This window comes from Numida meleagris, chromosome Z, assembly GCF_002078875.1.
Source record: "Numida meleagris isolate 19003 breed g44 Domestic line chromosome Z, NumMel1.0, whole genome shotgun sequence".
In the NCBI taxonomy this organism is placed as follows: domain Eukaryota; kingdom Metazoa; phylum Chordata; class Aves; order Galliformes; family Numididae; genus Numida; species Numida meleagris.
This window is the reverse complement of record NC_034438.1, coordinates 55,471,075-55,541,970: the sequence shown is the minus strand read 5'-3', so window position 1 is coordinate 55,541,970 and position 70,896 is coordinate 55,471,075. Positions and strand designations below refer to the sequence as shown.

At 39.2% G+C, this 70,896-nt stretch overlaps 2 long non-coding RNA genes across 4 annotated transcripts; one reads left to right on the top strand and one right to left on the bottom strand.

Annotated features, from left to right (window-relative positions):
- On the bottom strand, window positions 12,461–26,408 carry LOC110390363. 2 transcript variants are annotated; one of them, XR_002433720.1, is made up of 6 exons: window positions 26,292–26,408; window positions 25,363–25,399; window positions 17,263–17,387; window positions 16,908–17,046; window positions 14,634–14,795; window positions 12,461–13,075 (listed from the first exon to the last, which is right to left on the bottom strand). It is a non-coding gene; the product is annotated as an uncharacterized LOC110390363 (long non-coding RNA). The 2 variants fall into 2 exon arrangements; XR_002433719.1 differs by lacking the exon at window positions 26,292–26,408 and adding an exon at window positions 25,566–26,259.
- Window positions 26,566–46,327, top strand: LOC110390085. Of its 2 annotated transcripts, none has more exons than XR_002433530.1 (5): window positions 26,566–26,951; window positions 31,024–31,074; window positions 35,089–35,159; window positions 44,374–44,546; window positions 45,569–46,327. It is a non-coding gene; the product is annotated as an uncharacterized LOC110390085 (long non-coding RNA). The 2 variants fall into 2 exon arrangements; XR_002433529.1 differs by having other exon boundaries at window positions 26,567–26,951; window positions 35,631–44,546.

Sequence of the window (70,896 nt, the reverse complement as noted above, 5' to 3'; positions counted from 1 at the left end):
AAAGAAAGAAAGAAAGAAAGAAAGAAAGAAAAAGAAAGAAAGAAAGGAGGAAAGCAAGAAAGAAAGGAGGAAAGCAAGAAAGCAAGAAAGCAAGAAAGCAAGAAAGCAAGAAAGAAAGGAGGAAAGAAAGGAGGAAAGAAAGGAGGAAAGAAAGAAAGAAAGAAGGAAAGAAAGGAGGAAAGAAAGGAGGAAAGAAAGAAGGAGAGAAGGAAAGAAAGGAGGAAAGAAAGAAAGAATTAGGAAAGAACGAAAGAAAGAATCTGCACTACCTTCTAATTCTGAGCTCTGATCAAGACAAAATGGCAACATACCAATTTGAAAAAATACCCAAATCTGAGCATAAAATACATTTTCCTTTGCTGAGAGAGGGAATAGGAAAGGACAGGATAGATGTCAGAAACTTAAGGAATAGCAGACATGCTCAGGGTTCCCCCCACACATCTGCAGCCTGGTGTCTAGGCATACCTCTCTGCCTCCCCGTTTGGTACCACAGTTAGAGCACAGTAACACCAAGCAGCACAGTGAGAAGCATGAAGAAATTCTGCAAGATGACCATTGTGGCAGAGAGGGTATATGCACTTCCTATTGCACACATCCATACACCAACAGTGGTGTTAGGTAGTTTTATGACTTCCCAGTGTCTAACCAATAAAACAAGATCTAATTTGCCTGCGTCTATGTATTTTGCAATCCCATGTCTGACAACAGTTGAAATGCTGCTTAAATCTGATGATGCTGGGACGTACTGCCTAGCATCCCATGAGATATGTGAAAAAAATGTTATCAAAGTCTCTGTACCCTTCTATGTAAGTCAGGACTTCTGAGAGTGAGCAGGTGGTTCACAGGAAGAGTATGCAGAGGTCAGTCTGAAGATGAATCTCTGTTTTCCAAAGCAGAAGCAAGCTGACTTCAGCAAGCTCTGGATCAAGATTGTGCCCTGACAGACATGTGGGATGGAGGAAAGATGGAGACATGTCAGTTGAAATGTATCTCCAGCATTAAGGACTACTAGCTGAAAGCAAAGCCTGTGTATTCTTCTGGGGCTCCAACACTTTTCCACACTTTTTTTTTTTTAGCCTCCTACCAAGGTGTACCTTCTCCAAAGAGCTGCTTGTAGATGATCATCTAACAACTGAGAGCTTGATGGATTAGTCTAGCACTGTATTGTACGTCCCCAGCAGCTGCCAACTGAAAAGCCACCTTTGCGGAAAGATAGTGACCAGTATAAGTGTACCAGGAACACAGGAGGAGGAGAGCATGGACAAATAAGGCAGCCTCCAAATCTATTATTTTAGTGGTGGTACCACTAGATGGTATCCATTCTCCAACTTTTCCCATTTTTTTTTCCCCACCATTTTCTTTGTCAAGAATGGTACACAGATGTTCACACTTATTCTGAGTAAACTTAATCCAGTACTTTGGGTATCTAAATAAGTATAATTTTCTGGTTGGTTTTTTTTTTTTTTTTTGGTGTGTGGGTTTTTTTTTTAATTAACTTTTTTTTCTGCTACACTTCATCTGTATGACAAAAAGTGCAGAAGGAGTTAGATGAGCACATCCATCATATATAGAAGAGCTCCCTAGGCAGGAACAGAATGTTGACTTGACAGTTAATTCTGCTATCAGCATGTGTAAGCCACCAGCAGTCTGACACAGGCTGAATGTAAGTGTGTTACCAGAAAAGAACCAAGGACTGTGCTGTGCAGAGCAAGAGGTAAGTCAACAGCCTGAAATTCAACAAGCAAGGACTCCAAACCCTCCTTCCAAACCTACCATTCCCAGTTAAATGCAATGTGCATTAGCTAATACAGTGATGGAGGAGCTATCACTCAGCTAAGATAGATTATAGTGAGCAGCTTGTATTTTCTGGGCAATAGAGGTGGCAAAAGGTGGACTAATTTATTTTTCATTCAAAAGGACAGCCTCTTTGGAATTAACTGTAAATTGCACTAATGCTTTCAGCTCTTTGACTTTAATGATTTTACTTGGAAAGCAGCTCTTTAAAGTCTTTCACCTTTAAAGCAGATAAAGGAAAGGTGCTGTCATTCCGCCTAAGTTATTGTAACATTCTCTTTTCACTCCCAGCGTATTTCTTCAGAATTGTAACATGCATTAATATTTGCTGCAAAATAACAAGGTGTATGTTTTCTGCAAGACTAACTTGAGTTTATGCAGCTCTTTTATCTTCTTGTAGCTGTATTTTTTATTCTTCTTTTTTCATGTAGCTAGATGTGATTTTAGCCTGTGCCTTTTCTTTGTCAATGGGGAGATGCAGTCAGACAATAATTTGCTTTTCAAATACGTGTTTTTCTTACCAGAAAAATGGCAAGAGTTAATCTGTTGGTTATTCTGTCTATAAAGTAAGGGAGTGTTTCATCCTCCTTGCCTTCTCAGGTCTACCTCTCTTAATAAAGCTTTAGCAATAAACAAGGAAGAGGAATTTTGGTAGAAAGAGCTGGTACAGTACAGTACAGCAACAAGAAAATCATAGTATAACACATCACACAGTGCTCAAAAGCTAGTTCTCACCTCAGGCAGAAATGAAAGTAAACAAATCCTTCGATCAATAGCATAGCTCATGGCAGCTTGACAGTGATGACTTTGGATAAACAAGCCACTGCAACTGACTTCAGATGTCCATGAGTTATCTCTGATTCTGGCAGGTGGGTGAAAAGGAAAGCTTCTCAGAGAAGCAGTTGTACGTTGGAAGCTTGCAGGAAGTGTTGTGAGTTAGGGAGGACAAAGTGAAATCCCCAAAGATTACATCTGTTGCCTTCCCTTGGTTAACTAGATGGATAACCTTTTCATAAAAGGAAATTAAGGTAGATTAGCAGATCCTTCCCCTCATGAACCTGTGTTGGCTGTAACCAATGACTGTGTTGCATTTCAAGTGTTTTTCAATAATTCCCAGAGTAATCTTCTCTATAATTTTGCCAGGCACTGAAGTGAGACCGACAGGCTTGTATTTACTAGGATCTTCTTTCTTGCTCTTCTTGATAACTGGGACATTTGCTAGCTTCCAGTTGACTGGAATCTTTTCAGATTCGCAAGACTGTTGAAAAATAATTGAAAGAGTTCTTGTGATGACACCAGCCAGCTCTTTCAGAACTCTTGGATGAATCTCATCAGGCCCTATAAGCTTGTATGCACCCAGATGGAGCAGCAAATCCCACACACTTTACCACAGTCACAGTCTTTCAACTCATGTCTCTGAGGGTTACAGAGCCCATCATTGCTATTAAAGACAGCCATATTAGAGTTTGTCTACATCCCTATTTGTGAGGTGACCAACCACATCAAGTAAAGAACCAGTGTTACCTCCAGTCCTCCTTTACCATTAATCTTAAAAAAGCCCTTTTTGTTGTCACCCACAGTATTAGCCAGCATCAACACTAATTGAGCTTTGGTACAAAAATTTATTCTCTGCAACTGTGAACAGCATCACTGTAGTTCTCCTGCATTGCCTGACCTCACTTCCACTGTTCGTATACTTTCGTTTTCTGTCTAAGCTCTAGAAAAAGACTACTCCTCAGCCAAGTCATCTTTCTGCCATACTTGCTTGACTTCCAACACTTTGGAATCACCTGCTCCTGTGTTCTTAAGGGATAGCTCTTAAAAAATGGCTGTCACAGATGGACCATAACTGGAGGACCCAATGCCTTCAAAAGATGTGACCCGGAGTACCTTACTAACTGGTTCCCTGAGAGGCCTGTAGTCTACTCTCTCCACTTGCAGGGATGTAGTTTTACTGCCAGTTTTCCTCCTATCACCAAAGAATATAAATTTGACTACCTTATGGCCACCGTGGCCAAGATCATCACCAGTCTCCACTTTACTCATGAAACCCTCTCTGTTAGCAGCAACAAACCTAGGAGGGCAACTTTTCTCATTGGTTCCCTTAGCACCTGTACGAAGAAGCTATCATTAACATGTTTTCCTGGACCTCTTTTATTGTCTATGTGGTATTCCCAACTAACTTTTGGGAAGCTTAAGTCACCCATAAGAACAAGGGCAGCTGATCTAGATATCCCTTAGTTCCTTCTAGAATAATTTGTTGGTGTTCTCTAATTCTCTAGGACCGATGTCACAACATCGGCATAATATAGAGAAAAGTAAACTGCCATAAAGAAGAGCAGGCTCATGTGATGTTCAGAAAGCTTATTGTTCTAAAGACTCATCTGGCTTGTTGCCATCTGCTTCAAGCCTTCTCTATTACTTTTACAGAACAAAAATTAGCCAGCTGCTTGCCAGCAAACTTATGTTCTTGTACCACCAAACTGGAATGAAAATAGGGATGAGTGCAACTGATGCTATGCAGGTGCTTCCATCAAGCACCTACAGATCTTTGTAGGATTGATTTATGCCAGTTCTGGAACAAGCTTTAATAGTATACGACAATGACAAACAGTGACATCCTTCAAGGTGGCAAACATTTTCTTCTCCTACTTAAAAAAAAAAAATTAAAGACCACATGCTCTCCTGGTTTTATCAATAGTCTGTATGATTACATCATGTGACAGTCTGCTTTGGTGTAGAGGCACAATGCACTGTGGAGCTGTGTTTCCTAGTTTCTCTAGCAGCCTCACGTGAGCTCCAACTCTCCAAGAGGAAGGTACATTGGGATGTACTGCATTTCCCAAGAGTCTGCACATGATTTCTGATTCCAGGTGAGGGGTGAAGAGCTCTGCTGTCTTTTCCAGGAGGCGAGTCGTGGAGGGCCTGCCATTAAAAACTTAGGCTCTCTTTCTCCTCTGGTTTTACTTCTGGTTTGTTTTGATTTATTACTCTTAATTATTCTGTAATGTACCACATTCAGTTTAATAAATTATTTTCTCCTATCTCAGTCAAGTTTCTTCCTCTTCCTTCCCCACCCCTTCTCCCAGGGGGAGGGAGAGGTGTCATGTGATTAACTCTTCAAACTGCGACACTTGCTCATCAAAGAAACATTTGATGAGCAAATGTTTTGTTTACTTGTTTGTTTGATTTCCCATAGGTTTAGAAAAGTAAAAGGGGATCTTTGTCCTTACTAAAACTGTGGACTATCTTGATTCCTCTGTAGACAAGATATGTACCTCATCTCAGTCTGGGGTCTATGGAAAGAAACAAAAAAAAAATACAAAAGCAAAACCAAACAAATACAAATTATCATATTCCAAGCAAGGCTCATGAAATCTTGCTTCTCTTTGACTTGCAAGTCCCAGCTGATTTTCTGATAGCTAGTAATATACAAGCTCTAGCTAAGATTTTTCCTGCTGTTAAGTATAGAAGCTGTCTTCTGTGATATTTTTTTGTGACACCTAAGTTCATCTTCATAGCGAAGCTTTGAATCAAGCATTTATCATACTTAATTGCTCTCTCAGTTGCCCAACTTCATAACATTTTTAAGTACTCTTCATCTACCAGACTTCCCGCTCTCTTTGTTGAGTTGAAATGGTTCAATGGGTCCTGAAGGTTGTGAGAAAAGAGTGCAGACTGATGTACAAGACAGAAAGACACAGACAGCACATGGTAATTTTTCCTTTGGCTTGAGGGTGAAATGCTGATGTGAGGCAGCAATTACAGAGGAGGCTACGAAAAAGCCACCCATTTTGGTTACTTAGAGCTTAACTTAGACCCCACAGAACAGAGTGCACTGCTTCAGTGGCAATGGCTAGGAATTATATACTGGGCAGCTGTATAACTGTCCTTGGCTTCTGGGCAGCTGTATAACTGTCCTTGGCTTACGGAGTCAGACACTGGTGAAAATGCAGCCCAGACACTGTGAAGTAAGACATAATAAACTGGTTTGTACAATGCAGTTATGCCAAATGGTTCTTATCTTTGAGAAAAACAAGAAAGGCAGGGCACCCCAGAGTGTTCCTTTCCTCCTGAAGGGAAAGCTATGCTTACATCTTTGTGTGAAGTCACAGCTTCTCTCTCTTTTTTCTCTTCAGATTTTGTCTCCTGACGTATCTCAGCATCTACAGCAATTCATCAGCATCTACAGCTATGTTTCTATTTGGCTGGACAGAGGAGGCTTTTAGTCTCTGAAATCAATGCAGATCACTCCAGATTTGCCCAGCCAACCTTCTCCATTAGCTACTGAAATTCAAGGATCTAGGAGGAGAAAGTATACCCACTATGTAAAGTGGATTTTGTGGTTAGCTTTACTTCAAAGAAACTAAGTTATTTCCTACATCTGAACAAACTACTATCATTCCTTTGGCATTAGTCTGACCTCTGGATTACACACTTACATACATTAAAATAGCACAAAAACAGCAGGTAATGCAAGAACTATGAAATGTGCTGCTGTTTGGAATCCTTTTTACCAGCAAGCTAGAGTAAAAGAAAAAAAAAATTGAATTGTATACCAGGAAGTGGAATGATATAACAGCCACTTAGAATACTTTAATCCATATTTGCTTCATGCAATGATTTGCCGACCTACTCTGGAATCCCAAGCTCCTATGTCATATACAAATTTTTCATAAGCCTTCATTCAAACCAGAGGATCAAAGTGCCCAGAAGATGTACTTACCACTTGAATTTCTTAAAGGTGAATAATATTGCCAGGCAGTCCAGGGCTTCCAACACGGAAACAATTTGTATGCTATGTTTTAAAAGGAAGTGAGTGCATGCCAAAAAAAAAAAAAAAAAAGCAAAAAAACCAACAACAACCAAAAAAGTCTGTGCTTATCTGATATATTATTCCTTAAAAGGATAGCTTGACATCACTCAAAGAGATGAATAACATGGACCACACAGGATTAAAAAAGTCAGTCTCTACTCTCTCTTCTCTGAACAAAGGTAAGATATCTCACCCCAATATATCTCAACCCTGTGCCAAATATTTTCCTCAGCAATATCTACCTTGTGCACTCTAGCATTGTCAGCCTGGGGTCTGTGTAATTATTCCATTGTCTCTACATTCACTTAAGGTGTTTATTGCTGTAGGAGAGAGCATCTAAAGGTCACAGGCAAGATCAGAGTCCAAACAGCTTGGACAGTGTACAGTTTGAAAAGGTCTTACTGCCAGACCAATACCGTCTCTGAACTCCAGCTGTGGCACATGCATTATCACAGAATCATATGATCTATATGATTCATATGATGAGCTTACATGAAAATCTTGCTAAGCAAGGCTAACACATGGCTCAGTAAGAAACAAAGATTGAAAGATGGTTTGAGCTCCAGCTGTGTGAAAGAGGAGATGACTTCTTACACAAGATGATTCTTTAATCTAGCTGATAAAGTCCTAACAAGATACAGCAGGTGAAGATGGACAAATTCAGACAAGAAGTATTAATTACATTATTAAGGAAGAGTGGTTAACCATTGCAACAACATAGCTGTGTCAGTGCTAGAAAAGACCTTATTTGAAGATTCTGGGTAAAATTCTGTCTCCAGATAGAGTCGTCAAGAAGTTTGGGAGGAATGTTGAATGTATGCCTAGAGGATATGCTCCAACACCAGAATAAGGTATGGAATTGCTAAAGGAATCCATATAGGCATCTATGTGGAATGTATTGCAGAAGGTGAGATCAGATCACCTCAGTGGTTCTGTGTTACCTAAAGCTCCTGAAATAACCATCTACCTTTGCTGTTTCTTATAGCTAGCTGTCCAAACAGAATATTTGAGGGATGCACTCAGAGGCGACAGAAAGATAAAATAGCTTACACAGGAGCAAAAATATGGTATTACCCTGACTAGAACTCTTATTTCTATTTGCTCTTAGAATTGATGTTCTCAAGTAGACAATATTTTCTCTGCCTCTGGCTGGTTATACGTGCCTGCTCATGGAACATCTGACTTGTACTAAAACTTCTAGCCATTTCAGTAATCAGACACTTGTAAGATTTTATTCAGAAAATGGGCAAGATCTGTTGTTAACTGACTTCTAGAGTGCTGTTAATTGTATACAGCTACATTCTGATTTTTTTTTTTTGCTGAGAGACAGTACCATCATACACATTTCTACATGTATTCATTTAAATTTTCCTGAATCTTTGACACTGATGTTCTTTAGGCTCTTTCAGGAAGAGTACCATTTGACTTAATTTGCTTCAGAAACAATATTTAAAGCTCATTCCAGTGCTTCATGAAGTCTGATGATTAAAGTGGCAAGGTAACATACTGTTACTGAAAAGAACAAGATGATATATTTGATATGCCTCTGGGCCATGGTGGATTGCTTTGATTATATGATATGAATTATTTCTCCTACTACCCTTTGCATTTTTGTGCATGGTAAGATATGGTTATGAATTGTATAGTTGTTCTACTCTTTGTAGCTGTGACAGTCTGAAATAGGGGGAAAATAAGTTCACGGGGAAGGTGTTACCATTGATCAATCAGCTTCCCTCGCCATAAGAAAACATAAATTCCAGGCTAATAAGTCTTTTATTTTCAATATATAAGATACAGAAGATACCATTTGTCCACACTGACAGGGTTCTAGTTGTGATCTACCACGAAAAAATCAAGTTTTGTTTCTGAAGACCACAAAATTGTTAGGAAAATAATTCTGTGTGCAAGTAGAGAATTTGAATGAAGGGACCAGACTCTCAATGGAATCCCTAGCCACTACTCTAACACCAATGAAAGACTGCAATATATTTACTTGGAGCTATTTTAGCAAGCTTTCCTGCACTGCTGGATGCATGCAAATGTGTTTATAGAACATTATTCTAGTTTTTTTGAGGCAATATTTCAAAAAGATAGTGCAGACATGACCTAACGTAGTCCTTTCCTTATGACTCTAGGGAAGGCTTCCTAACAAGACACTGTACAGCATGTTGGTAGACCATAACATGCTCAGACCTTCATAGTGATATAAGTATGTGCCACTGCTTTGCAAGTAATTTTATTTTCATACTTCTGCTGTTAGAATTAATTTATCTCTATAACTGATATATCTGTAGGCCCTGCTTTGCCAGAGATGGTAGAATTGCTCTAGAAGAGGAGCCAAAAAAAAAGTAAACACCCTTACTGTTGTAATGCAGGAAGCAACAGAAGTATTATGAGGGATATTTTGATTCTTTCGCTTGAAAGGGAAGACACATCAAAAGGAAATGCAGCTCTACTTCCTCACAGCATTGCATATCAGCACTTGATTAATTCAGGTGGATCCAACTCATCCTCTAAAGAAGAGAGCTGTTGCTTCTATCTGTAGTGTACAGTAGTTTCTTTCTATGGAGAGCTCCCCATGAAATTTTCTGAATAGAATCTGCCTTGAAACAGCAGGGAAGTCCTTCAGAGCAGCCAAAGGGGAACCTGAATGGAAGTTTTCCCTCCTGGATTTCATGTAGTCCCTTGCAGAATTTTATAAACACAACAGTTCTGTGTGAGTGGGATTCTGCACTTGTATCCTATTAAGACTAATCATCACCACAATGATAAATGAAACTCTCTGGGATCACTATAAGTTTCTACCCACTTTACTGCAGAATATAATAGGGTTTCACTGAAGGACTGAGTTGATGCTGTGGGTACTGTGTTTAGACTCTGAAGAACAGAGTAAGCAAGCTGTCTGAGCGCTCAACCTAGTTACATCTGTGCCCATAGAAGAATGACTCAAGAATGACTCACAACTGACTCTGACCATTCACTTTTGCCATATTACCAGATATTCACCTTCACCTGGCATCATTTTTGATCATCATTCCAACCACTGTGGCAGTCTAACTGCTGTCAATTGGCCTGTAAATCTGGACACTGCATTTCTCAAACTCCCTGAAGCTTCCCTGTCCATGGAACATCCAATGAAGCTCCCCAGTGTTGCAGATCTTCTTTAGTTCCTTTCAAATTCTACTTTCTGCTGACTAAAGTGGCTAATTGCTTTCCCTTAAAATCCAACAATCAGATAGAAGACTCCACTGAAACAAACAAATAATTTTCATTTAAACATTAAGTACTTTATTTTCTTTTTCCCTCTGGAGTCTTTTCACTCTTATTTTCCTTCAAATTCTAACACCTTGATAATGCAGCCAACAGCAGGAGTGAATGGTCTTTTTCTTATCTGAACACTTCCTTTCTCAATTCCAGTTGTTTCAGCCAACTCAATTACATCCCACCTTACAAGCACTGACAGCAGAACAAACAAAGCCTTATGACTACCACAAAGGTCCTTCTTTGCCACTTTATGCTCTGCTACCCAACTCTGTGAACACTTTTGATAGCATGAATGGTGTAATTCTTTTTAAAGGAAGGATAAAAATAAGAGTGGCTGTGGCTTTAGTTCTCAGTCTGAATCCAGTCCTCTATTAAAGGTCTGAAAGATGATTTAGGGCGTTTCTTCTGTCTTCTCATCCTATTACAACATGTGTTTTCTAGGAATGTAGGCAGACTTGGTGGCACCCAGAAAGGCTGTATTTTCATGTATGTTTCTGCAGTCAACTTTATGTAGTTCAAAACACCCTGCATGAATGTGTGCTTCACCCTAAATGTCCTCAGAACCTGCTAAGCACTTACTGTTGTTTCAGAAAATGAAGTTGTTTCATTCAAAGCAATGAAGAATCAATATGTTCCATATGCCTTTTTCTTTCATACTAGAGAGTTCTCTGTCATCTTCCAAGTATGCAGCAAATCCTTTGTGTATGCACTGCAAAAGAAAGCCAGAATATACTCATCAGTGACTCTCCAGCTTTTATTATTTATTTATTTATTTATAACTCAGTCTGTTTTTAATATGTCCCTTATGGATCTAAACAAGTTACTCAGTAAGCAATGGCAAAAATTTCCAAGGTATGTTTCATTCTTTTCATTCAGCATAGGCGTGAGCCCATTCCCAAACAGAGTATTCTTTCACTGTCCGACATTCATGCATGTATCAATTTAGGCCAAATCCAGAGCCTAGCAGAGAGGAGAAGTTAAGCATTTAAATAGATTAGTGGAAGCCTCAACTTTTGTTTTTGCAGATGGGTTGAATGGATAGAGCCTAGCCCACCCATGAATAGTTTTTCAGCTTTTCTGAAACGTAATGTGAATTATTTGTGCCAGACCAATAGGCAGAAATGTGGACTGAAATACACTGATTGAAGGGTTCCTCTGGGATTTGCCACACATAAGCTTTTATGTGCAATTTGGTAACACAAAAATTTGCTTCAAAATGCTTTTGAGGGGGTCTCAACAAAAAATGAATTGTCATGTAAAGTGTTGAAAACCAAAGACTATTAAACTTCAGGAAAAAAAATAAACAATCTAGCAAAAAGATAATAAGGAGGGCATGGCAACCTCAACTTCAAAATACTGAATCACTGCCCCTTGGGCAAGTACTGGAGTTAAGGTTCTTTCCTGCTGTTCAAAGGGCCATCCACCTTCTTTATTTCTATGCATAAAATGCAAGGAAGCAGACTGACTACCTGATGCAGCTTGTACTATCCCTTATAGCATCGGTGCTGGCCACAGCTTAATTTGTTGTTTTTTTCCATTCATGCAGGGTTTCTTTCACCTGTAAAAATATAGCAAAAGAGACTGTACAGATGTCAGGAGGAAGCATGGCCAGAATGTATGTATGAATCTTGGGTCATCCTATTGCAGATGAGATGTACGGAGTTTGTCAGCTTTAAACCACAGGTCTCCTCTAGCCCTCAAAAAAAAAAAAAAAAAAAAAAAAAAAAAAAAAAAAAAAAAAANAAAAAAAAAAAAAGAAAAAGGAGCTGCAACCCTCATTTCTCTACTGTTGACATTCCTTCTCAAATCACAAGGATGAACTTACTGGGAAGGAGTAGCTCCCCTGCTTACAGCTTACAGAAGATCTCACTGAGAAGAGTCATGTACTTAAGGCAACTCCAGCACAACAAACTTTATCACATTCATGAAGTTCACAAGATTCAGCATCTAACAATGAATATTTGCAGAGTTACATCAATAACCAGAGACAATAATGTGCCACAGGAATGTAGGAGACAAGGAGACAGTAAAATGTGAGCTTTGCTCAAAAGGAAAGACAGCTTAGTAAATGGAAGAGAGAGGTTGCAGATTTTTTGTTTGTTTGTTTTGTTTTTATTAAATTTACTTTGTTTTGCTTTGGTTTTGTACCAGTGTACAAAATAAAGAGGTAGGTGATAAGTAGTATTAAACTTGAATAGCAAGCTGTCAGATCTCCATACTTAGCCATATTCATGTCTGAAGAAAGACAACGAAGCTGTGAGGGGTCTGGAACACAAGTCTTATGGGGACCGGCTGAGGGAACTGGGATTGTTCAGTCTGGAGAAGAGGAGGCTCCAGGGAGACTCTGTACAACTGCATGAAAGGAGGTTATAGTGAGTTGGGGTCAGCCTTTTCTCCCATGTAACTGCAATAGAATGAGAGGTAGAAGCCTCAAGTTGCACCAGGGGAGGTTCAGGGTGGATATTAAGAAATATTTTTTCTCCAAAGGAGTGGTGATGCACTGGAACAGGCTGCCCGGGGAGGTGGTGGAGTCACCATCCCTGAAGGTGTTCAAGAACCGTGTGGATGTAGCACTGAGGGACGTGGTCAGTGGGCATGGTGGGGATGGGCTGATGATTGCACTTGGTGATCTTGGAGGCCTTTTCTAACCCTAATGATTCTTTGATTCTAAATTCTTCTTAAAAAAATAGGGCTTAACCAATTTTTGCAAAGATACGTAGGAGCCTAGACTAATTTCAGCTTCCTTCACTTCCAAACAAATCAATGATTGATTGAGACTTTAAATCCTAAGTCTTTTCCAGCATAGACAAGGAGAAAGGCAAGCATGGTTTGTTCTGTGATCTGTTATTCAAAGCAGGCTTCCTATATTTTACCAACCATGGCTCAGCCTAGAGATCTCTGACAGAACAGTCTTACACATAACACAAAACACAGCTTCTAGTGTTACTTCATACAGTGTTAACATTCAAAATTGAGTCCTTTTCATTCATTATTATTATTTTTTTAATTTTTATTTCACCTCACCATTTCAGGAAACACTCATAAACTATTATACACCTAAACCATGCCTGAAGCTGATTCCAACCACAGAACACCAGAAGAATCTCTTCTCTGAATGTTCGTACTAATGCAGCAAAGATTCAGATGGGATTCCTCAGAAATGCTGTGTTTTTAATGTGCTCTTGTACTGGTCAAAAGTGGCTAGGGAAAAAAAAAAAAAAGACAAATCATATTGCAGAAGGACTCCAGTCTGGAAAAGCTAAATCTCCCCTTCTTCAAAGCAACAGTCTTCCAGAACATCCCTAAATATTTTGAAACAAATTATACTTGGTAATGACAAAACATCTGTAAAGAAGTAGTGATATAATAAACAGAAATAAATTAAATTTTAGCATTTATCCCCTTGGGATACAGTGTTAATTATTCTTGGTCATGTGCATATCATAAAAATATGTTTTATGTTAACAATACACTTTGGATGAAGGACATGCATACTACAGAAAGTCAGATCTAGCAGGAAGGAAACAACTACGGAATATATATAGTGGTATGGCCACATGAGTGTATTGGCTAGTGCAAGATCATCATCTATCATAGGAGTAACAGCTTGCATGTTTAGCCAAGATATGTGTGCCAGCTTTTCTGTTATGTTATAATTAATAAAGGGAGGACTGAATTGAGGATTTGGCTGAAGGCTGTTATCTTATCTTTCACATGTTAACAATTTCGGAGGTTCTTTTTTATTTCTTTACTTTGAGGGATTGAGAGGGAAGGGGTGCTATAGCATATACCGTAAGGCATAGTTTTCTGGCCCAGCTCAGACCTCTGGAATCTGTCCCAGCAACGTGAGTTTCAGTCAGAGGATAACTTTTCATATAGCACATCCTTGACTGAATTAAGCAACGACAAATGCTTCCAGTGGAAAAATTACCTTGGGTCAAGGAAATCTCTCAAGGACCTTGCCATCTATCCTTGATGTTCAGGCATCATCACTACTTGAATAAAATTAAATGGCAAATAATGCCAAGGTGTTTGGGGTCACTAAGATTATTTTATCCCATCTGAGAATATAATGGAGAACAGTGCACCTTTTCACACTCACAGTCACTGGGGGAATATTACATTGATGTCTTTGCTGTCATTGTTATTTTGTTTCATGAACGTAACAGAAAAGTACATATTTGGTCCCCTAGGAGACAGTAAAGCATTTGAGCTCATGCATATCTTTAAGTACAAGTCATTTAACTGATTTAAAAATGAGAACTTGATCATACCGTTTTCCTGAGGAAGAGACTACATTTGCTGAAAGTATATTTCAAATCCGTGGGCAAGGGAGCAACACCAATTAGATAATAATTTCTTATGTAATGTGATTTATGAAAGAAAAATCTCTCAGTCAAGTAACAGAAAAAATACTGCATATCTTTTCTCAAATGTAACAACCATAAGAGCACCTAAGAAATAGAACATAACTAATAATAAGCTACACTCTATGTTGCTTTCATTTTACCACCACCAACAAAAAGAAAGAAAAAAAATATTGGAATCTTCCAAATAAAGGACAATGAAATATTAGGATCAGACCACGGGCAGTTAACATACACATACACTCTTTTATAGAGATATTCTGTGAAGCTTTTCACTGAAGTTATTGTACAGGCATTGAGATTATCACAAGTATTTATTCTCCTTTTATCATCATATAGGAGTGTAGTCCAAATAGTAAAATCTTGTCGCCTCCCCACTGCCCCACAATTACCCGCATACTGAAATGAAGAACTTTGCAGTTTCCAGTGAAGGGGGCAGAACTTAATGAGGATTTTGTAGACAAACACACATTCACTGATGTGCAAACAGAGGCATGGAGCTGTGGAACTGAAGTTCAGCAGAACCTGCTTCCTTGGGCTCTTCCCCCTTAACTCTGAAATAAATGGTAAGGAAAAATATTCTGATAAAATTGACAGGCTGCTCTTTGCTGTACATGGAATGTGTTTTGGAAGTACTTGCAAACTTATTAATGGGAAAATAAACAAAGTTAAACAAAACAAACAACCTCCCACTACCTAACAAACCAGTGGAAAAAAAGCAGTAGCTGAAATTTAGCTTTTTAGTTAACAGTCTGCTAGTTAAATCTCTCTTGATACCTAACATGAAAAGTCTGCATTTATCTTAACTCCCTATTGAGTCCAACAACCGATTTGCTTCTTTAAGCCCCTGTAATAACTTGTGTTATCTGTTCTTCAGGTTTTGTTCATCTGCTTTCACTAATGGTTTTGTTTAGTTTAGTTCAGTTTTGTTTTGTTTTGTTTTGTCTGTGGAGAAGGTTATGTTTGCCACGGATTTTTATTTTTATTTTTTCAAATATACAGCAAGTTGTTTGAAACTAAGAAAATGTCATATGTCTGAGGAAACATGTACACATATTTCCATGCCTGGCTAGAAAAAGGTTCAGTTTTTCCTTCCTACAGAATGAAGAACACCGTCCAGTCCACAAAACGCGATCTCCCTGCAAAGTGCTGAAGATTTAATATTACATAAAGCTGAAAATCTGATGTCCTTTAGCAGCCTACTTTGAATGTTCATGTTGCCTCACCTCTTTGTGTCTAATTATAAGATAATTTAAGGGCCTTGCTTTTTTACGGCAGTATGATCTATATCAAATCACAGTCTATTACATACTTAACAGTTTCCTTTTCATTTTCTTGCCTAAATGGGAATGAACATACAGTAATGTTCATACCACCCAAACAGCAGCAGACAGTGAAGTTTTTTTTTATCCTCTCACTGAAAGGCAACATCCATCCCTTTAAAAATAATTTGCAAATATGGGAGTTGTGAACTAGCACATTAAGAACACTTTTCGGGTGGTCTAGTAATTAAAAGCATATAGTTAGGTGAAATCACATGTATAAGTTTTGAAGTAGAGAAAGCAATGTCTTTGTGATTTCACAAATTTCCTAATGCTCTGCCTACAAAGTAGCAACTACCAGGGTCCCTCCTTCTGTGAGGCAGTCCTTGTAGGATAGACTTTTCAAAAGTAATAAACAGATTTTTCCATCATGCTCACGTCATTTTAGGAACCAGATCTTACACTTCTTTCCTAAAAGACAATATCTGTCGCCATATGTTATTTGCAGCACCCAAAAACAAACAAAAACAAAACAAACAAACAAAACCCATACGGGGTTATCGGGAAATATCCTGATATACATTCCAGATGAGCTGCCCAGCATAATAATTCCTTCCTTTTTTTCACTTCATAGCTTTTAGGAATAAGCGTATAATTTGTTTGCTATTAGCATGCTTTGTCCATTGCCTATACAAATATGCGGAGAAATGTGATTAAATTCTGTGCTGGGCAGAATACATGAAGCAAGATGGCCATGGCATTCTGCTGTGAGAGAGTCACATGATGACTCTTTGGAGGTTCTCTGTTATTGTATCTTTCAAAATAGACATCCTCTGAGTTAAAGAACACAGGCACCAGCATAACCACAGACCCTATGTTAGCCTTTCTAAATTTCCACAAGCACTTTTGATTTAATATTGTGTTTAAGGAAAATCGATAATATTACATTGTTTCAGCACTGCAAACAAGTCCACTTAAATTTCCCTCTAGAAAGCAATTCCTTCTTAAATAATGCAGACAACTTCTTTCTAGTTTTCATATAGGTTTGTTCATTTATATTTTGCGTAGATAAACACATATATCATGCTATTTTGTTTCCTGTCATTGTTATTCCTGGTAAGATTATGAAAACCCAACAACTTGTGTTGTTTTCTGCCTGCTGCGCATAATTTTCTGTGGTGCTGAATACACAGTTTGTGGTCTTCTTTGTTACATCTCCCCGACCACTTAAGAATTTTTGAGCACAAAAGATTTATTTTATTTTTTTTTCAAGAGTTTCAGTTATTCTTTTGAAATGTTCTTAGCAGCTGAATTGTATATTAAAATCAATTATGTTAACAACAATAAAAGTAGAAAGATATTGACCAAAACAATAAGGAAAATAGAAAAGCAAACAAAACTTACAAGACAAAGTTTTTCACAAAACGTAACTTGCTTACACAGTCTTGCTTACACAATATACTCAAATTAGATCAGATTTGCTCTTCTGATTTGCTCCACAGACTTTGGCTTCCACCGTGAGACGGGATTAGAGCTGGAAAATCTAAGATAAAAGAGGAAACTGGGTGAATTTGAAAACATCATTGCACCATGCACACAGAAATTTCATTATAGTGGATGAAAGCCATGCATTTTCAAATATCTTATTTGACTTCTCTATTGAAGAACACATTATGGCTCTGTGCTCCTATTTTTGCTCTATAGATTTTGGAGAGATAGTAGTTATGGCAACTGTCCTGACTTATGCGAATGATCTTACTTGGAAGTAGTCTTGTTTGTATCACTCGTTGTTCCAATAGTCATTTGAATTATTGCAGGGAGATAGAAATATCCCTGAAGATATCGTCCTTCCAGCTGGATCTGTGAGGATGAACACACAGGCTTCTGCAATTGTAGGAGAAGAAATCAAGTAATTCACATGTCCCTGACACTGGTTAATGGGCTGACTTTTGGGTTTTAAAGGAATTTGGCCTATATTGTAAGTTTGCACAACCTAAAAAATATAGGGTTATAACAACAAGGTTTACAGATATGCCTGGGCTTTGACTTGTTGTTGTTTCTTTGTTTGTTTTAGTTTTTTTTAATTAATATTATTAGAAAACATTCTCTGAATTAAAGGGAAGATCCACCTCCTTAACTATGGAGCCTCAAGTTTTCAAGTGAGCACCAAGCATAGCAATATGATTAAACATGGTGAGTGTCAATGTGGTAGCTAAATGGATATTTGGAAAACAGTTCCAAAATTGTATGACCAATCCATCACTTCTCTTCTAGGTATAAAATATAAAAGGACAGTGCACTGTTGCTCTGAATGCAAAAGATGGAAAGGATGGTTTGATGTCTGTGTTGGTGTTACGAGGATGGTATGACTCTGTAGGAAAGGGAAGGCAGAAGAAAGACAAAACTCCATCAGAAAATCAGAGTTGGATCCTCACAGGCAAAGAAAAGCCTTCATTTAACTGTTATTTCCCTTTTTCTAGTTTCAGAGGCACTGGAATGAGGGTGCTTCATATAAATACAAGATGGTAGATTTGAGGGGTCCAATGGTAGTTTAAACTGAAATTTAGCTGTTCACCTAAGCCCTCCATTAGAGTTATTAGCTCTGGTTCTTCAGCAATAGCCCCTCAGCACACTCAGTTGCTATATAATATTATATTCCCCCAGAAATAATTAGGAATGAGGCATGCACAAATTACAAACTCAAATTTCTGCAGAACCCTAGGTACACTGAATTGAATAAAAGATTACAGGCTGTTTACTTTCCTTGTCTGCCCCTGCCAAGTTTAAAATACATGTACATGGCCTTTGTAGGTCTTTGAGCCTCTCTGAACTTGCTTAGAGAGGCCTCTGTGAGCCTGCCTGCCTGCCCAACCAACGAAACATTTTACTCATTTGTGTTTTCACTCATATGGACTGCAGCGTCCCACTGTGGATATCTTACTACTGTGGAAGAGAGTCAAGAAAGCCTTGCTAAACTCGAGACAAATGATATCCACAGCTGTTCTCTCATCCTCAAATCCAGTCATCTTATTATGGAAAGTAATCAGTTGAGCCAGACAAGATTTACCCCTGGTTAACCTGCTCAGAGTCTTCCAAGCAACTTTCTTCTCTTCTGTTTTGTGGGAAGAAGTGTTTTTCAAAAGGACATGCTCCAGGCACAAAAGTGAGGCTGACTGTCCTGCCTCATCTTTTTCTCCATTTTTGAAAATAAGTGGAATTTGCTTTCCTGTAGCCATCAGAGACCTCCCCCAGTCATCTCGACTTTTGAAATAATGTAGAGTCATTGCAGGAACATCAGCCAGCTCTCAGCACACTAAGTACAGCCTGTTGGATCCCATGGATCTGTGGGTTGAGTTCTTTCAAGTCATTCCTTATTTGACCTTCATCCATAACTGGTCCCTCTCCTCCTCCTTTCACTAAGCACAAAGATCAGGAAGACCTTGCAGGTGAAGACTGAGGCAAAGAAAGCAGATGTTGTCACTTCTGTGTCCACTGCCACTGAATTACCCATCTCTTTCTCCAGTAGCCCACATTTTCCTTGTTCACTTATTTCTGCCAGTAAAATAGCAGAAGGTCTAGATATCCCTTGCAAGCCTCAACTGCAGCTAAGCTCTGACAACTGACACCATCCCTAGGTGACAGCAATATTTCTGAATTTTTTCTTTGCAGCCTGTCCCTTCTCCCATCCTGTAGTCTGCCTTTTTGGGCTGGAGCTCTGCCATTAGTTCACTGCCTATTCAGTAGATCCCCTAATAGGCCTGCTTGTTGGCCAGTGTATCAGAGCGAGTGTTTTCATGCCTGAAGGATGCTGTCCTTAAAGGCCTGCCAGTTTTCCTGAGCTACTTTGCCTTTTGGAACTGCCTTTTATTTACTCCACCTACCTGATTCTGCTGAATAAGAACAGCCCTGTTCACCTCAAGCCTCAGGTCTGAGCTCTGCTACTTGCCTTCTTCTCCTCTGCAAGACTGTGACCATTGATCTTGATCATGACTACTTCAAGGTCACTGCAGCCAAGGCTTCCCTTGATTATCACCTCCCCCAGCAGTTATTCATTCTACACTTAAGGTGTGTAACAGCCACACTGTAATTCCTGACATCTCTCCTGTTCTCCTCCCTCTTCATTTCCTACATGGTCTACCACTTGCTCACTCTGCTGTGGGCCATCCACTCTCTTCCCAGTTCCTCATGTAAAGCTCTCCTCAGCAGGCTGGCCGGACCTCTGGCAAATAGATTTTGCCCTTCTGTGCCAGGTGGAGTGCAGATTTTGAACGTAAACACAGCTGGATCCCTTCCAGGTCACCATCTGCATTTTAAAATGTGACAAAAGAAGTTTGTCTTCTCTCTCTTACCTCACTGTTTTTGTTCCCCAAACCCAGAGCGCTTTTCTTTTCCACTCTCTTCACCTGCTTTTACAAATCTGAAAATAAGTTATTAACACTTGCTCTTGTACACTAATGAGCGTTTTGAAGGCTCACCTTTCACCTGACTGCAGAGAGCTTGACTCTGTGGCAAGCCTGGTAAGAGGGCTTCTCTGTTGCAACTGACAGTGCACTGTATTTTAATTCTGATGTCCTCAGTTCAGTCTCCAGAGCAGGCTGAAGAAGACAGCTATTTCACACTTATATTCTAGTTAAGTTTAGTTGTGTACAACTTTTTCTTCTTGCCCCATTCCCATCATTCCTGGGAACTTTATAGGTTTCTTGCCTTGGAACATACACAGTGCTTTTTGCACAGCTTCTAAAATTTTCAAGAAAATGGATTTTTTTTTAAAGCATTGATAAAGTCATGTCAAGTTGCTATCTTGGACTTGTTATTTCACAAACTAAAAACTCTGGGCCGTGCAAGAGTGCCTGAAAGCATTCTGGAGGCTGGAAAAGGAAAACCTTTTGTGTGGATCTTTTATACCCTTTAGCTAATGCACTGTTAGTTCTAGTGTACAATATGCATTTTTTGTTGCAAGCAATCTGTGCTTACATAAAAGCCTTATCCTCCTTCTTTTTTATCTTGTTGATCCCAGATGAATGCGATAGCATCTGGCTATTTTACCATAATATCTCCTTGTACTGCTTGAAAATGTGTCTGAAGTATGAATGTGAACATGAAATACTATGAGAAGATACAGAAGGCTTATTAAAAAAACAACCTATTAAATCAAGATTTTAATAACAGAAATTTTTTATTTTTAGAGAATAATAGAAAATATTAGGGAAAAAAAACAATAGGAAATAAAGGTGTAATGAGAAATTTTGGTACAAATACAAAAATTTTTATAGAAGTTATTTAGTATCTTTCCCTCCTCTTCCCTCCAAAGGTAAAAAAAAAAATACCCAAGACTATGAATGAGAACTGCCTCATCATCTGACATTTGAAGTTGAATGCTGTTTCACAACAAAAGCAGACATCTCTTGTGCCAGACTATGAGCTCAGTCCCTGTTGCATGAAACAAGAGCTAGGGCCACTGAGTCAGGAGGGCTGGTCTTGGTTTACTGGGACAACTGTGGGATGGAGCTTACCACATGGCAATATCCTGTATGTTCTTCCAGAATCTCTGGGCACCAGCTTGTACCTGTCTTGATCACCCTGAAATTCAGCTACAACTCCTTTTCTTTTACCCATGTCTCCCTCTCCAGGAACATGCATGTCTTTGTCTACATCTTCTGTTAAATCCCAGCTTCACTGAACATGCCACTAACTTCCAGTTCTCCCAACACTGCTCTCTCACAGTCATCTTCAAAATCCCATGTTCTAACCTGGCACACATTCCCCTTGATTAAAGACCAGTCAAGAAGTACTAAAACCACAGGTTCTCTCTCCCAAACGCTCCTTTACTCTTTGCAAATACTCTTTCTGAGTGTAACTATCTCTTGCAGGAGCATCATGTTCAACATGCTGACTGTGTGCTCTTTGAATTAATGGAGCTTAGCATCAATCCTCGTCACCCCAAACCCAAATGTCTGAGCAGGGCAAAGGTGTCTGGCACTTTGGTTTTGTCTTGTTTTGTTTTTCTTCTGTGTTTAACCTATCAGCCTGGTCACTGACTGCTGGTACCACACCTACAAACAAGCCTTTGGTAAGAGAAAGGGAAAGAAAGCATGGTTCACCAGTTGCTTCAAAGGCTTGTTGGATGTTTCTGGGGGAGGGAAATAAAGCAAATATGTACGCTACTGTGTTTGTGAAAGAGCAACTAATGGCATATGAAATTCCTCCATTCTGTGCAGGCAGGGCGAGGCCAGAATCAATATTGGCATTAGGTAAACTGAACAGATGTTTCTAATGAATTTTGTTAGCTGAGGACTGGTAATGGCAAAAGATATAAGAACTAGTGACACCAGTATGCTGTTGCTTGATTTAATGTTACACAGTCCTTCATACCTGCAGATAATAGCAAGAAAAGGACTCAGCTGCTTTTCCCCTTTGCTCCCCTGCTGTGTGTGAAGTCTACCCTTCATTCTGATTTATTCTGTCATAAAAGCTCTTTACAAGGCCAAGGAGGTTTCTATTATTTGACAGTAGCTAAACTATAAGGAAAGCAAACAGCATCATCAGACTTCAGCAGGTGTCAGGAAGGAAGTGAGACCCAGATACACTGCAGAGCTATTTGAACATCTCAGTCCTACTGAAGCTGCCTGACCTTTTTCATGATCACATTGCTTTTACACTCTCTTTTAACACCAGTCTGGAATTGCAGCTCACCTACATTTACTTCAGCTCCAGAACACCTCTTTCATGAGCACATCCAGGTGAGCTGTGATTGGTGCAAGAGGGATTTAGACTGACTGACATACAGAACAGAAGAGGAAATGGATTCATGAGATATTTATGAAGTGTCTTGCCCTCCACACAAAGAAATGAAGGCAGAGTATTTTCACAAGAGACGATGAAAAGCTCACAGTAGTAATTGTTACTTTCTTTTATAGAAGCTTAGGTCTGGGTAACTCCACAAAATCTTGATTTTAGTCTCTTTTTTTTTGCTTCAAAGAGTGCTTTCTTTCATACAGTGAAAGCTGTAGCTGGGTGGTGCAACCCTTCCAGCATCTTTTCAGCAGGATTAAGTGTTCTTTTCATGCAAAACGCAAATTGGGGCCAATAAAACTGAAAGGAACACCACTCCTTCAATCTGTGCCTGATGCAGCACTTCTGCACACTTCATTGCACCCTCAGAAATCCCTTCCTTTCAGATACAGTAGTTTCCTCTATGGAGCCTCTGTCAGTAGCTGGATGCAACATCAACTTTGTCCATCATCCCTGACAGAAGCGGAGAAAGCTAAAACTCATAACTGAACTTGAGTGAAATTAATGAGCAAAGATTTGGCTGCAGATTGGTCGATGATTTTAACTTACCAATTGTTTGCCTGTTGTTTGAGAAACATTCTCAAGAAGTTTTCATGTTCATGTTCTACCAACTCTCCAGCAGGCGGATTTGAAGACCAATAAAACCCAAAGGAGTCCTTCAGCAGACTGCAGATCACACAGTTCAGGCAGGTTTCTGCCCAGGACAGTGCAATTTCTAGGACCACTCTATTCACCTAGGGTCTATGCAGTGGGATTAAAGAAGGCAGGAGGGCATATCTCCACAAGCATCATCCCATGCAATATATTTGATCCTGGCTGTGGGAAAAAGCACTTATAATGCTGTGACATTCACTCATACACCACACCGTGTCAGCCTGCTAAACTGACACTTCATCCTTGCTCAGCTGTGCATGTTGTAGTTCATTCAGTTAAGAAGAAACAGCCTAGCAGCCTTTCCCAGACTGTTGCAATGATCAATGTAAAATTCATTAGAAACAGTTGAACCACTTCCTCCCTCTCATGTATACAAACTGGTGTGCCTTGCCATGGAATATCTCTCTCTTACTGTCTGAACTAATTAATCCTTTTGTTTTTCATTTATTATCAGGTGGAGTGATAGGTTATCTTTACTCTGATTCAACTCAACACATTATCAAACATGAATCTAAAGGCAGAATAATCCCTGCAGGCAATAGAAAGCCACATTTGTCTTCCCTTCTCCTTGTAAAACTGGAGTGATGGTTTCAGGTAACTTTCGATGGATGTCATGTTTTGGAGGCAAAAACTTTTAATCAAATTATTTCATTTTTTGAGAATGAAAACAAGGAAACACTAACTTCAAGAGAACTCCTGTTTAATGTATTGTTTTACTTAAAGCATACACTAATAACTTTTCTTCATCTACAACAAAAAAAAACACTTCTGTTTGCATTTGTTTTGACTTTACAAGGCTGTATTTGTTGTGTTCTTCTAAAGTATAATATTTTGAACTGAATGCAGAATTAAAATACATGAATTTACAAAGTGTAGATGGTAAAATTTCAGCAAAAATTCAGAAGGCTAAAAACAGATTTCAGATCTTTCAGATTTTTTACTTAAAAAAACGCTGATTTTTCAGAAGTGGTTGACTGCTTTCTGACCAGTTGCCTCTGAAAAACTTCAGAGTTTTAGATAAGACTAACACAATGAACAAAAACAGCAAAAAAATGAAAGTTAAAAATCAATGTCCCTCCAAAAACCACCCTTATGACCATTGAAAACAGAGGAATGTAGTTAAAATAACCACTTTGGTAGCCTCCTATTTTCTCTGTCCACACCTGTTGATGCTAGGTGATTCAGTGGGTGAGGATCTGATTTTCTACTATGTTAATATATGGGATATCTTACTTTGATTTCATTCAGGAGCCAGAGGAAATACATTTGCTGTAAAACAAAACATTGCGTGAGGTAATCTATCATCTTTCCCATCATGTGTACAGGTTCCTTTTGGAGTGCCTATATGCTTTGTTAGTGTCACATCTTCATCTGTTTTTGGAAGTCGCCCCGAACAAACAGCAGCAAAGGTCTGTTTCCTATTTTAGTTCCCTTGCACAAAGTCAAAACCTCACCATTTGTCTGTATCTGCTAAGACGAATTGCAGGGCTCTTCCATTGTGGGAGTTCTCTTCACTGAGAGCCGGCTTGCAATTCTTAGGGCACTGTTGATTCAGCCCAGGATGTACCCACTCCAATCAGCTCTAAGCAGTTCCCTAGGGGGTCAGTGGAGCCCACTGCCATCCACAGTTAACTGCAGATGTGCCTAGACCTAGCATGAATAGATGAAGTTCTCCTGTGACCTGCCTGTGCCACACAACCAGAGCACCTTGTGGCTTTGAAGTCAGAGTCGTCATCCTAAGCAGAAACCCAAAGTGAGAATCAACAAAATAAATAATTAACAGAAAACAACAACAAACAAACAAAAAAACTACTGAAATACTCCAAACCTAAAATAAAACCTCAAAGCAGATGCAGTAGCTCTGATTCCTCACTTGAAGAGAGGCTTTAAAAATATACAGCTCCCTCATGGGCTGGTCCTGGATGGCTTTCAGTGACACTGGATGCTATTTTTAAAGCAGCGCCTTCCCCCTATACCCAATGGTGTGTCACAGGACTTCAGCACTGATCCCGGACCTGTGAATATTTAGTGAGAAATCACACAGCTATTAAGAAAACCACACCCCTGGAGAAAAGCTGTTTCCTGGCTGTCCATTATTCTTATGTTCAAGTACGTACTAAACAGTTTTAAGACTCAGCACTTTTCCTTATCCTCTCCCCCAACACCTGCGGAAACAGTCCTTACACAATGAGATTGCAAAACAGATTTTGTTTCTGTTTGAACTCTGAATACATTCAGCAATCCAGGGAGTCATAATCTTCTGAATGTGCTTGTATTGTTTTGAGGGATTATGGTAAAAAAAAGTCCCAAAAGTTCAAACAAATATACATGTCAAGCTTCACAGCTTTAGGGAAAGAGATTTTATTATACGTGCAACCAAATATTTAATTAGTAAGTCAATATAAACACATACCTTATTTCTCACAGTTACACTTCAGCATTGATCCTGTCTGTAGAGAAGAGTAAACAGAAACCCTGTTTGTTCACTGCACGTTATCATCAGTCATAAGAAAAGTCATTTGTTCTAAATGGCTGAAAGCACATGATGTAATCACCTACGACCCACAAGCACTAGGCCCGATTCTCACCCTCCAGTAGAAGTTTTCACCTGCTGACCTCTGTTCAGATGATGAACTGCTATGTCTGATTCAGATCCAAAGTCAGAGGGGCTGTCTGCTCCACGGTTCAGAGACCTTGCAAAATTTCCTTTCTTCTCTTCTGCCCTGAAGCTGTAGTCAGCTCAGTGTAGAAAGAGCAAATGGTTCCAAGATTTCTAGAGCTTAGGAACACAAAAGCTGCTATACAGAGACTCCCCTTTCATCAGATACACCAAAGCCTGCAAAGAAACCTGACTAGCTCTTTTTAAGAACTTCATAATCTGGGGGGAGGAAGGGCCACTGTAAAGGCTGAGCCTTTCCCAGGTTAACTCTACCTCCACTGAGCATGCCACTTATCACCTTGTGTACATTTTTAGGCACTTCCTCACCTACAACAGGCAAAAAGTTGAAACACTTTTACAGAAGTCACAGGATGAAGGAGAATGAAAACTTAGGGAATTTTCAAAGGGGTTGTGTTCTGCTCAGATTTAACTAGTTAATTATCCTCCAAGGTGTGACACCCAGGAGAAAGCTGTAGAAACACTCTTCAATGACCTTCTTTCCTGCAAAAATCTGCTCCAATTTCTATGGTCAGGATTCCCTGAATACAGCAGACCATCTATCCTTGTCCATTACAAGCTGAAAACAAGTCTGCAATCCAGACACCTGCTGCACAGCATACAGGACACTTGTGCCGAGTTAAAGAGCCATCAGCTTCAGTTTTGAACATATAAGATTTACTTACCACTGCTGTGAAGAACTCTGTGGGCTTATTTTGGCAGCATAGCCAATTAGAGGTCAGAAACTTGCCTACCCATGGATGTCAATAAACACAAACAAGTTTATTAACAAAAGAGCTATGGCATGTAGGGCACACAGCTTTTATATAGAAAAAAATATCTTTTAGATCTCTCAACTTTTTTTTAAATTGGTTTAAACATTAAACAGCTGTTATATCCTGGTAAGGAAAAAAAAACAATAAAGAAAACATACTGTAACTTTAAGCCATTCTTGACTGTAAGCCAAAGAGAACCCTGTTGAAATAGATTGTTCCATGTCTGCAGAGAAAACAGTCAGGAGGTGGAAAATCAGAGCCATGCACTGGGGAGCGGTGCCCGTGGCAGGCGGATGGCCATCTGTGTCATCGCTAAATCTCAGCAGGTGGATACGTGCAGTTATGGCACCTTCCAGTCGACAGCTGGCACCTCTGCCAAATATTTTGTGGCAATACATGAATGCAGAGATGACCACAAGAATGTGCTACGCATGCTCTGCTGAGGTCTGAGTTAACTGTCTGAAGCCAAGAGAAGCTCTACAGAGACTGCTGAGGACACACGCTGCATAATGCAGCTTTTGACAACTCAGTGACTCAGAGGAAAACCCAGGACGCTCATTATAAAATGCGGTAAGATCACTTCTAAAAATGAATTTCCACATTCCCTCTTTTGCTTTTGTTTCTTGGTCAGCTCAGCGGTAGCTCCTCGTTCTAGCTCAGTGGAGCTGTTCTCTCCATCCCAGGCTCTGAGTTCCATCCCCAGACAATGCCAGATTTTTCATGCCCTTCTCCATCCCACTGGCAGAAATATCCTCCACCATGCTGGCCTATGGACTGTGTGGATCAGGGCTGTGAGGTGCAGGTGCCTTGGGCTCACTAGCAGTTCCATGATGTTTCCACAGTAAGACCATCACCACGCTATGCTGGCCTAGGGCAGAGGTTTCTTGGTAATCTGAGCTGCAGATTTGAGGGAAAGTGAGAAATGGGTGTAGAACACGATCCATCTCTATGCCTGTGCCCTTATCAATTGTAAAAGTATATGTTTCACTCACCATCTCTGGGATCAAAGAAAGAAACACACACTAAGGTATACAATGTACAGACTTCGGTGTTCTCTCCTTTTCGAAAGTCAGGTCTACAGGTCACACCAGTATGAACTTCGCTAACCCTAAACTACCTTCTTTTATTTTGTGTAAGAAAAAGGAAGAAGCAAGAAAATTCAGCCTAACATTACTGCTCTCTTCCAGCTTGCCCCACTTCTCAGTACATCTACAGGTTGGAAGAGGCTCTGCTCTGTATTTAGGGATGCTCTCTAGCCTAGTCAAATCCAAGCCACTACGGGTAATTTGCTATAGCAATTACGTGCCAAAGAACTTCCTCTGGGAGCAAGAGACAGTCAACAGCCAGCAAGGCTCTCTACAAGGAAGGGATTATGTCCTGGACCAAAAATTTGCTTTCAACAGAGCCTTCTTCTCATGCTTATACTATAACAGAAACAACTGCTGTGCTTCAGCCACTCCCTCTAAGTGCAGTTGCTCCATGCTCACTTCTCACACTGAGGGAAGCAGGAATTGCACTGCAGAGCTACACGGGCCTCTTCATAGCAATTCCAAACACTCATGGATGAGTACAGAAACACTCTAGGCTTTAATCTGGACTATAACACTCCCATCTGAAATAACTGAAATGTGCATTCAATTCTGGGGGAGAATCACCTGGTCAGCTCCTTATTGCCAAACAGATAAGTGGCTCCAGCTTTCTTTTTTTTTTTTCTTCCTTGAGCCAATTTTTGGTCCTTAAATCTGAGCTAATTGCTTACTGTGCTAGTGTTGAATGCTATGTTCAGCCCACTGAATGACCAGTGGAAGAGTGAAGGTACAAACTCAGATGGCACTTAATACCAAAATATACTTTTGCTATGCCTGTGGCAGAATAAAGTGAAATTCCATGAATAAGTGAATATAAGCCAATGATATGTATTGCTTTGTTTCCCATACACAGGTCTTGAATTAAACACTCCCAGGTATCAATAGTCATTGAAAGTATTGTCCCTAAAGGGATTTTTTTTTCTCAGGGAAGCAAAGTTTCTGCAGGTTAACTATTCATAACTTGAAGTAAGGATTCCACTCTGTCAAGTACCATCGACGTCCACAGTAAAAGCAGTATGATCACTGTACATGAATGGCTTTTTAACTACATCTGACATTGCTTTTACTTCTCAAAAAAAGCTTATCAGAACATAGCAATAATATGTTTTAGAATTAATTTTTGCTTAGCATATTTACAGCATGCCTTAAACTCCATTTTTGTCCGAAGACAGAGAGGAAAATGCACTATACCAGTGATACGTGGACTGTTTATTTCCTCATCATCACCAGAATCAGACCACAAAGGACTTATAAATCCAGCATGCAACCTTAAACACTGTAAAAATATCCAAAATGGGAGAAGGCCAGATTGTGAATTCCATGGAGTTTTGCTAGCTGAAGATGTAATCCAAATTTAATATATATTGTAGTCTGTTTATCTATCTAAGAGAGGCTACAGCTTGAGATAACCTTGCCAAGACCATCAAGTGATGGAATCTAAATATTTTGAATGTGATGATTAGACCACTAACATATTCTCTCTTGCTAATAGTTTCTTAAGTTTCATTTTATTAAATATATACTGCAGGGAATAATCCTGCAATGGCAATGGAAGTAACATAAAGAGCAATTACTTCAAGAACCTCTACATCTCATGTTTCCTTGATTCCAAATGGATATCATTTTAATCTATTGGAGAGTGCAAACTATAGCTGATAATGGTAAACCTTGTGTTATTTTTCACTGGGGCCAAAAGCCAATCAACTAAAATTCTTCCCAAAGTGACTTTATAACTTAGTTATAAATCTTGGGGGAAAACGAAGAATAAAAGGAGAAAGAAAGAGGTTTATGAAATACATGCTAAGAGGCTCCATCTGTGAACAATAATTCTGTAAATGGACATTGTTTTACCTAATCAATCAAACTTGTTAAACACAACAGAAATCCTTGATGTGTGTAATGGAGGAAAAGAGCAGCTGCTTAGGTCATTACTGGAAATTTTCCTACTCTCCAATAAACATTGCCCTTTGCCCTTCCAAATTTCTGATCATGTTCTAACGTGTACATCAGAAAGAGAGGAACCATGCATTCAATTCCTGTTTTTCCTTACCAGTGTAAGACAGGAAAATCAATCTGTTAGAATCACAGTCTTTCCACTGGTGGTATACATTTATACTCTGCAATATTTAGGTTTTAGAAGCAAGACTTTTAAATATCATGGCTTATGTCAATTATTGCAAAGCAAATGTCCACTGTGATCCAAAGCACAAAGTCTTCTAGGTATAGCCAGACTTGAGTTAGCCCAGTCCTTTTCCGCTGTTGGCGAATGTTGCCTGACAGTTAACACTCACTTCAAATTATGAATTTACTTACTATGAGCAAGCTTTTCCAAGCCAGAAGTGTAATTATGGTTGCAGAATTCAAATTGCTCTTGCTATCACCTTCTCTGACCAAGCAGAGGAAGAATTTTGTCCAAGCCTACAATTACAGCTAATTATAATTCCAGCTTTTATTTATTTAATCTCATTACACAGAAGGTCTTCTTGACTTCCACAAATGATAAAAATAGTAGCTCATCCACTTTACATTTCAAGAGACCATGGCCTGACTTCAGATGTGCTGATAAGCAACTGGCTACCCCTACTGACATCTAGTAGTTACAGTTGGTGACTTAGCACTACTGGAAAAAATTGCTTGTTTGGGTAGTTTAGTGAGGATTTAAATGCCAAATGTTGTGTTTTACTTAGCCAAAAGTCTTAAAATCAATGAACTACAGCAGTATTTCTGCTAAGTCTCCCTTGAATACACTGATGAAATGAAGAGGCTCTTTTTATAAAACAGCTGCTTGGGGATTTCTTTAGGGGTGTCAAGGGTTTTGTTTTGTTTTGTTTTAAATATGTAAACAAAAAATACAACAGTGCACCAGTGTCTGTTGGAAGAAACCATCATCGTTCCTGTTGGTGTGGGGCCAAACAATTCAAGAGGTCTTCAGTGAAAGCCCTTTATATACCACATAACTGCTCCCTCAGAAGGAAACGTGTCTTCCTACAAGTACTCTGTGCCAAAGGCAGTGTATCCAAAAAAAGACTAGACGTTCTCTGTGGCCTTCATGCTGTATACAATAGCTTCTTGCAGCCACAAGTGATAACATCATCTATGCCTGTGGCACCTGGCTTTCTGCAGAGCCCTCTGCTGAAGACCTGCCCCGCTGGCAGATCAGATGCAGAGTAGAGTTCCCATCATCTCTCTCTCCAGAGTGGCTGCACAGAAATACATATTGCAAGGATGACTATACTAAAGTCAAAGCTGATTTTACATCCTAGAGCAGAGAGAATTATTAATAATATCTTATTATGACCTAATGTAAGGTTGATCTTGAGGGAAGGGCTGTCCTTTTTTTCCTTTTTTCCTTTCTGCACAGATTTTCTTATGTATTTTCCTGTGGATGTGGAAAGGGAAAACAATTCTATGTCAGACAAAAGAAACTGGAAGAAATGCTTTACTTACTCTTGTCATTTATGCCATGTCAAAAAGAAAGAAAATGCTGCAAAAAGAAAAACACTTGAATATTTTATCCTTGGAATTACTGAAATTCTTTTTGCTTATTTCTGCAGAAAGAATGGGGAAGACCAGTCTGTCTGCAGGCAGGAAATCTCATGAGCAAGGTATGTACCTTTTGGGAGGGTGTAAAAAAGATATTAAAAAGCAGAGAGCATTGAGCATCTGTACAAATCAGCAGGGCTACATGTAACACAGCTCCTATCAGCTGAGTTCACACTTGGTCACTGATCAGAATGAAACCCTGCCTTTTCCCTGGGAGCCAGTGCCTGCATTGTAGAGGCATGTGGGCCAGGCCAAGCAAACACAAGCTGTGCTGGGCAGTACTGTGCCCCACCTGAAACTTCACAACATCTTTGCTCTTCTCTGTGTATTTGCTGTAGTTTACAACAACTACTTTTTTGAGGGAAGGAAAGCTTCCAAGTTTTTCTGATCTGCAATTTGCCTCATGCTTAATACTTTGACAACCTGAGGGCTCTTGGTGGAGACAGTGAAAAGAGGAGAACAATTTTCTTGTTGGCTCGTTTTGGAGGCTCCTCTGAAAATAGGAAAGCACTGATTATTTTTGTTTATACGTGCTTCTTCCTCTGTAAACAGTTGATTAACTGCTCTTAGCAATAAAAGTTTAGATCAACCAATGAGCAGCTAATAGTAACTGGCTAGATTTGCCTAAAAATAATATGCATTCATATAAAACTAGAGTCAGTACACCACAACAGCGTATTGGTCAATATGTTAAAAATAAATAAATAAATAACCAACAGATTCATTTCAGTGAAAAAACTCTGCTTTTCAGCTTGACTAATCCTGTATAATTTTCTATCCTCTGTAAGTCTTGACTTAAAAGCACATATAATATGGTAAAACAGATTCTATCGTGATTTCAGGTTCAATCTTAAATAGGGATAAGAAAAGATAGCAAAATTTTGAATTTTCAACAAAGATGTTCATTCTTTCCTCAAACAATAAATCTATAAAGATCAAATGGCAACACTTAATATTTTGAAAGTAGATAATATGAAATGACAGGTAGCAAAAGTTAAAAGTATGAAGACTGCCCTGAAAGTATTGCCCCCTATTTTATGATGTTGGCCCATGACGTCAGAGGTGGATGTTGGTGGTATTGCAGTAGAGGTTGAACCTTTCCATCAATATTCTGTTACATTTTTTTGCCATGGGACAGATAGCAGCAGAGGGGCAATCTGGCAGAATGGCATCTGACATGGAACAGTGAATGAAGCAAAGGTGTGTCACTGAATTCCTCCATGCAGAAAAAATGGCAGCAACTGACATTCAACGACACTTGCTGAACATTTCTGGAGACCAACAGTGGATGTGAGGACAGTGAGGCAGTGAGTGGTGTGTTTCAGCAGCAACGAAAGCAATGTGAAAGACAAGTCATCGGATGGGCATGCACAGCTGTCACTCTGGGAAATGAAGTGTCTCGATCAGCTCATCCAAGCAAACTGGCAGATTACAGCCAGAGAATTATGTACAGAGCTGAATTTTGTCTTTAATATGTTGGAAATGATGGTGGCAATGATGGAATATCACAAATTTTGCATCAGGTGGATCCTATGAATGCTCACACAGGAACAGAAAGAACACGTTATGCAGGTCTGTCAGGTCCTACTGAACTAATACTGAGGGTGACAGTTTCCTGAATCGCATTATTACTGATGCCAAGACGTGGTGTCACCACTATGAGCCGGAGTCAAAATGGCAGCCCATGGAGTGGTGACATTTGAGTTTCCCAATGAAGAAGAAGTTCAAGACTCAGCCCTCTTGTAGCAGTATGGCTATTGTACAACTCCTTCATAAATTCATTTAAGCATTTCAAAACTCCACACAGCACAATATCTTTGGCTTCCTGAGTGTTTTCAATCTATTTCCATTGAGTAGATTATGTCCTCTTCAAGAGATAGCTGTTGCTAGTAATAGGGTATTCATAAACTAAATGCTTTTCACTCCATAAATGATCAAGTTACATCTTTGTGCCAACCACGACTGTTGATTTGAAATGATAACCAAGATGTCTTGTTATAAGACTGTTTTTCATCAAATACCAGTTTTCAGGGTATGTGGGGAGAAAAATGTAATTTCTCCAGCTCTGCTGAGAGCCTCTTGTAGTATTACAGATGGAGGTAGGAAACAGGGCCAGAATGTTTTGCCCATCAAGGTTTCATAAAGATACCAAGGACTGTTTCCTCAACTACTACAAACAGCCTAGGCCTCCTGAACATGCGTATATGACTAATACAGATGATTCAAATCTGGTTCAGTTTGGAGAAGCACTCAAAAAGCTGAGTTACATAGCTAAACCAATCATGTTCTTCAGATTTCAAATCCCATACAGGCTTGACCTTTTTCATGCAACGTACAGCCTATAAATAGCCTCTGTCTCCCAAGAAACACTTTTAAGAGAGTTCTGTTAATATCTTCTTTCCCACCTGACCACTTTGTACATATGTACAATGAGTTGTTGTGTGTGTCCATGCAGAAAGAACAAACATTACTGCAACTGGTCTGGAAAGACTTTTGTTAGAGGAAGGAAAGAGGCAAACAAAGCACAGAAGAAAAAAAATCCTGTTGGAGAGCACAGGGAGTACAAATTTGTGTGCACAGTGATCATCTGGTCCCTAACCAAAGGGGCCGCTGCTGCCCTGAGACTTCATGCACTCAGAGCTGCTGTGAACAAAATCCCCAAATCACTGCAAAAACATAGCTGTAAATACTATGACTACAGGTCCCAAAGGAAAAATTCATTTATATGCTTTTGAACAAGATGGAGCTAAAATAGAAGCAAAATAGCACTCCCTTGTAGAAACATGTTTTTTTAATAATGAAAAATAATTAGCAAAGTTAAGTGGCTTAGCATGTTAACTGTATCCTCAGCAGAGTGCAATTATTGTCGTCTTTAGGTTTCCAAAGGCATCAGTCTCCTGTTGGGTGCTGTTGTAAACCCAGTTACTGCCCTGTACGTCTTAAAGGCACTCAGCAATTTGCAATGCCCTCAACCTGTCTCTGTTGGCTTTGCATCTGACTGTAAATTGCATAATGGAACAAGAACCATCAGCATGCCAAACAACATAAACTGGCACGAAATTGAATCAGTTCAAAACTGTCTAATCTTAGCATCAGGACATACCAAAAAGATACACCAAACAAAACATTTTCTTAAAGCACATCACATGCTAAACTCTGGACATTTATGTTTCTCAAATACTCCTGGGTGATAAAGATAAGCAAAGACATTTTTAAGAGTTTGGTCTTGGTGCTCTGTAATGGACACAGCTCATTCATTTTTCAGGTCAAGGACCCAGAGTTACATACTCAGCTTTTAAAACACAGAGAGATGTTGCCTCTAAAAGACTAGGAAGAGGGCTTCTTTGATGTAGGGTGACGGAAAAGGTCAGCCCAGTAATCAGGGCTCAGAAGACTTGCAAAAGACAAGAAAATGTGAAGCAGCTATGAAGTTACGGGGAATGGAGCTACAGTGTTATTCACTTGGCAAATGGAGGAAAAGTTTTTAGGTCACTCACTTTTCCATCTAGTCCTTTCAGGTAAACAGCCTGCATCAAGGCTTTTTCTACCCTTTGTCCATTTGTCTCCTTTTCATCCTCGTCCTTCTTCTCCAGCTTTTACTTCTATTCCCAGGCCTGTACCCCCTTTAGAGCTTCCTTCCATATCTCATCCTGCCTTTTATCTGCTGTGTCTACACTTACACTTTATAAGAAATACTTACTGATAGTCCTATCTCCAGCCAAATTCTCCTCTCTTTCTAAACTGCTTTCCATAATTTACATTGTGTTTGATACCTACACACAGTTCTCTCACTCCCTGCTTCATTTGTATCTGTCCTGATGATGGATTGTGAGTTGTTAAAGATCCGTTAGGACCTCCTGAAATTCAGGCCTCCCATTCACCGTAGTATAACAAAAATGGTTACAGGTAAGTACTCATGTCTCCACTTTCCACATCTGTTACCTTACCAGAAAACTCGATCTTAGCTATGTGCTAAAGATGCTCCTTTTACCCACATCTTTTCTATTTTTATCTTCTTATTTTTACCTTCCAAATTATGGAGTGACAACATCTTGTGATATATTCAATTTAATTAGTTCACAGGGGCCAGAAACTCCTCCACAGCCCATAACAGTCCTCTGGCTGACTCGGCCTGATGGCTGAAAGGGTAAGTACCCAACTACATGGACTACAGGAAGATCATAGAATCATAGAACCATAGAATCTCACAGGTTGGAAGATTCTTAAAGCCCGTCCAGCTCCAACCCCATGCCATGGGCAGGGCTGCCACCCACCAGCTGAGGCTGCCCAGGGCCCCATCGAAACCTGGCCTTGAGTGCCTCCAGGGATGGGGCACCACAGCTTCTCTGAGCAGCTGTGCCAGGGCCTCACCATCCTCTGAGTAAAGGATTTACTCCTAACATCTCATCTAAATTTCCCCTCTTTTAATTTAAAACTAAAATTATATCAGACTCTGTAAAAAAATCATTCTCCCCACTGCTTATGAATTCCCCTTAACTACTGGAAGGCCACCAGAGCCTTCTCCAGGCTGAACAAGCCCAACTCCCTTAGCCTTTCTTCATAGGAAAGATGCTCCAACCCTGGATTTGTGAGGGAGATCTGACTGTTTTCCTCCTAGGTTCAGCAGCATCGATGAATCACCTGATCCAGGCCCTCACTGTCACCTCCAAGTGCAGGGAAATCCCACATGTGGTGCAGCATCGCATACCACCTTCCCAGAGGTGTTCATACTGCTGTGGACATAAATACTGTTCTTGCCACTTGCTTTGAGTGTGGGGAAGACAGACAGACTTCTAGCTTGCTGTATATATGTGCTAAAGACATTATAAAATCCTTGGGGGAAATTATTTCTGTTTGTGACCTTCAGGGAAGAGCTTAAACAGGAGCTACTCTGTGCCAAAGGAGCTCTTAATGACAGGAGTCTAGTGGGCTGCCTTATCTCTAGCACTCACCCCAGCCTCCTCTTTCTGGCTAGGGCACTGCAGGGCTTGAGTACTCCATGCTGTTGCTGTAGAATGGCAGAGGGAGAGGAAGGAACAGAAGCATAGGGTGAGGGCCAGCGTATTGCCTGTGTAGTTCAGCAGCATTAATGTGACACAGCAGTTAACAGAGTTATTGAATCCCAGCTCATTATTTAATTCCTCAGCATATCAATGCATTACCTAACTACTATCTGTCTTACTGAGTTTGTGCTAGATCTCCATAATGTCTTTCATTTCCTATTGGCTGGATTATAGCATGTCTCTGAATACCATTCCTAGGAATAAGCACAGAAAATTTGCCAGCTCAGTTCAGTCATAGATATGAGCCTGATTTGAACCTATCACTTGTTCTACCTGCTCCTATATTTTCTGCATACTGAGCAAAAACTTCTTTCCTCAGGACTTGCTGAAATCATTTAAATTATCTTACTTGTCAGTTGATTCATCAGTTTTGTGGGGGTCAGCTGAATGAGGAAGAAGTGAAGCAAGTTAGTGCAGAAAATGAAAGTCAATGTCCTTTTAAAAAAGGCACTCACACATTTAAGTGACTGAAAAATATCTTCTTATCCCTTCTAAAATCCGTTACTCTTACATTTATCATAGTCAGGCATTACACACTGGCTTTTCCTGAAAAAAGAATGTATAGAAAACTCTAAGCTTCATTATATTTCACTTAGAAAGCAGTTAAAGTTCACCAGAAATGAGAGTCACTCTAGTCTTGTTTATTACAAAGAATACTTTTTTTTTTTTTTTAACATTATTCATGGAATACTACTTTATCTCTGAAAAAATATAGTGACTTAAATTCAGCTGTGAGTTAACTAGTAATGCAGCTTTGTAGTTATAAAAATGGGCATGATTTGTGATTTTAGAATAAGTCACAACAATGGGGAAAATATAAGTAGATGTTGAGTATTGAAAGTGCTGGTCCACAGACATGAAGAAAATCTTGATTTGTGTTTACATGTAGAAATTTTCAGAAGGTTCTCCATTATATAATTCCATTCTCTTAAATTTCTTCTGGCAAATTTTCCCCTAAAAATCTCAACCCAGTTTTCCACTAGAAAAAAAATGTTGACCTAGAGAAAAGATAAGGATATGAAACTCTATATAAGAAGATATCTGTAAACAAAAAACAATTTTCATTCTTCAGAAATGGGGATAGAGAGAAAAGCTGAACCTCCTCTTCCATATCAATCACTTCATATGGAACGTGCACTTAATAATGTTTTTTTGAAATTTTAACTAGTTGCTTTACTAGTGATTAAATAGGTCTGGTTCAGAATAAAGTGAAAGCTGCTGTCCTCAGCAAGCAGCCATTTTCTGTTAACAATGACAAGATAAGCAGCAAGAAAATCAGAGGTGGAGCTTTTTTAAAACTTGTCAGATTTTTTTTTCATGTAAGCAAAGCAATGTATGGGGGGGGGCAACAAACCATTGTCATAGGCAAACTTGAGAAATTCAGTGCTGGAGTTAGAAATTAGTTACACACATATACTTTTTTTTTTTTTTTTGTCATAGCTGTATTATTGTGATTGACTCGACAAGAATCTAAAGCACATAATCCATTTGTGGATAAAGAATCTACTAATGTGTTTAATCGACACTGAGGAAATCACAAGATCTTACAAATGGCTTATGGTGACTGTCTAAGAGTTCATCTGTTCCTCTGCAGCCGAACCCCCCTGATTTTGTCATCAGATTTGGAAGGTCATAAGATCATGTGTGTTTGTGTACTTGTTTATTTAAGCAGAAAAAATACTACCATTGGGCTGTAGTTTATTTTAATTCACTGCTGCAGTACACAAAGGGAGTGCAAGAGGATTGTACCGACATTACGTTCCCTCAACATATATTGATGATCTTCTAACTGTTTCCCAACCTGTAATTATATAGCAACCCATGGAATTGACATAACTAATCACAAACATGTCAGAGACTTAGATTCTACTTGAAACTAGAGGTAAGGAACTCTGGTGATTTTTATTTATTCTGAAATTAATGATCCAGCTTTAGCTCACTTTTGCAAAGTCCTCATTTTATTCTTTTACACCTTTGGTAGAAATTTTTGAAGAATTGAGCTTTGATATCTTTAGTTTAGCCATAATCGCTGCCAACTCCTTTGAGCATTCTCAAGTTCCTACACTTCAGTAATTCCCTGGAAGTCAACAGCAATATTAGCATGTCTAAATCTTGGCAAGTTTCATTCCTGAGACAACTTAACAAGCCAAATGATTTTCTAAAGAGCCAAGCAATTGGTGGTTACAACATAGTTCAGCAACATAGCATTAAAAGGACAGGCATTGTTCCTAAAATCTCTCACCCACTACCAAACAAGAATTGAGTGTTCCCAAAGGCAAAGTGACTGCAAAATGGCAGTTGCTCCAGCTGGAACTGGGACCTGGGACTTTATGTCTGTTCTTACTGCTCTCTACCCAGCACCTGAACAGTTAGTTGAATGAGGCTGTGTGCACACAATAAAGAAGATAAACCTAAGAGTGCAACTGTACAATACAGCTAAGCCAATCTAGCAGCTAGCTACCTCCAAAATGGCCCAACCTCATTGCCTATGCCTGCTTCTCCTATTAGGAAGATGTGACAACGTAATCTAATCCAGCTATGAAGCGCAAGGCTGGCAGAACTTTAATCCCTTTAATCCTGTGGAAACAATGGGATTGCTTGCTGCCCTCCTAAAGCTGTTCACTGCCGGGACAGTGGTAGCCCATAGAACAGGGGGAACGTGCAGGCACAGGAAGACAGGGCAGAAGAGTGCTCCTTAGGGTATTGTCAGATCTTCAGGTAGCCTTAGCTCTATTGCTAAACCACACAAATACCTACAGGCATACTTTTAATTCATCCTGTCAAGAAGTGCAAAACAACATGCGCTGTTTGCTAGTGGGCAGTTGGAAAACATCCTTCACTTTCCCTCTGTTTTGGGTATCTGCCTTTCTACCTCGCATTGGTGCTTCTTAGCATGCAGCACATATGCCAGGAATAATTACACTCATCCAGGTCCAGTTCTAAGGGAGCAGAGCTGGCTTCTTTAAATCAAAGGCATACTAATGCCCATTCACAGCCCTGACTACAACAGGCTTGAATTATCTTACACGTGGCATTTCCACATAGGATTTATCCAGGCTGTTCTATGTTCAATACAGCAAAATGTTAATCAACACATGCAATTAATTAGCGTCTATACATGGGGCCTGGAGCCTTAATTAACATTCCTCTCTAATTAAACTATCACTGATGATTCCAAGTCTCAGGTGAAACTGAGTGTCGGAAGTTTTTAGTGCTTGATCTTCCACCCCCCTATCTCCCAGGGCTTCAAAGCAAACATTAGGTCCATTTCCCAAATAAAATGGAGCTTTGCCATTCTCCTTAATATCCTTGGCTTTATTTCCTGTAGCAAAGATCCTGAACTTAGCAGTTTTGTGTATTTCATTGTCCCTTGATGTCATTAGGTCCTGCAATTTAGTTTTATAAAAGGCTTAAGAAGCTAGTCCATGGTTTTTCAGTGTTAGAAAGTCACTGGTTTTATATTTGAGGTGTTTCACAAAGATGAGGAAAGACAACCTCTGTAGCAACATACAATTACCTTGTAAATCCAGTCACTCTACTGAACAGCCTTCATTGTAAATTTTTTGCTACCCTGTCACTCATAGTCAATTTCTCTTCTTTAAAAAGATCCTTTTGCTGTGTTACTGACCTCATTTGTATCTCCTGTTGTATTTTTGTCACATATCCCCCAAGAATTTCAACCTCTGAAAAGGAAACTAAGCGTAAATCTATCTAAACCTGCATTTGTAAATTAAAAGCTCTTTCCTCAAAAACAGCATGATTTTATACAGCCAAAAATCTAAAAGTGTTCTAAGTTATTGCAGGAACTCACATGTTAGTATACTGCACTTTGATAAAAATGTGGACATTTCTTTTCAAAATTTAGGGTAGACAGAAGCCTGCCCAGCCATCTCATGTGATGAACAAATGTGTCCAAATATTAGATAAAGTACTTGGAAAACTACCAGACTGAGATGATAAATAGTGAGGAAAGAAGTATTTACTTCTCGGTTCTCAGCCAAAGTTCTTGTTACGTATAAGAGCATGATGATTTGATAGCTAACATCAACCTTTAAAGTCCAGGTGACTGATTTGCTTTATTAGCTGTGTTATGACCTCCTTCAAAGGGTCTGCCTTAGGGTCAAACTGATAATAATAGGTCACTAAAATTAAATTTTCAAAGATACTGAATGATCAGGAATATCTAGAGGTTTCTTACTTTTATAGGGTTATATATGGTGAAGAACACCTAATTTCAGCTGTGCAATCTGAAAAAGTTTCCCATACTCAAGTTTTCTTTCCTCTAAAATGAAGACCATAGCATATCTTTATCTCTTAGATGAAATGCATGTTGAGAAATATGCTTGGGAATTTATTACAGATATGCAAAAATCTTTGTATAAAAATGTATGCTGGTTTAGATCATTATGTTAGTAAATTGTGTGTCATATAAAGAAAACTGATTTGGTCTAGATAATAACTTCCGCTGATTTGCAACTTGCTAACAGTTTTGAGATTTTGATTTTAGTCTTTGAAACTGTGAAAAATAAATATTTCAAAATCTTGTAGATTTGCATAAGGTGGGGAGACGAATTTCCTTCTCATCTCCTCTGCTTATCTCTATCTCCATGTGAACTGTCATTCACCTTTTAGCTCATCTTTATTTTATAGGTATTTCACCTTTTGATAGTTCTCTACAGCTATCCAGACTTAATAGGTTTCATCACAGCTTGCTACTACAGTGCTGCATCAAAAGGAAAACAAAAGTTTAGGTATAGTAATTAGTATATTGCATCAGAATGAGGGAAAGTAACAACATATTACAAAATCTGGCTGGCATACAAGACTATGCCTGCAGTTTGATACGGTATCATTGTAACTTACAATCAGTAAACAACTTTGAAAAGGATTTATTTTTTCAGGTCTTTTTTTTCTGGAAAAAAGAAAGTAAATAAACCAACGACTTTTAGTGTTTGCTGCCTTTGAAAGGATATGAGTTAATAGAAAAGATTGAAGACTAAATATGTTTTATCCACTAGCTTAAATCTTATTGAAATATAAAAACAGCCTTCAAGCAACCATTCCTCTAGGCCTTTGGGTGTGCCATTTGGGGCACTTTTCATTACTTTCTTCCTAAAAAGGCTCTTGGACAACAGATTTTGACTGGCAAGCAGATGTGGCAGAGTGGAGGGGCTGCAAAGTAGGTTTTCAAGGTAGGAGGGAAAATGTGTGAAAGAGATGGGCTGTTACTCATGGTTAGGAAACGTTTACGCTGTTTCATGGTCCAAGCATGGCAAAAGATTTAGATGAAAGGAGTGGATGGAGGTACCTCCTGTTTTTCTCCTGTGACCTACCACAGTACAAGAAGCAACTTCTGTGTGAGCAGACAAAGACAGGTTTAGGCCTAGTGTCCCCTTAATGCAGACTGTTCATGTGTGACACTCATTACGCAAAAAACGCTGGGCTGAAGGCAGTCAAAAGGACTTTCCTCATTTGGCTGCGTCTTGTTACTGCTGTTAACCTACTGTTTGCAAGGGCTTTGTATCTTTGTCTCCCTGTTTTGGATAACAGTCACCTTTCAAGTGCTTATACTTGATTTTCAGCAGTGCGGTTAAGCACTATTTGTGATTACTCAGCATTTTCTAGGGCAGGATGCAGTGGATCACCTTTAGCAGTAAATATTTCTTAAGAGTTGTAAAACAATACCTGCTTGGAGTGTTCCAGTTAAGCCTCCTTGTTGCTGAAGTTGATTGATGGAGTCATCAAAGGACACGGATCCCTGCCCCTCTTTTATAAGCATTTCCTACGCGATTTTTTAGGGACTTAATTGTTGAGTCAGTGTTATATTAAAGAGTCTCCATAGCTGCAGGTCTTAGCTCAGCATGTTCATCAGTCACTGACCAAGGGAAATTTGCTGTCTCTGTGTATTTGAATGTGGAGTACTCTTGCTTCGTACTCCACACAAAATCTCTATTTCATTCTGACTGCAGTCAAAGTCAAGCATGAACTCTTCTAGTCCAAAACTGACTTACGTTTTCTTAAAAGACAGCCATAGCTAGACTGAGAAAGTATTGGACAAGTTTCTAATGAGAAAGCACCTCAAAAGCACTGTCATGAAGAATCATATAAGATCAGTGGTTAAGGTGGGTGACTGAAGGAACCAGCAGCCTTCTCCAGCAAGTAGTGGCTGAGGTATTAAAACTTGAAAAAAAGAAAAAAAGTAGAAAGATTGGAATGGTAACCCCACATATCCTCCACCCTCCTGTCTTCACTGAGGGATGATCCCTCAAAAATAAGGAAAGACAAAATGTCAAATTCTGCTACTCCATTCTATACCTGCTAAGATGAGGGAAAAAAGGCAACATGTTTTGTATGAACTGACAGCTGAGGTATAGGCTTTTTGCAGGACAGATAAGTAGCAGTCAGTTTGAATCTTTTTGATATCCTCCTGCTACTCAGTGTCAAACATTTTAGTTTGACAGCAACAAGCCCTGGTAAAATGTCTAAAGGCATTTATAAATGCCTCCTTTTCTTTGTAAATATTTTTGTTGGACATCATGATGCAGGGACATGATGGGTCCCATCTGTGATAGAAATCTTGCCTGTACAAGGGTAAGTATGAGCCTAATCCAAGTAACCAAAAACTTTGACACTGACTCAATCATTTCAAATTCACACAATGTGTGAAAAAAAGAAAACCTATGTGTTGCACCAACCTACCTAGAGCTTTCTGGAACTCCCCAGGTTCCAGCCCTGAAAATTAATTTCCTCTTGCCCCTTAAAACTTTATTCCATGTTGGGACATGATCTGCATGCATATTCCCTCCATTTTACCTCTATCTTCCTCTGTTCCTTTGCCATGTATCTCAGATATTCCCCAATTTATTACCAGGAAACCAACAGGTGCTTGACAGATGGCAATTTGCCTGCTATTAATTACTGAGAAACTGCTCACTCAGAGATCTTATCCGTTCATTTTCTACTCCTTATACTAATTGGCATTCCTGATTGGTGATAAGGAAGAAGAATAATTAGATATAGATGGAGCATTTTGACTGATGTAATCTACACAGTAAATACCTGTACAGCAACAATCACAACTGTGCAGGAGCCGGCAGGAAGATTTGCATAGAGGTTGTCCTTGGTTTTCAGAGGCAGAGAGCTGGTGAATTATCATACACCTTTCAAGAGCTAGCTGGGATATCCACGAAAGCCGGAAGGTATCATTTTTAAAGGTGTTAATTAGCACTGCTGAGGTCCATTCTCCAATGACCAGTGCCTTCAGGAACAGAAAGCTTCCAAAACCCTGTAAGGGAATTTACACAGGCCTCTTTTTGGAAGCAAATGAAGTGATGATAGTGGCAGCCAATCGTTCCACAGCTGAGCAGCACCTGAACACACTTCCCACCACTCTCCTCCCAAAGGGGCAACCCCTGACATCCCTGCAGATGCTATTTCTGCACTGGCTCCGTGTAGACTCTGAAGGTGGCAGTCTCCAAGACATGCAGGATTCTGGGTGTACTGGCACTCCGCCTGTCAAGCCCAGGCTCTGCAGAGTGGTGACATCTGCTGTGCTAACATGAGTCAAGGGAGATCCCCACCAGGCAAGACGGCAGAAATGAACAACAGATGGGGCTGTTCAGGAAAAGGAATGTATCTCAACAAGAGCCTCCAGAAATATTTCTTTTATGAGCAAAGATTAAAGTCCTTTAATTTGTTATGGGAAAAAAAAAAGAAAGATATTATATTGGGTAACTGTTTTAGACTTGTCTGCTATGATAGATGTATAATGAATAAAAATCTGGAATTTGTCTAGTCTAGACAAAAAGAGTTTTCTAATGCTGACACTTGGGATTTTAATGAAAATGGAAGTAGCATTTTGCTGGAGCTTGTGTGTTTGCAAGGGAAATGCAACACACTGTCAAGGTTAACGGTGAGAAAGCAGAACCAGGAGGATCCTGGCCTACAGGCTTGGAGATCTGTGTAAATGATGTCTCAGGTTTGCTAATACTCATTCACACTTTCAAACAAGTTTCTTGTCTGTATGTTCACACCCTTTCTGCTTTGCTTTTCTGTGACTCTTTCCCTGAGCAGCGTTGCTGACTAGAGCTTTGCTCCTAATGGCAAATTCAAGGCCAGTTGTGGGGGCTTCAGCATAACATCAGGTTCCAGCTCACATCCAGGAATACTCTCCTGAGAAGGGCAATTCTGAGTACCTGTTTCAGCTCATTTTGAAGTAGAAATATATCATGCGATCATATACACTCCCATCAAAGCAGCTTCTTTCTTTACCTCTTTTCCTTTTTTCCCACTTTGCAGCCTTGTATCTGACATCAGGAACCTGTCCCACTGCAGATTCTTCACAGAGAAGAAAATAGTCACACTTTTGAGCCTTGCTGTTTGCCAAAACAAGCAGGCACTACATCTACAAGCTGTTATAAACAGCTACTGCTAGCAACTAAGTTTTCCTTCAGCAAATGGACCAAAGAGAGGTGAGGATTTGGCTTCTTCAGTAACTACTTCATGACTTCTTTTTTGTGTTTTTTCTTTCCTTCCTAATTCTTTTAAATTAAATTACATTATTCACACTTAAAAAAAAATCAGTTGACTCATTCTTTCTGCAAAATTGACGTACTATATTTTTTAAAAAAATTAAAAAAGCCTCTACTGTTTGGGTGTTTATGTTACAAAAATCTCTGGTCCTTGGCCTATGGAGTAATCCTTACAGGATGAGAATTTTTCTGCTTGGTAAGTTCTAGCTTTGGGTGATTTTTCACAAACGCTGCTGGAACACTCATTCACTCTAAAGGTGACAACAGAGGCCACATGACTACTGCCACAAAACAAAACAAAACTGTTTTAAAAAGATAAAGTAGTCCACATGGTAATGAGTTCCTACAGATGTGTGTAGTCCTGTGTTATGGAATAACTGAAGATCTAAACACCACGCAGTACTTCTTTACTCTGCAAGTGACGGAGCACTGCCACGGGTTGCCCAAAGGCTGTGGGGTTTCCTCCCTGGAGATCTCCAAAGCTGCATGGACGTGGCCTGGGCACCCTGCTCTGGGTGTCCCTGCTGGAGCTGGGGGTGGGCCTGACAGACCCAGAAGTCCTGCCAACCTCAGCCAGCCTGTGGTTTTCTGATTCTGTCTGGCCCTTAGTACATTTATGGATTTAGCGCTGAAAACAAGTTGAAAATAAACTCACAGTGAAGCAGAGAGATGCAGTTTATTTTGGGTGAAATAAGGGCATTTGCTTAACTTCTTGGAACATCTCAGTTTTGTCCCGAAATTTTCTGTCTCCCCTTCAAATATATATATCACTCATCCTTGCTTCTTCAGAGAGACATTTACACTGGAGAGAAGCCCTTACTGGTGATCCTGAGACACTGATTCCCCTGATGCTGAGGGTTCAGCAGCACTTGAAGCTTCCCACCTAAGTGCTTTACCATCCTTTAACTTGAACTCCTTAATTCTGATCTTCCTAACTTGCTTCGTCTGTGCTTTCTCCACAGCTAAATGCACTACAAGGGAATCTTTCAGCCAAATACTTGTGCTTGGCCTTTCTGAATTTCTTCTTGACTGCATGAGAGAGAAGGACAGAGCAGAGAAACAATTCCCAGGCTGCCATCCAGAACATTTCTGCCATGCTGCTCAGGGGCCTGCCCTCTGTGCCAGAACACATGCTATGTGGTTTGCTCTCCTGACAACATCAGCAGGTCCTGAGGGCAAGTCAGTTTGTTCCCTTCCCGCACATCCTTTATTGACCTCACTTATTCTTCAAAAAAGAGACTACTATCAATCTCTTCATGCTCTGTAAGCAATAGTCTGGGGACTTTATTTCATTCCAGACCTCAAGTTGAATGAAAATCTAGACATTAATAGTGCCTGAGACTATATGGAGTAAAAACTGGTATATACTCCGTTTGATATTTCAGAGAGGCAGTGTTTTGGGATTTGTTTTTTCTCCAAGCACATTCAGTCTTTAAGTGAACCAGAGTTTTCCAAGTGTTTGGCTCCTGGCCTAAGGCCAGTGCAGCGGAAATGAGATGATCACAGTGGTAATAATATGTACGTTGGAACCTTAGTCAGATTTGGTTGTTCTATTCTTAGCTTATCTGTCCATATGGGCTTTCAAAAGAGAAGAAAGCAGTATGGTAACAATTTTCTTGGAAAGGTAACTAGTTTCTTAGTCAAAAGGATTAAGGGGTATGTTCAACTTTCATCCAACTGTTAAAAAATAAATAAAATATTGCCTACCAGTGTAAAATTAATCAGCTCTGACTGAATGTCACATTGCTGGGTAGCCAGGCATAGGCTGGGAGTTTTCAAATTTGGTTTTCTTTCAGTTTCCTTTCATTGTATCAGTTGAGATACAATGCCAGCAGTGGCATACTTGGCAGGGAAGTCCTCCTTCCTTAGTGATTGAAGGCTGAGAAGTGGAAGTAACTCTGACCGATTACAAGTGCCCCTTCCTCACGCAGCCCTCGCCGTGTGCTGAGGACTGGGCTGGGACAATGCACACCAGCAACAAAATGAGGCGCAGAGCTGCTCCCGTTCACAGCTTCCTCTTAGAGAAGATCAGCTGCATTTAAAAGAAAACAAAAGTTGATCCTTCTGTGATCATGATACTTCAGATTCGATTCTGTGCATTGACGGTACAATTAAAGCACAGAATAACTTACCTTTGTGAATCCAACATCAACTTTTCATTTTTCAGGCATCCCAGTTTCTCCATGAGAATATCTAAAAGACTTTGGGGAAAAAAAAAAGCCAAGAATAACTCTGACTGCTAAAATATAACTGTCAAGACACAATAATTCACTTTTCTATGCCTATCTTTTGATTTTCAGCAATGAAAGTATACAAAATTAGCAGAAATTACCAAAACTTCTCTTAATTTCCCTGATCAAGAAATTTAGTAATTCAAGATCTCTTATCTATTTTCATCCCAACAAACTTAGTTTGACATCGTTCATCTGCCTTGAATGTTGGTTTTCCATACAGCTATGCTTTACAGTTGCATGCATGGAAGCTTTCATAAGGTCACACCTCAGCCTGAATGAAGTTAGTAATACTAAAAAAAGATCCTGTTGACACATAGGTTTCACCTCAACTAATCTCTTTTTCATGAATAATATTGATTTCTGGAAACAGTGTTAGAAAATCTAAGTATTTCATATCCATAAACTATTTCAACATTTTGTAATAACATTTCAAAAGGAACCAATATGGTCAACATTCAATTTGTATGCATTTATTTATTGAAGCTGAGATCTTCCTAAGTTAGAACTTGGGAAGACAGTTTTTGAGTATGTTCGATATCCTATTTTTTTTTTTTCAGAACAGTAGATATTTACAGAAATAGAAGTTGTCATTTTGCAAAGATGTCTCCTAACTGCTATCATTACTTGCTAAAATATTGCTGACACAGAAATACAAAGCACATTCATGCTGGGGGAAAATAATACTGAAAAGGATTAGCCATGGTGCAAATGCAAGTTGCTGCACTTGGGCCAGGGCAATCCCAGGTATTTATGCAACCTGGGGGAAGAACTCCTTGAGAGCAGCCCTGCGGAGAGGGACTTGGGGGTCCTGGTGGATGATAAGCTGGACAAGAGTCATCAGCGTGCACTGGCAGCTCAGAAGGCCAACTATGTTCTGGGCTGCATTAAAAGAGGAGTGGCCAGCAGGGAGAGGGAGGTGACTGTCCCCTTCTACTCAGCTCTTGTGAGGCCCCATCTGGAGTACTGCATCCAGGCCTGGGGCCCTCAGTACAAGAAAGACGCAGAGCTCTTGGAATGAGTTCAGAGGCCATTCTATGATTCTATGATTCAATGGTTTTGCTCTGTATTGCGGTTTCATGGATACCTGCACAAACTGCTGGACGCTGGAAAAATATGGCCTTCACATTTTGACACATGCTTTCCTCAATGAGCTATTTAGGTTTATATCTTACAGAGAGAGACAGTGCCACCAGCCATGACTGGCTGATCACAGTGAGGAGAAAATCTTGCATTTTGTATTAAAAATTAATCTTACCATAAGAAAGGAAAGTATTGGAAGTGTTTTTGAGTCATTACAACAAACAATTCATCAGTATACAACAGGTTTGAGAAAATGATGTTGGATGGTTGCCAGGTTGGATGCTGGCACAGCTGCTGGGGATCTTCTTGGGAACCATTTCCTCACCTTGGCTTAGGGAGGCCTCAGGTGCAAGCCCAAATATCACCCTTGCAAAGGGAGACACTAAATGGCTCTGGGAATCTCTCCTTCAGCCATAACATGACCTAACACAGGCTGAGTCATGAAACATGAAAGCTCGTTTGGGCTAGCAACAAATGCAAAAGCCTTTTATGCTTTTATGCATACATCTATGGTTTGAATCACTGAAAACAATACTATCTTCATTTTTGCCTTTTAGTGGTTAGGATTAAATCCTGACTCACTCAATGAAGAACCTATGAAGAGTATAATATGGTGGGCCAAATGCAATGTGCAAAGTTTATCATGTCTATATATACATGCAAATGTGTAGTTTCATATACTTATTTTACAAATACATCCTTCCTCCTCTCCCCTGGCAAAACTTTTAAAATCTCTGTCTCTCATTCTGTCAAGTTTTGCTCATACAACAGCAAGTGCAAGGTTAAACAGACTTTATATCACAAAAAGCCTCGGAGATAAACTACATAGGATAATTCCTTACAGAAAAATAATTAAGTTCAACCTTTGTTCTAATCACCGATTTGAACTAATGGATAAACTCATTTTAGCTAATCCAGCTGTTCTCTGTTCTTTGCTGATTGTTTATCTCTGCAGTGAAAAATGCTTGGAAGAACATGTTCTCTTCTACCTAGCAATTAAGAAAGAGGATGTTTGCACCTGTTTATAAGCTCCCTGGATATTTCATTTTTTCAGGCTGAATTTTATAATTTAAAGTAAGTAAGTACTAGTCCCTTGAGTAGTCTGAGGGTCTTCTGAAACTCTGTCTTCTCCTCCAGTAATCACTAACCTGTCACAACACTACCAACATTTAAGCAGATGAGTTATTGACAATAACATACTGTAAAAACACTGAATTTATATCCAATTTAAAAAAAAAAAAGCCTTTTTTCCCCTACATTCTCTGCCTATGTACCATTTCTACTACTACTGCAGATTCACTTTAGTGTTTGGATAAATGTTTTTGACCTAGGACCAGATTTTGGACTTCACACCTCACTTACTTAATATTTGTCACGACATGCAACCGGCTATGCAGGGATGAATCAAATGATGTTTCTTCAGTGGAATGGATGATTAGCCATTTTCTTTCCCTTTAAAGATTTAAGCAGAAGTTAAGAAAGGTACTAACACATGAGAAAGTTTGGGAATTCTCTTAGGGTTGTGAAGACTGTCCACTCATTTGCTCTAACAGCAGGAAACAGAGAATAGGACAATACTGCATGTCACAGTGAAACAAAATAAATTTCTGTGAAAAATGTGGAAGTGCCTTAAGGCTTTTCCCATTTCATCATTATCAAGTGCTGCCTCAATCATCAAGATCTCAGCTCACCTTGGAGTTAAGGAGTCAAAACATGTAATAAACTGTGTGGGCTTTCAGGTAGGAAGTAGACATAAGTTCTCTTCTCTAAGCAGTGTAGACCAGTAGCCTTCCTCACCCAGAAGACGCCCTTGTTTCTGAGCATTACTTTGATCCCAAAGCACAGGCAACTAAGTCAGGAGGAAGCGTTTTGACGTTCTGCTTCTCATTTCCTAACCTGGCCAGAACTAGGAAGTGCAGCGATAGGCTGAGTGACAAAGGCTGCTTTAATAAGCTTGCAAATGCTGCTCCCCTCCTTTTGGGAGCTATTCTCTCTCTGTCTTTTTGATTCTCTGTGCCACCTGGCAAGCTACTCTGTCTCCCCAAGGGCTTGTTAGGCTTTGCCAATACCTGAAATGCATCAAACTTGGCCAGCTCACAGAGTTATCTGATGATATAAATTCTATGTGCTGAAATACGTGGAGAAGAGATTTCCAACTTGGGGCTAAGCAATATAAGGTTATGAAAAAAGAAAACACATTCGCTGGCAAGGATGAAGTGACTGTAACATAGGAAAGGAATGAAACATTCTAGCTGTCCAGTTTTGTACTGTTTACCATAATGATAATCTCTGGACAGACACTTAGATTTATTGAAAGCTTTGGCATGATTTATCAAGTGGCCACAATCTGAACAATATCTTCTCTTATTGCTGTAATGACATTGAAAATTCATAGCTAATGTCTGTGATTTGTTATCAGATGGGTGGATCTGGAAGTTTCTAAGGTTTCTACTATCTACAATTAATTTTTCCCATCGCAACAATCTAAATCCTCCGAAACACAAACAGTTTTGCACATAATTAATTTCAGGCCGTTAAGTTTACAGACACGCTGTTGTACGTAAAGCTAGGCCCAAATGTAACTGTAGGGCTGGATTCAAGCCACCAGCGCCTCACCTAGAGAACCTCTGGCCTGCTGCAGCAGAGTCTGCAGCTTGACCATTCCGGCCAGCACACAGCGATGTCCATCTGCCGCCTCGCTGTGGTGCCTCCCAAGCGCTGTCCCCAGCCCCCTCCAGCTTCCCCCACCCTAAAGTGTGTTCAGTCTGAAGAATAAAATGAAGCCATATCTCAGAAGACAGTTTTGATAGGATTTATTTTCTAGTCCTGTTGGTTGCTACTCTTTGCACTCCTGGTGCACAGGTTTACCTGGTGACACAAATCAGATAATCACAATATTTCCTAATAGCAAGATATGAAGACTATGGCCCCACCTAATCCAGACGGGTGATGTCACTAGGTTTGGTAATCTCAGGCCGTCATCTACCATCCATCTCATAATTCAATTACCATGCCTATTACTTTGTCAACTACACTTATGCAACATGTATCAAAACCTACTTGGAAAATGAACTTGTACATGATTCACAGTTAGAGTATAGAAAATGGTGTGTTTTCGGGGGGGTGGAGAAAAGGAGGCAGAGCATAAATGTGGGAGAGGAAAACAAGATGGGGGCTGTGGGCCTGGGTTCCAGGAAGGCTCTAAAAGTTCTCTGCAGGCTGGTGGTCATAGTATTTGTGAGTGGCTACTCTAATGTCACAAATTTAACAATACAAATCCCATTAAAAGAAATTGAAATGAATCTGTTCTCCTCTCTGATTTTTCCTTTTAATTTTTTCTACATCCATACTGCATCTGTTTAGATTTAGCTCATGCCTCCCCTCCACATACACATATACACATACTCTTTTTCTTTTGAATCTAGGGAGAGGAAACGTATTATATTATATACTAACTTTTGTTTTAGGAAAGCTTATGTGCTAGACTTCATCTTTGTGGCCAGTATTAAATCTTTCAGTTGTGCAGTTTCAGGACTCAAGAGGTACCAGCCAAAGAAAGAGACTGAAAATGAGAATGTGATATGAAATTTTCAGCTAGAATTTATGAAAGAGGTATAGTCGGAAATGTCACTGGAATCAGAGTGATGATGAACATAATATTGGTTTCTTAAAGGTGCCAAATTATTCAAAACTAATAAATAATAATTATTAGCATCAGTTGAGTGATTTATATCATCATAGCACTGGGCAGAATGAATAGCACTAACAATGTATCTGGGGGTCTCAAATATCTAATGGATTTGCTATCCATTGCTAAGCAGGAGACTGGAAAAATGAGCTACAGTTGCTCTTAAATCCTCAGTTTTGTGCAAGTTCTGCTCCTCACAAAGTTGGTAGAAGCTGGGTATCAGGTAATTCTCCCAGTCACATTGACCTCTGGTCATCCTGTACTGCACGCTTCTGAGAAATTTGCACAGAGTTACTAGGTGGCTGGCCAGAAAGCAGAGAATTCCTACTATGCTCAGCATTACAATCTGAGAGTTGCATATTCCTGGTTCTGTGTCAAAACTTTAGCTCCATTGTTTCTTACAGTAATTCTCAAGTGAAGAAAGCGTGAACCACTGTACAGCAATAAATCAGGTTAGATTTATACATTTCAGAATATTACTGCATAAAAAAACATTAACTCCAGCCAAAATTGTAATGATTTCTGTTTTATACTCAGCAATAAAGCTCACTTGAACTTTCTAGCAAAGAAAGGTTTCTTATCACTTTCCTTGGGCTGTACTCTATAGGAAATAACATTAGAAACCCAGAATACAGTTTAATTTCCAGCTGACGTAGAAAAGGTTTTTGTCCTTTGAACAATTAAATGGATTGCTCCCACAGATGTCCATCAGTGCCGTGGCAAGGATGGCATTTGTCATATCCTCTTCCAGTGTTGTACCATCTCACGGGGAGCCCTTCCACCAGCTCCCGCTGTTGCATGTGGAGGTGGGCTGTGCAACTCAGAGATCCCTGTCTGCCTCTGCAGCTGTGTGTCTCTGAGTGGGTCAGCTCATCTAGAAACATTTTTAAACTGGCAGGTTTCTGTGTTCCCTGGAAAGCATGACCATATGTGAAAAAGCTTGTGAGCACTGGTGGTATGAGTACATGAGGACAGCTTGTGTCTGAGCACTTGAGAAATCTGGCATCAAGGTATCCTGCAAGCAAAATCTCTTGCTCCAAAATTAGAAAGATTTTCTTAGCATGTGAAATCTGGTAGATACCTGTATATGTTGAAATTATTTCATTGTTCCTGAAACAGGCTTCGCTGCATGACAAAACACTTGCTTACGGTAGATAGGTGTTGCCTTAACCACAAAAATGTGTGTAGGTTCAGCTGAGATAAGAACATATCATTTCAGATGCTTATTCACGGGTTTCAAACTGTTCAAAGCCGGATTTTCTGCTAGTACCTTTGGATCTGTACCTCTACAACATCTTAAAGTTTGCTGGAGATAGAAAGAGGAATAATAAAGAAGGCCCACAGTTCTGCAGAAGAGTGGAGAAGTGTGGTAACAGAATCAGGTTTTTGGAGATGCAGAACTAACCTCATGGTGACTGGTGCAATTTCTTCACATTTGGTAAAGGTTCTCCTGCTCTAAAGAGAAGAAATTCAGAGAAAAAAAATAGACCCTATTAATATGCATTGTAAACCTATATTGGTTTCTTATACATGAAATGGAATACTGTCTAAAACAAAAATAATGCAGTAGCATATGGACATTTTATTTTTATTCTAACTTAATAAATGTTGTGTATTTTTGTGTTATCTGTTCTTATAGCACTGTATTTGGTAGTATTTCTGAAGCCTCTTTTAGAAAGAATTAGACAAAAAAATGGGAATACTACTGTTCAGAAGTGTACTGCTAAAATAATGATTGTAATGCATTCCACAGTTTACTGTATCCATGCTATTAAATCTTGACATTTTCAGAAATGAGAAGGAATGCAAACAAAACGTCTGGCTGGGCTGTGTGCTACTCCAGCATTGAAAGTATCTGGAATAACCTGACTTCTAAAGATAAGTATTAAAAAAACATTATAGTTTCAGAGATGTTGACTTTGCATCCAGGACCACAGAACTAGATTTAAAAACCAGCTGACAACAACATAATTTCTGTTGTTTTCAGGGAGGAATGTAGAACATCCCCAACTTTTTAAAATGTGATCCTGTGTATTTCTGAGAACCAATGCATGGAGGAGGCTGGAAGGGTCTTCAAGAGGTAATCTAGGCCAGTGGTTAAGTTGAAGCAGCTGTCTTGGGGCTGTGTCCAGTCATTTTGACTATCTGTGCAGGTGGAGATGCTACAGCTTTTTTGGGAAACCTGTCTTAGTGTCTGACTGGCTGATCGCTATTTCTTATACTTAACTGGAATTTTCTGTTCTTTGGTTTGTGTCCATTGCCTCTTGTCCTGTCACACTCCAATCATCTACTTGCACACATTAACACACATATTAGTTTGCATATATCTCTCACTGAAATGCAAAATACCTTGTTTCCTCTGCTTCAATAAACCTCCATCAAAGAAAGAATATTTTAAAGTTTTGGTAGGAACACTCAGTGAAGTGACACAAAACCAGATGTTTTTTATCAACCACATTCTGGCAAAGTCTTCCACATTGGGGATTTTATCTCATGCACTATGAACAGTGTCATGCACATGTTAGAATGCCCCTATGGATTGGTTTATGTGGGTATAGACTGCTGCCAATTCAAACAGCATATGACAGAAATAGAGAGATCATTTTTAGAGGTAAAGGACATCCTGCGGCAGTCCATGTGAATTCACTCCCGGAAGACATTTTCACTCTCAGAGTTAACTGGAAATTAAAAAGTCATCTAGTTATACTGGGAAACAAGGATGGTCCAGGTCCTTTAAAGCACAGTTCTGACAGAGGATTTGTTTTTATGTGTGAGCCTTGTCCCATCCTTTTTTTTCCCCTAAATTTGCCATGTTATTGTTTCCTCCTTACAAAAAAAGATTGTTAGACAATTTTTCCTTCCTTTCCCTGTCTTGCTGTATATTTTTTTCCTGATTCAGACTTAGTCAAATTGAATATACAGAAAACAAAACAAATGGTCCATCTGTAAGTTCATAGGCCACCTCTTTACTTGTCTTGCCCAGAGGCAAGATCAACAACGCATTATCTTGATCTTCAGGATCTCCAATATCTGAGAAACCGTAGTTTCCCGTAGTTTAACCGTATTAAAATGCAAAGTTTTTGGTAGCCGAAAAGCTAATTCCTGTCCAGGTGCACATAATCACACATTAACTGGCTTTCCATGGAAAGTGAGCCATCAAGCTGACAGTCTTTGCATTACATCCATAGCTACTGATTTAAATGCTTAATTTTATCAGCACCAGCTATCTCTGGAAAGGGTTGTATCTAAGTCCCATGACATGATCTGCTCCTTCTTTGCTCTACAGCTATGTGTCGACCATGTGTCTTGCCCCTAAAATGTCTGAACTCATTTAACATGTATGGATTTTTAAAATTAACACAGTAGAATTTCTAGGCCAGGGCTGAGTTTAATGATTTGTATGAAGGAGCAAAACAGAATGCCACCCATATTCAATTTTCTCCTCTCCTCTAAATTGTACTGTGAATTGTGTCTGTCCTCACCATCTGCACCTCTTCATATTTTTTTTGCCTCTTGGGAGCCAAATTTAGCAATACTACTGACTGGTTTCCTCCCAGCTTGGATAACAAAGCTGTGCTTTGTTGTCGGCATCACAAAGATGTGTTGACTCCAGTATGACTAAATAGCAAAAAGATGTGGGTTTAAAACAGCAGTCCTCAAACTTTTGGCACCACAGACCACTGTCAGCTGGTAGGATGCTCATCGACAACCACTCATATTTTCAGACCAGTACTAACTGAAAGCACTAACAAGCCATTATTGTCCTGATGACTATGGCTGTGGATAGCAATGGAACTCTGCTGACCGCAAGTATATAAATTAAAAAGACTATCAAGCCTAATTGCCATTGCTGTGTTTCATCTGATTTTATATCCATGTTATGCAATACATCTAGCACATGGCATTTGCAATTTCCAGCCAAACTGGGCTCAGTTTAAAACAAGCCCATATTTGCTCAGAACTGACCTGCTTTAAACATGTTTGCACAATAAGTTGATTTTTTGTTTGCTTGTTTTGTTTTAGTTAGTGGGTTTTACTGAGAACATATTTCCATAATTCAGAAAAAAAAAAGGAAGCCCAAGAGACAATTTTCTTATCCCACCTTTTGTAGAAGACATCATGATGAAAATCATGTATTTCACAAGTGAAATTAGAAAAAACACTCACGGGATTTATATTCTCTTTAGTGAGGCATCTGCAGTTATACAGAACAAATCACCACATACTAGAGGTATAACCATCACTAAACAGATAAGGTCTTCTCTGTAAAATCAACTAAGAAGCCCAATAAGCTTATTTTATGGTGATGGGTTCATGATAAAAAATAACAGAGGTTATTATACTATAGATAGAAGTGTACATTTTTTTTCCTGGTTCAGGCTCGAGAACACGTATGTTCCAAGGAGAATGAACTCTTCTGTCACTTTAACATCTCCTATTTTGTTTACTTCTTCTCCAGCGATGGAGAATTTACATCTTATTAAAGATAACAGTGTATTAGATTATTGAAAGTATTCACTCTGACCATGATCTAGTCCTGGAGTAATTAAGGTATTCTGGAAAAGTACCAGTTGAAATAAAATTAAGTAATTTCTGATTGCTTTTTAAAGGTCCCTCTAGAAGGAAACCTTGTCTCTTTGGACATCAAATGAAGCCAGTGCTTTCCTGTGTCATCTATGTTCTAGGAATGGCACCTTACTGATAAAAATTGCATTTTCTCAGAGACCAACTAGTCTGTTTCAATGCAACAAAATTCCACATGGCAGTTTTCCTCCTTTGATGCCACTACAGTTGTCTGGTTATTTGGGAGCTCTCCGTGTACTAATATTTTGGCCAAAGTAGTCTGGAATGAGTAGACATGAAGGAGGAAATCTCAGTTCAGGATGTATAAATGGAGAAGTGTGAAGGGGTTTGTTTCACGGCAGGCAAGCGCTTACTGCTAGTTAGAAAAGCAACCTCCTTCAAGGCATGAATAGCTAAGCACACGGCTGTTAGGTGCACAGAGCTAAAAGTGACCATTATGGTATAGATACCTCAAGTCAGTAGTTTTGATGTCACCCAGGCTGCTATTTCTACCAGAGTGAAGCAATTCATGAAAATGTCTGGACATTCATTGTGTCTTAAAGGATGTCTGAAAGAATCTAAAATTGAGCATTTGGCTTTGTTCTGATTTTAAATTTGAAGAGGTTTTTCCTCTGTGGCAGACACTTAAATGCATACAGAACTCACTGTCAAAAAATTAAAAAGTGCTTGGATTATAAGTAAATGCAATGTGTGGGTCAAATAATTTGTTTCTTTTGAAATAAATGGCAGACAGTTGTCCTTCAGAACTGAGGCAGAATAAATTTAGAGGAATGTAAATCCAATAATTTGAGAAATTCAAAGTTCTTAATGATTTAGGGGAAAAAATTCCTTAGTCAAAAATTAATTTCATTGATTTAAAAAATTAATTCCTCTTCTAAGAGTAAGTATTGCACCCAGACGTAGTCAACCTTGTTACTGTTGATAAAACATAGCTTCCCTTTTGAAATGCCTCTACAGCAGAATGTGATGGCCCATAGAGATTATCCAGTTCTGTATTCATTATTACCATCAAAATAATTGAATTCGGCACTGAAAGGAGAGCAATCAGAAAGTAAGAAAGAATACAAATGAAGCACCTGCACTCTTTAGCTTCCATCCAATGATATTGCCTTCAACAGGTCTTTCAAATTATTCTAAATGACTTTTGAGCCATCCATCCCTCCCTGCTGTCTCACACTCCATATTGCATCTTACACAACCATACCTCTCCTCTAATTTGGCTATACAAATCACTTTGATACTCAAGAAATAAAACTACTTCATGCTTTTCAGCTGGAAAACTTTAACACCACCAACAATGCTGTGGACTGATTGGTTAACACATGCTGCAACAATCATACACAAAGCAGCAAGTCCCTGCTTCTTTCCCATGTAAAGTGTTCAATGTATGCATTACAGGATTTTTTTGCACCTATCAGATGAAAGAAAGAGAATGTGCTCCAGATCTATGGCTATGTCTTTGTAGAGGGCAAGGAAAGAGGATATAAAGCTTGGTAGAGTACTTACTCTGCTGTTCCCCCTTGAAATCAAGCCCTGCCAGGCTTTCTTGTTGGATTGTTTTACAATTTTCTTAGAAATTGGAGGGAGCAATAGAAGTAACTTCTCTGTAATGTTTCACATTTGTTATACTGCTTCAAAATTCAGTTGATGAGGCGCTATTGAAACTTGCCAAGTCCTTTGGCTTGGACCTCAGATGCATAAAATTTAATTTTTAGCTCTGGATCTACCACTGAGTCTTTTTCACAACCAGGCTTATTTTGGGTTTAGCATCTTCATCAACAAGATGCATTTCTAATTTGTCATGCCATTTTTTGCAGTGCAAGAGAAAAGGAGGGGGAGGACTTTTATTTCAATTTGGTGCATTTTGAATCAACACAAAATGTTGTTGTTTTGCCAAAAAAAGAAAAAAAGCATATTCAGCTGTGATTCAAGGCAAGCCACAACCTCCCTGCTATTATATTTGGGCTGTTACATTGAAAAAAATTATTAATGACACAGAGGTATGATGCTGTACACCACATGATGAGCGGCCATTTGTTTATTCACATCCTTGGATGCAGAAGGAGACAGTGCAAGTCTCTCCTGAATATCTTTTTTCTTTTTTCCTTTGTGTTGGGGGTGTATATTGCTGGGGGTAACTGGTAAATCCAGCAACCATACATCAGCAGTATTGTGTGCCACTGGCAAAATATTTATTGTACATTCTTCCTGTTGGTTCTCTATTCAACCTAAATCAACAAAGGAAATACTTGCTCAAGATAGTTCCACTTGCAGCTCAGGGTTCCTTCTTCTTTCTGTTTGCCATCTAATCCTCTCCTCTTTGAAATTAGCATGAGCTCACCAACACCAAGTTTGTGGTGGACATCTGATGTGCACTGTGTAGCAGCATCACTCAAAGTATTTACAGACAAAAAGTGTTTTACAAGCCTAAGCTTCACAGTATTTCTTTTAATTCCATTTCTCAGTCATTTCTGAAAATTTGTCAACTGTTATTCTGTTCCAAAAAAGTAAACCAACAACATTTTAAAGTCTCAGAAGATACTGCAAAATATTTTTTCCAGCCGAAGGTTAGTCTCTGTCATTTCAACTGGCATGAAATCATTTTCACCCAGTGGCCCCAGGGTTCAGAATTTCATGCCTGTTATACTCAAGTGTAATGCATGAAACTGAAAATACAGTGGTGGAAAATCACATGCAGTGAACTCAGCATAATATTTTCAGTAGCTAAAAGACCAAAAACCTTATACTAAAGAGGCTATGAAAGATCTGAGTCAAAATATGTTATCTAGGGTGCCAGCACGAATTCAAAGTATATCTGTATATAACCTTAAAAACAATACCACGGCATATGTACCAGGTCAAATTCAAGAAATGTTTTTTATTAAGTCAATATCCAGGTGAAAATTCTGATTTAATTCACCATCTCCCCACAACTTCAAAAAATAATGGAAACAAAGTTGATGTTCCCTCACAATTAGAAATGGGAAAATAAGTGTTTAATGAATAACAATGTAATTTCTTAAATTACAATGAATAAAGTTAAGCATTATGTTCATCTATATTGCATTAGTTTTCTTCACCTTTTTCCATCCCTTTTCAGGTTTAATTTAAATTTCTGTAATCTGATAGAGGACTAAAACATTCCAGATGAAAAACAACAACCATAGCGGGTAATTGTGCTGATGAAGAAGTTACCTTTTTCATCTGTTGCAACTAACAGCTGTGCAGTGAGGACAGCCTGGTATCATCAGCCAAGGCAGAAACTCTAGTGATCTGATGATTATTGCAGATTTCTTGGTCTTTTGTCTAATCTAGAGACTAAACAATGCAGTTTCTCTGGAATTTTAAGATTAAAGAGTGAAATCTGATAGATTTTATAGAGCCAAATAGAGTGCAGCGTGCTCTTTTAAATGTTTTTTCAAAAGCCAGACATGTAGATCAGGTAAAAATATTTGACTCAGCTCACCTCCATGATTCCTTTGGATTGCCATAAAGTGAACTTTCTGTGTTGTCATAATGTTTTCCGTGGTACTCCATGCCTTTCCTGGCCAAATCATCCCTCAGACTTGTCCACATCAGGTTACCCTTTCTGATTCTTATGTCTACATTCTCTGCTTGGTCCCATTTCTAGTATTCCACAGTCAGTTCCCACTAAGGAGTTTGCTTTGCTGCCCAGTGAGGCCATGCTGGGGCCGAATGCAGCGCTGATACCAAATGGGAGGCTCACTTGAGGCACAGAGATGGCTTTTCAGTGGGTCTGATCTGTTGTACCTCTACTTTCAGGGGCCTGGAAACACCAGTTTTTTTTCCTGGAAGAGAGAATAAATAAGTAAATAAATAAACCATGGAGCAAGGATCAGGGCCTGAGCCTTTTAGATATCAAGCATTTTTTTCTATCTCTTTTCAGTTTTCAAAATTCATGTCTCCCAACACCACCACATTCCTGTGCATCCATGGGAGCTAGGCATGTGCACACACTACACTGAGTTTTCCTCATTCTAAGAAATGTTTTTTACATTGAGATGTTGCAAGAACTCTTGTCACTCACAACCACTACTCCATGCCTCTTTATCTGATGATGTAATCAAATAAATTATTATCTCACACACAATCCTACTGCTTGTATGGCAGTGCTTCTCTCCACAGTCTCATGTGCTCTGTTTACCTCCAGCTGTCTGTACCTAATCTCCTATGTCCTGTCCCCTCCATCCCCACCCAGTTCAGTTCTCTACTACTCAAACCACTGGACTGTCTGCCCCCTTCTCGCCATTCCATGAGATCTGCCAGCAGAGTACACATCTGTGACTGGGATCCTTTCAAGACAACGTCTGTAGGAAGAGAAAGTACTCCCTATTAGGGCTTCCCTCATGTCTCTTACATTAATGATTACAAAGGAGGAGAGATGTGAAAACTTTTATCTCCAGCACTAGAGAAGGAAAAAAGGAGAGACAACCAATCACATAGTGCTTTTTTTCCTTAGTGCAGACTGAAGTCTTTAAGGGCTCAGCTTTGCAGGTCTCTACTACAAGGTTTCCAGCTCCAGACAAAATCTACTCTGGAGTTACTGAGAGATGGCAATGCCATTTCTGTGGAATGGCTGTTTCACCAGTGGAGGTGAAAGAAACACAGTAAGGAATAAGCACAAGCAAGGAAGTCTAGATTAATCTTTTACTGATGCAGATTTTGCCGTTTTGTAACTCCCAGTTGTTCCCATCCAAACACAAGCAACCCTCACATCAGGTAGGCATGGAGATGTAAGGTCCTCGAGTCATCACAGTCTCTAGATCCCATAAGAGTATCAGGAGAAGGTTTTATGATCATGCTCTACCAATTCCAGAAATAGAAGGCTTCACTCGATACTCTTTCCAACCTCTTTCTTTTCCAAAGCAATCATTTTTTGACCAAAACAAAAACAAACTCAGAGAGACCCTCAAAAGAAGAAACATTACCTCACTTGCTTTTGAGTCAGCCTCTCCAGAGTCCTCAGGGACCAGACAAGCAAACAAGACCATGTGCAGAACGTTCCTGTTCCTGAGCTGGGCTAAAACAAATGCATTGCTGCAAACAAAAATACATTCAAAGCAAATCCAAAAGAAAACCTGCACCTTGAAAATCGTGACACTGACTGTGTCTACAAGGCAGCCAGAAAAAACAGGGAAAGATATCCTTTTAAACCTACAGACTGTAACTCTGAGTACAGATAGCAGAAATAGATGTGTTTAAGTGTTGTTCTGCTTTGGACAGGTACTCTGTAAATAAAAGCATATAGTTAACTCCAGACAGTGGCTCCCTATGTGAATTTGGGTGTAACAGCTGCCTTTAGGGATCTTGTTGGCTCAGAAAAGAAAGATCACACAGCTCAGATTGCTTGTGAGCTGCAGGCTGCATCCCATGTGGAGCTCTGGGTTACCTCCTCAGGTTCTGGTGATCCAAGAAAAGAGCATGCTGGCAGAGCAATGAGGAGGTATCAGCTATTGTAGTTGGGTAGCAAAGTTCAGCTGGGAGCAAGGTGAGCCTGTAGACTTGTTACAGCTAGAATCACATGGAACTGAGCTGGAGGATACTTCACATGCTATGAGGTGGTGACCAAGGAGAGAAGAACTTTCTTCTTCACCACTGAAATAATGTGTTAAATTATAAGCAGGCTATCTCAGTGGCTCCCTTAGGATTCTGGGGCTGCTCCGAAATATACTTTTCTTTCAACAAGAAAAGCAGACCAAATACGCTCTCTGTGTATTTCACATGGTGGTCTTTCAGTAGGTCTGTACTCAACACGTTGTCTGAGCTTTGAAGAGGCTAATATGTCACACCAGTATCTGGTGTGAACTGGCATTGGAAGCTTCATTCAGGCTAACAGAGCTATTTCTGATCTACACCAGCTAAGGATATTTCCTGGCTAATAAAATACATGAAGGAAGGAGGTGCAGGATTTGGTAGTCACAGCTTAATCTCCACAGTCATAGCAGTAAATCTTTAAGTAGCTTCCCTCCATTAATCTGCTTTCATTTATTTTTATGAAGTATCAGTAAGCAGCAATTCATTTTAAGAGCTGCCTTGCTTTCCTTAAAATCATGACGTGTATGCAAACACTGAAAATAGACTGCAACAGCCCTCCCAGCCCACCTCCTGAATCTGACGTCATTTGTTATGGAAAAACAATTAACAAGAAGCAATGAAATTTGATTTCTTTAATCTGTGCAGTGATGAAAGCTTCCCTGATGCGTGCTTGTCTTTGTGGAAGCATTCCATGCTGCCACTAATCCTCTGCATTCTTTAGAGAATGCTCATTGATTTAACTACCATCAGGTGTAATTAAGTTGTCCACAGGTATGCTTGTCATGTGCTATACTGACATACTTTTGAGGCCATTGAGAAATTGCTCCAGAACATAGAAGGGTAGAAGGGATCATTTAAAGCTATGTTTCTAAAGCTTTCTAGATGCCTTTGACCTTACTTTCTGCTGCTTTTGCACACAGTATTTTTCCCTCATGGAGACGGGTGGAGACAAGCAACTCTTCTGGGGCCCTGCAGCACTCACATCTACATAGAAAAAGTTGTGTGAATATGCCAGATACTTTCCACACAGAAGGCCACAGTTTCTGCATTGATTTTCTGCAGTCTGTGTAACACACCTTATATTATATCCTTCAGCACTAAGGAAAACATCTCCCAGATCGCACACACACACAGTGGCACATTGAGTAGAGGTTACATGTCTAGCTTTGTGTAACCAATGAAATACTGAATCTTGTGAGCCACGTTAGTATCAACTATGTATTCTCCACTTGCACTATTTCTCTTTAAATAGGATTTCTGTTAAATTTTTGCTAAATAAAGCAGATAAATGCCTAGGATTTCATAGAGGGCCAGGAGACAGCAGTAACCCTACACTATCTTCTCAAAAGGAAGGCTAAGAAAAAAGTGAAACCTACATCCAGCATGCTGGAGACCCCTTCTTCTTCACTGCCCAGTTTTGGTGGCTGTCATGGAGGAGTTGTTCATCATGGTGAGTGGTGCAAATACTTCACCATCAGCAAATCAGCAGCATTTTGTCTGAATTCCTGTCTGTCAGAGAGAGGAGAGACTGGTCCCACTGATGTCATTGGAGTGCTTAGTTGATACTGGTTCAACAAAATCAGAACTTGTTTCTGAAGAAACTCTAACCTAAGGCAAGACTGCTATTCTCGGTAACCTTACAACACAAACAGTGATATTAGATTTCTCTGGGGCTCTTTTGCTTTTGCACAGGACAACTTTGCCTATTTGTGGGATCTGCAGTCCCAGTAATCTCTCCATTCAGAAATTATATACAGGGAGCACTTGCAACATTGAAAACAAAGTGAGATATTCAGGATGCCCTGAAATGAATATCCAGGAGCTGCTGGGCTTGCACAAATCTCCTCCTTCTCCTTTTAGCCAGATAGCATTTCTTCTAGTGCTTTCTAGCATGAGTCTACCATTGCCTTTAGCCACTGGCATATCGGGAAGATAAATCCCATCTCATTGGTGGCTGTGTGAAGAAGTCTGCTTACAGAAGGTTTCCTGTAGGTTCCTTTTACTAGGAATGTCAACCTAGGACTCAATACCTTGAGAAAAATGGTGGCAAAAGTTTAGGTGCCATGAGAGGATCCACATCAACACTGCAGCACTGATGCCTCGGGTTTGCACATTTTCCAAAAGACGGAGGAATCTGCCTGAAAGAACAGGCCCTCCCTAGGGAAAACTGTGGTCACAATTTGAAACTGAAATCAATTTAATCTGAGTCTTCGTGACTCTTCCAAATGATCCCTAGGAGGTCATAATAATGTCTGTTTTTAAGACAACTGAAGCATGTTTACTTGTTTGTGGCACGTTATACCTGTTGCACAGGTAAATAAGTGATTTTAATGACTCAGCTGGCTACTTTCATAAACATTAAAGGAAGGAGAGAATATATTTCTGTAATGACATCCACAGTCATAGAAAGATAACTATGACACTATTTAGATGTGGCCACGACAGTCTGTTTTTTACATATAGTGATCCTACACTGTTTATTCTAACATAAACATTGCCTTTCCACACCAAAATGTCATTTCAACTTCAGAGGAAGCTCAGAAGAAGATGAAATGATTTGCTAAAGGTACCTTGAATCCCTCTAGTCTACTGACTCATCTTCCCTATCAGCATTCTAGAAGCTAATGAAAAGATTATCCAAATAATTTTGATTATACAAAGAGCACCTTCTTATTTAAAGACCATCACCTCATCCATCTGTACAACTGACATAATTTTTTTGAAAATGTCAGTGAGATTTGATGTTAATCCCTTTTCCATCTACTCCATCCACTCCATCTACTATGTTTAAACCATTTTGCAAAATGATTTAAAGGTAATACTTCGTGAAAGTGTAAACCGTATGAGTTTCTCTCTCCAGTCAGCAAAAAATATGGAGATGTTATACATGGACAATAAAAGCAAGCAAGAAGTAGGACAATTTGTGTGTACAAAGACAAAGAAATTGCAGAAAATGTGGGTGACTGGGACTACCCTCATTGGTAATTGCAAACTAAAACCAAGAGGATAGGATGTAGGCATGATTTAAGCATCAGCAGAACTTGCAGCTTGGGAAGGCCTTCCCAAAGTCCTATTCACAGAGTCTTCTGGAGCCTTCCTAATTATGCTGCAGAGCTATTGGGACATGTACAAGTCACAACAGCTTTGAGCAACCCACAATTTTGAACATAATAATAGTAAGGCAACTGAATGATGAAAAACCTTTTTAGATGAACTGGTAAGAACAAATTCATTTCTGAAGTCAGTCTTTTTCATTTATGTTTAAATTAGGAAAAAAATATGTGTGCAATAGCAGCATGGAGGAGTAGTATGAAGTGAAACAGTAGCTGCAATACAACTTCACTACTGTTACTGCCTGAAGCCTTGTGTTCCACAAATAAGCAAGCTCATTTTTTGCTCCCTACTGTTAAGCTTAGTTTTTTTTATTAGAAGTAATTAAAAGCCCCCATAGAACTGGAAATGTTATAGCAGAGAACAAGTTCTAGGACTGGCTTGCAGCTGTAAACTGACCTGCTTCACCGACTGAACCTAAAAGGTGCCAGTTTACACCTGCTGAGAATCTAAGCCTCTTTAAAAAAAAAAAAAGCCAAGACAGTAGGCATCTGTTTCCAGAGATGCAGCTCAACCAGGTAGTCTGGTCCTGCTGCTTTTTCTATGAGGTACCTGATAATTCCAACTCCAAAGACTTCAGCCAAAGTTTTGCTGAATTGAATTTTCACAAAGACAAGAACAAAAATGAAATTAATCCAGAATCAGTCTCAACTTTTTTTCCTTGTTCAGGGCCCACAGCATTCAAAAAGAAACATATCTCTAAGATTAGATCCACAGCTTATTGAGTTTCTGCATTGCCTGAGGTTGCAGTGAGAACCTTGATGTTTCATTAAATGATTAGCAGCAGCATTGACTTGCTGCACTAGAGAGATAATAAAAACTGAAATTTCATGATGCTAAGATAAGAACACAATTTTCTTGAGTGCCATAAGCAGTTATGCTCAATGACATCTTTCATCAAGGGAGAGTGTGTAATTGCAGTGCGCACTGCAAAAAATCAAATGCTAGATCAATGCCTGACACTAACATCCTTTTGAGACACTCCAGTCACAGGTGGAGTGGTGGACTTACAGTTGTCTGAATGGGCAGTTTTCCCCCTGCTAGTGAGCATGAAGGTGTCCTTAACTTCAGCAGAAGGGGATACTTCGCAGCAAGTAGCCATGGCAAGATGTGTAGCACGCAGAGAAGCCAGGAGCCTTTCCAACTGGCACAAGATAAAGCAGCCCTGTAGCTATTCTGACTTGCATTGAGGTATGGCACTGTGCCAGCTACAGGATCTGAAAAGGCCTGACCTCAACAAGTTGGGCATTGAACCCATAGCGCTGAAGAGCAGTATGCAGGCAAGAAACATTCAAAGCAATGAAAAGGTCATTATCCAAGTTTAACTCAGAATATTAGGCCATAAAATTATCTCTGAATAACAGTTAAAACTGAATACCTGTGGGATTATAAATCTTTTGCCTTGAAGTGCAATGTGTTGGCACTATTGCTATTGTAGAAGAGTTATTTCATTTCATGACAATTGAAATAAATGTTGTGGAAGCATTTACATGTGTTTCTTTGGATGTTACCATTCCTTTTACTTTGATAAGATGCAGGCAAAATAACTTTCATAACTTTAAAAATTCCTTTTCAGTCATATATTATATAAATCCTGTGAAACTGAAAGTACAATGTGTTTCCTCACTGCAATCAATCTCTTGTACACACAGTAATTGCCAGAAATACACAGAGACACCTGCTTTGCTATTCTGGGATCTCATATTCAGGCTAAGATCTTGCCACTATTTTCTATCAGCTAAATATTTTTCGTATAACACATACATGAATTCACATGCAGACACGCACACATACATATATGTATCAATGTACATATACAATTGCCTGAAATACTGTAACAGTTTGGAATAAGAGGAAAGTATACAACATGTGTTTTTTGTTCATCTGTGTGGGAGTTAATTACAAGAAACAGAAAATTCTTGGCATCATAAAATATTACCAGAATTAAGTACCTGCATTTGTTTCAGGCTCTTGGGAACTACCTCATATACTACTTCATTTAAAAATTAAACAGTGAATTTTCTAAATGTTATTGATGAATGACAAAAGGTTCTTTGGGCTGATCTGAGACCCTTCCATCTTCTGACCAGGTTGATTTGAAGTATGTCTTAGAGGATTCAACTGCACTAGGAACAGAGTGAGTCAAATATCCGGGTGGCTTCCCTGATGGGAGACAGCCTTTTTTTTTTTTTTAATTACAAAAGATTATCATAAATATATTTACCTTTTAAAAAATGGATATAGGGAGGGATTTGATTAACAAATAATAGTTTGGAAGAAGAAATAATAACATGCTCACTTTCATCTCCATTCCTCATGCTGAAGAGATGATCCTCTCCCACCTAATTCTAGTCACAGTGAGAAACAAAGCCCCAAGCTCCAGGCTTCAGCTCATTCCTGAAGCTAGAGTAGACTCTCCAAAATTTAGATATACCAAGAGAACATTTCCTCCTCCTCCTTCTCCTTCCCTCCCAGACCACACAAGTGGGAACAAAAAAGTATCCTAATTTATGATTTTACCTAAAAGATTTACCTAAAAGTTCAATATTAGGCACAAAGATTATTCTGCTGGGAAAATCACCATGGGAGGGAAGAGAGGCCTTCATGGTATAGAGCCAAACCTGGTTTCTCAGTGTTGCAGGTTTATGTCTTCTCAGGGAAATGGTGTTAAGCTTCTTCCCTGCTTGCAAAATAAAATATGCAATATTCATTCCTCAGCAACTGATTTTTCAGCTTTTAGACTGACAGAAAGACACAAAAGTATTCTTCAGTAGGACTGACTTTTCTTTTATTTTTATCTCATAATAAAAGAAGGCAGAGTCAGCTTTCTTCTTTAATCTGAAATTACTTTACGTTGCCAAGAAAATTTTGTTCCTTCTAAAGATGTCAACTTCATGTAAGCACCAGCATTCTGAAACACCTAGAAAATGGCAGCAAAATAAAATTTAAAAAATCAGCTTAAGAGCTATTGTCAGGACAAGAACACCATCTGCATACTTAAAAGACTTTGACTTATAACTAGCTGGATTTTTAAAATAGACTTTTCATCTAAAAAAAACCCCAGTTTGTTATGAAATTCTTCTACAATTAAACACAAATGAATAGATAAAGAGTTAACTTGAGACTGTAAAACCTCAGGTTATAGATCATTATTTTCTCTTGTTGCCCTCAAGTTTCTGCTGGAAAAAAAAAAAAAGCAGATCGCAAAAAGATCATAGTACCACAAATACTGTTTGTTTGAGCTTAGCAAAATGTCTTCTGTTTGGACACCGTTATGCACAGGTCCTCTCTCAGAAATGTCATATCCTTAAATCCTATCTGCAAAAACCATATATGTGGAATCTCATGCAATACACAGAGACAGGTAAAGGTTTCTTTAACTTTTGTGACTGGCGACACTTGAAAACAAAATACCAAAGCTAGTTTCTGAATTAACCTAACATCTCATCTGAACTCAATGAAGTCAGTGTGGAAGTAGTTAAGTTGGTTGCAGCTAGTAATTTATCTGGTAATTAAGCACTTTGTTTTCTTTAGTGGAAAGGACATTCAAGCCAACTTCAATTTTAATGAATACATTAATCATTAAGAACTATTTCAAAGTCATGGCCTATCTGCAAGCCACTCATTTCACCTCTGTTTTCCACTCTTCTTCAGTCATTCCTGATGTTAACTGGTCACGTGGTATTTCTGATTCCATAGTTGACAGAAGGAGCAAATATTCATAAAAAGGAGTAGAAAGATCAAAAACATTCCTAGAAGATCAAGTGCCCGTACAGTGTGAAATAGGTTGCATGAGCATTCCCATGGAAGCAGCAATGAACATAAATAACTGCTCTGGAAACAACAGATTTCCATCACAACTGGTTGCGATAGAAAGATGAGTCTTTACAAAGCTATTTCTTTTTAGTTTGTTTGCTGGAAAACTCCAGAACAATGCTGCAGTCTGATGAATCTGCACATCCATGTTATTCTCTATGACAGATTTCATCTCCTTTGAGGCAGTATAGTTTTGTTTCTAAGAGGGAAGGGAAGGTCATGTTATTTGATGGGATATACGGTCCGTGATGGGATATATAGTCCAGACAAAAAGAGAAAATAGAAGGATAGACTAATCCAGCTGTAAGTCCCACCAGGCACTCATAAACTTTCACAAGTGAATTGAAAGGTCTGTCAAAATAATTTGTTACTATCTTAAAGCATGTTGAAATATTTCACTTGAAAAAGTGAAGTATTCATTAGGAACCAAGCTCATTTTTATCAATTCTTTTTTTTTTTTAAAGAAAATTATTGTTCTCCTTTGCTCAAAGAATATTAAAAAAATAGTGCTTTGTGAAGACTTGCTATTTTCCACTTCAGTGTCCAAAGGAAAAAAGAACATAAAAACAAAGAACTGTTTGATCCAAATTAAAAAAAATAAATAAATTCTTTCCTTGAAATGAAAACCTGCCAAAAACATTCTTTACCTAATAAACATTTTGTTAAATTCCAGGAAATAAAAAATTGCATTTGTCAAATCTAGCCTTACTCTCTTCAAAGCAAAGCAAAGCAAAAAACAATGACAAGAAAACACACACACACAAAACAAACAGAAAAAAAAAATCAAAACCAAAACCAACAACAACAAAAAAATTGTCCCCTAAACAGAAAGAGTTTTATCATGCATGGAAGTATCAAAGACAATATTGTGATCTTTCTGATTGACCTTATCCCCACATCAGCCCTCCAGACACTTTTCTGTCAGTTTCATTCAGTATCATCAATGTTATTAGTAGGGAACTGACATTTTGGAGAATAGGGGAGAAGGTATAAGAAGAAAAGAGTGGAGAGACGATTAATTACAGAATGATTTACATAGTTTTTCAGTATTTTTTTACCCCTTCCAGCTGTATTCTACAGTGCCTGTGAATGCTACTTAATAGAAAATGAACATTAAGATGTTTCTCTAAAGTCTTTTGGAGTCAACATAAAGACTCCAAATGACATCACTAAGCACTGGATCAGCCTCTTTGGCATCTGGAACTGGAAAGATGTGTTAATTTTTTTGCCAGTTCTGACAAAATCTATCTGAATCAAATGTTGTATATCCAAATGGACAGCAAATATCTGATCAGAAAAAATAAGTATGGTTTCATTTAAATTGTATTGCTTAGGTTGTCTCTACAGACTTATATCATGCTGCATTTTGCCAAGTTGGCATTTGTATTAGTTCAAATAGTGACTGCATCCAATTGAAAGTTCTGAAAGAATTAGAAACAGATTGTTTTTTAAAAATATTTGGAAATTTGCAAATCCAAAGACATCACCAGCTACCCAGCCTTTCTATACTTTTTCTCTATTTCCTGTAATACTCTCATGATGACAAACATGATTCTAACATTGTCTCTGCAGAACAAGATCATAGGACTGAACTACAGCAGAGACAAAACCTCACCATCACCCAGTTTACAATGTATCATTAGCAGTTTTGCTATTTCTTGAAAAACAAAAGAGGCTACTTTTGCTTGTGAGAAATAAACTGGAGCCTGTGACAATTACAAAACAGGCATTCATATTCATTTTTTTAGGACAGTGTTCTTTTGCAGTGAATAAGGCCTCAAAATGGTAAAGAGCTTAAGTGTGAATAGGAGACCAAAAATTGCATTTCTCCGAAATCCGTAAGCAAATTGAACTGGACCACTTCTTGTTACATTAAGAATGCATTTATTTCCAGTCAAAGCCAGAAACACTTTGAGAAGTGACAGCAACAGGGCCCAAGGGAACAGCATGGACCTGTGTCATGGGAGGGTCTTGGGGCTTAGGGAAAGGTTCTGCACCAGAGGGTGGTGGGCATGGAACAGGCTGCCCAGGGCAGTGATTACAGCACCAAGCCTGTTGGAGTACAAGGAGCATTTGGACAATGCTCTCAGATGTAGAGTTTGATTTTTTGGGTGGTCCTGTGGGAGCCAGGAGTTTGACGTGATGTCAACGGTTTACAGGCATTAGGCCCGATTCCATGACAAAGGGGACGGGGGACCCAAGGGCCCACGTCCTGGGAAAA